This window comes from Syzygium oleosum, unplaced genomic scaffold, assembly GCF_021117445.2.
Source record: "Syzygium oleosum isolate NSW1041296 unplaced genomic scaffold, Sole_v2.1 Sole_v2.20, whole genome shotgun sequence".
NCBI classification, from domain to species: Eukaryota; Viridiplantae; Streptophyta; class Magnoliopsida; order Myrtales; family Myrtaceae; genus Syzygium; species Syzygium oleosum.
This window is the reverse complement of record NW_026607504.1, coordinates 3,902,701-3,971,459: the sequence shown is the minus strand read 5'-3', so window position 1 is coordinate 3,971,459 and position 68,759 is coordinate 3,902,701. Positions and strand designations below refer to the sequence as shown.

General features: G+C 41.5%; 7 protein-coding genes across 14 annotated transcripts in view; 4 read left to right on the top strand and 3 right to left on the bottom strand.

Moving 5' to 3' along the window:
• LOC115683662 (diacylglycerol O-acyltransferase 2D-like) overlaps positions 1–5,127 on the bottom strand; it is a 6,488-nt gene extending 1,361 nt beyond the window's left edge. The window contains exons 1-9 of one of the 2 annotated variants that reach the window (XM_056320262.1): positions 4,983–5,127; positions 4,660–4,857; positions 3,382–3,456; positions 3,155–3,245; positions 1,748–2,425; positions 1,546–1,620; positions 1,333–1,418; positions 568–674; positions 320–475 (exon numbers count right to left, since the gene is read on the bottom strand). In XM_056320262.1, the coding sequence (XP_056176237.1) occupies positions 320–475; positions 568–674; positions 1,333–1,418; positions 1,546–1,620; positions 1,748–1,938 (615 nt within the window). In that variant the 5' untranslated portion in view covers positions 1,939–2,425; positions 3,155–3,245; positions 3,382–3,456; positions 4,660–4,857; positions 4,983–5,127. Of the gene's footprint in view, positions 1–319; positions 476–567; positions 675–1,332; positions 1,419–1,545; positions 1,621–1,747; positions 2,426–3,154; positions 3,246–3,381; positions 3,457–4,659; positions 4,894–4,982 lie in introns of those variants that run through there. The other variant, XM_030608223.2, reaches the window with a different exon arrangement.
• Positions 5,128–5,987: 860 nt separating this feature from the next.
• On the bottom strand, positions 5,988–8,278 carry LOC115683734 (uncharacterized). 2 transcript variants are annotated; one of them, XM_056320242.1, is made up of 5 exons: positions 8,194–8,278; positions 7,129–7,321; positions 6,808–6,981; positions 6,517–6,681; positions 5,988–6,406 (listed from the first exon to the last, which is right to left on the bottom strand). In XM_056320242.1, the coding sequence occupies exons 2-5, from the start codon at positions 7,270–7,272 to the stop codon at positions 6,290–6,292; spliced, it is 600 nt and encodes a 199-aa protein (XP_056176217.1). In that variant the 5' UTR covers positions 7,273–7,321; positions 8,194–8,278; the 3' UTR covers positions 5,988–6,289. The 2 variants fall into 2 exon arrangements, with proteins under 2 accessions (XP_056176217.1, XP_056176216.1); XM_056320241.1 differs by lacking the exon at positions 8,194–8,278 and adding an exon at positions 7,648–7,837.
• LOC115683735 (uncharacterized) lies at positions 8,024–9,859 on the bottom strand. Of its 2 annotated transcripts, none has more exons than XM_030608334.2 (4): positions 9,738–9,859; positions 8,553–8,956; positions 8,359–8,475; positions 8,024–8,277 (listed from the first exon to the last, which is right to left on the bottom strand). In XM_030608334.2, the coding sequence occupies exons 2-4, from the start codon at positions 8,913–8,915 to the stop codon at positions 8,200–8,202; spliced, it is 558 nt and encodes a 185-aa protein (XP_030464194.2). In that variant the 5' UTR covers positions 8,916–8,956; positions 9,738–9,859; the 3' UTR covers positions 8,024–8,199. The 2 variants fall into 2 exon arrangements, with proteins under 2 accessions (XP_030464194.2, XP_030464196.2); XM_030608336.2 differs by having other exon boundaries at positions 9,656–9,749.
• A 6,557-nt stretch (positions 9,860–16,416) lies between these two features.
• Positions 16,417–20,502, top strand: LOC115683617 (subtilisin-like serine-protease S). Of its 2 annotated transcripts, XM_030608171.2 has the most exons (11): positions 16,417–16,687; positions 16,805–16,899; positions 17,051–17,148; positions 17,275–17,433; positions 17,834–17,945; positions 18,045–18,573; positions 18,660–18,754; positions 18,843–19,085; positions 19,183–19,297; positions 19,409–19,595; positions 19,787–20,502. In XM_030608171.2, exons 1-11 carry the CDS (start codon positions 16,592–16,594, stop codon positions 20,350–20,352), a joined length of 2,295 nt encoding a protein of 764 aa, XP_030464031.1. In that variant the 5' UTR covers positions 16,417–16,591; the 3' UTR covers positions 20,353–20,502. The 2 variants fall into 2 exon arrangements, with proteins under 2 accessions (XP_030464031.1, XP_056176457.1); XM_056320482.1 differs by lacking the exons at positions 16,417–16,687; positions 16,805–16,899 and having other exon boundaries at positions 17,063–17,167.
• Positions 20,503–25,571: 5,069 nt separating this feature from the next.
• Positions 25,572–28,134, top strand: LOC115683620 (uncharacterized). Of its 2 annotated transcripts, none has more exons than XM_030608173.2 (2): positions 25,572–25,853; positions 27,438–28,134. In XM_030608173.2, the coding sequence occupies exon 2, from the start codon at positions 27,456–27,458 to the stop codon at positions 27,891–27,893; it is 438 nt and encodes a 145-aa protein (XP_030464033.1). In that variant the 5' UTR covers positions 25,572–25,853; positions 27,438–27,455; the 3' UTR covers positions 27,894–28,134. The 2 variants fall into 2 exon arrangements, with proteins under 2 accessions (XP_030464033.1, XP_056176670.1); XM_056320695.1 differs by lacking the exon at positions 25,572–25,853 and adding an exon at positions 26,159–26,275.
• Positions 28,135–31,408: 3,274 nt separating this feature from the next.
• Positions 31,409–34,067, top strand: LOC115683618 (probable L-type lectin-domain containing receptor kinase S.5). Its single transcript, XM_030608172.2, has 3 exons — positions 31,409–32,669; positions 32,879–33,229; positions 33,361–34,067. The coding sequence occupies exons 1-3, from the start codon at positions 31,445–31,447 to the stop codon at positions 33,765–33,767; spliced, it is 1,983 nt and encodes a 660-aa protein (XP_030464032.1). The 5' UTR covers positions 31,409–31,444; the 3' UTR covers positions 33,768–34,067.
• A 27,177-nt stretch (positions 34,068–61,244) lies between these two features.
• Positions 61,245–67,864, top strand: LOC115683602 (protein STRUBBELIG-RECEPTOR FAMILY 6). Of its 3 annotated transcripts, XM_056320447.1 has the most exons (17): positions 61,245–61,447; positions 62,550–62,682; positions 62,774–62,845; positions 62,924–62,989; positions 63,116–63,187; positions 63,267–63,338; positions 63,625–63,696; positions 63,782–63,847; positions 63,934–63,996; positions 64,081–64,391; positions 65,305–65,591; positions 65,952–66,223; positions 66,349–66,481; positions 66,845–66,981; positions 67,128–67,284; positions 67,398–67,563; positions 67,596–67,864. In XM_056320447.1, exons 1-16 carry the CDS (start codon positions 61,330–61,332, stop codon positions 67,548–67,550), a joined length of 2,184 nt encoding a protein of 727 aa, XP_056176422.1. In that variant the 5' UTR covers positions 61,245–61,329; the 3' UTR covers positions 67,551–67,563; positions 67,596–67,864. The 3 variants fall into 3 exon arrangements, with proteins under 3 accessions (XP_056176422.1, XP_030464008.2, XP_056176423.1); XM_030608148.2 differs by having other exon boundaries at positions 67,398–67,864; XM_056320448.1 differs by lacking the exon at positions 61,245–61,447 and adding an exon at positions 61,879–61,901 and having other exon boundaries at positions 67,398–67,864.
• Positions 67,865–68,759: the final 895 nt, after the last annotated feature.

Sequence of the window (68,759 nt, the reverse complement as noted above, 5' to 3'; positions counted from 1 at the left end):
CCATTTATCACTGCATAAGCCCAAGTCAAGAATCGATGACTACCCGATATTCTTGCTAAAATATTATGAACCGTCAAAATTGAACTCTGAATATGTTTAGGGTGCAGCAGTGGGATGCGACTAAAGTATCCTTCAACTACTCCCGAGACAACAGCATACGAGGCAGTAAATCTAATGAATACTATTTATCATGCCACAAAGTCAATCATCCTAGATCTCACTAAAAATTGGGAAAGAAGGTGTAGATCCAGTGAAACATGTAGCCTCGTAGAGTGAGCGGAATTGTGACAAGAAAAGCTTGAGTTCAAAGAGTTAAGACCTCCGACTCATGCTCCATGAGGAGGGTCTCTTGTACACCACCCGGCACGATGATACAGCTGTAGCCAGCACCCAGGAGGGAAATGAAGTTTCTTTTAGCTACCGGCGTGAAACCGAACCACGTCCATATATGTCTGAGAAAGGGAGTGTAGAACACCTACCGAGTTTTCCCAACTATGTCAAAAGATAGAAAATCAAAGGCTCCATAAAAGGCATAAGGACTGCAATGGCAGTGGGGAAAAATCTTACTGCACTACTAGCAAGGATTTTTATTTTTGGGAGAGGCATGAAACCAGTAAGATCAGCAAGCGCAACAACACCAATCGGAATAACTGAATGCGGCTCATATCCAAAAACTGCACGCACATATATTTCAATAATTTATTCATATGTACGAGGAAAAAATCATCTCAAAGGTTCTTAGGCTAATAAGAAGTCCAGAAAAAGAAAAAATTTTGGCACCAGCAGCCTGCTCTTCACAGTTCACAGCCTAATCGGAAGTCCAGAAACATAAAAATGGCATCATCAGCCTGCTCCTCAAATAAAGTTTTATTGATATTTGCAATGCAGATTAAGATAAAGACTGACGAATCTATCATATTCTCTCTTGCATCTCAATCAAGACCCACAAGACGGAACAATTTGATCCACACTATCACAACTCGTAGGAATGCCATGAACACACAAGAATCTGACCCCAAGGTATTTAATGCCATCGTTTCATTGATTCAGACTGGAACTATCACAACTCAAACCACCAATCCTCATCTTTCCTCAGTTAGACGCGTCATGGCCAAGCCCCAATCACGGAAAAGTAACTTCAACTCTACCAGAGTAAGTTCATCTGCCTACTTTGCACGCCCGCACTGGCTAACAACTATCTATTAATTCACATTGACCTTTGATTACCCTTAACCTACATCTTTGGCATTGATACCATATTCATCAAACCTTTTCACCCCAACCTATTTCATTAAATCAACTGCAAGAACAATAAGAGTGCGATGGACTGACCATAGGCGCGATTAGGATCAAAGGCTTCTATATCCTCCACGTGCAGAGTCACTGGGAAGTAACTGCAAGCATGTTTACATATGTACCTGAAACCACCATCGGAGAATCAATCACATTCTACACTACTCATACCAAATTACTCAGAAAACCAATTCATAATCTTTGAAAACAAGACAAAATGGCGACGAAAGAGGGATAAGAAGCTAAATGTACCTTGACAACTTTCTGCCTATTCTGCTTCTACCATCAACTGGAATGAACATAAATACCACAAGCAACCCAAAGACCCTGATCAGTCAAATACCCAACAGCTATTAATGATCCACAAGCAAACTTGTTGACCCCAAAAGGCAAAAATAAAAACAAGTACTGTGGAGAAAAGATTGAAAAAGAGCAAAGAGCATTGAGAGCTCACAGAAGGGCTTTGGAGGGAGAGAGGAAGAGGAGAGAGAAGAGAACCACTACGGCGTCGAAGTGCATAGCACCCAACCAAATCCCTAAAGCCACTATAGTGTGCATAATATTGGACGATGGAAACTCCTCTCTACCATTGAACACTCTCAGCTTCTTCAGGTGATCTTCGATAATCTTGCCCGCCTCACCCATCACTCCCAAAACCAACCAAAACCCAGCAAAAAAAATCTCAAACTTTTTCCGCTTTTCTATTATCTGCAACTGTGCTGCATTGATCTGCTACTGAGGATTGTCAAATTTTAAGCCAAAAAGACAAACATCCCAAGAATGAGTCCTTTCTGCTTTTTTATTAGAAAGGACAAACCATCACTTTCACCACTCACCATCACCGTCATCCTTTTCTTGGAAACACCAATGGTGTTTTGGGATTTCCCATCTCCATCCCCATTAAGTGGGTATGATAAGTTGGTAAACCTGGGGCAGACCCAGTTACTGCCATTTGCTTGCGCGTGACAATTTGAGTCTTGTGCTCATCTGGGAAGCCTCCAAAATCGAAGCTTTGGCCATGTTCATCAATGTCTTTTCCGTGAAGGGGACGCGTCTCTGCGATGATGTGATTGTGGGGCTGATGTGTCGTTCCAGACTGAGCAAGGCTGTATCTAAGAGCTGCCATTAATTGCTTTCAACTAACATGAAAAGAAGAAGATCAGACCAAAAAAAAGCATGAAAAAGCGAACTTTCATTAATTGCCAACTAACAACAATATCATTTTTCCGGGAATTAATCAAAACCCTCCAAGGTACTACTGATCTATTCGTCCTCCGAATTTTTTAATTTTGTTACGACCCTTAATTCTCTCATTTTCTTGCCAGTAACACTTGAGCGCTGATCAGAAACCCAGAAACACACAAATGGCATCATCAGTCTGCTCTTCAGATAAAGTTCTATCGTATTTTTGCACGACAAATTAAAAATTTTATATAAAGACTGATGAATCTATGATATTCTCTATTGCATCTCAATCGAGACCCACAAGACCAGGACAATTTGATCCACAGGTATGCTTGCTGTCACAACTCAAAGAAATGCAATGAACACACAAGAATCTGACCCCATGGTATGTATACCATGCCATCATTTCATTGATTCGTACTGGAACTACCACAACCTAAATCACCAGTCCTCATCAACCCTGGCCCTTATCATTGAGAAGCAACTTCAAATCTAGCAGAGTAAAGTTCATCTGCCTACTTTACATGCCCACAACGACAACAACTATCCATTAATTCAAATTGGCCTTTGATTAAACTTAACCTCCATATTCGGCATTGATACCATATTCATCGAACTTTCCCAATTAACCCCATTTCATTAAATCAGCTGGAAGAACAAGAAGAATGTGATCGACTGACCATAGGCGTGATTAGGATCGAAGGCTTCTATATCCTCCACGTGCAGAGTAACTGGGGAAATAACTGCTAGCATGTTTACATACGCACCTGAAGACCAAACCCACCATCAGAAGATCAATCACATTGTACGCAACTCGTACCAAATTACTCAGAAAAATCAATTCATGAGCTTTGAAAACAAGACCAAAAGGAGAGGAAAAAAGGGATACGAAGCTAAGAGTACCTTGACAATCTTGTGCCTATTCTGCTTCTATCATCAATTGGATTGAACATAACTGCCACAAGCAACCCAAAGACCCTGATCAGTCAAAAACCCAGCAGCTATAAATGATCCACAAGCATACTTACCGGCCCCAAAAGGCCAAAAATAAAACAACTACCGCGAAAAAAAAGGCAAAAGGACGCTATTAGTGTTATAACTTGTATACGGAGATCACTTTGGTGTCATAACTTTTTTTCGGATCACTTTGGTGCCAACTTTTTTGAAAAACGATCACTTTAGTGTCAATGCTGACATGGCTTGCCAGAAATCCTACGTGGCGCTGACATGGCTCGCCGAAGAGGTCCATGGCTCGCCGGAGAGGTCCAGTTAGCATTAAAAATAAAAAACGACACTGTTTAGTCCGCTGACGTGTACTTTTTTTAGAAAAATAAAATTTATATTATATTTAATAAAAAAAATCAAACATTGCAGCAGCGGCGAGGGCTCCCTCGCCGCTACTGCTGCCACCCCACCACCGCCGGGAAGGGCCGGCGGTGGTGGGGGGAGTGGTCGACGAGGGTCGTCGGCCCCTGGCCGGGGCCCGGCGACCCTCGCCGAGAGGAAGCGATCGCCGTTGCGACCCAGGCGATGGCGAGGTCGGCGTCGCCAGATCTGGCGAAGCTCGCCCCGCCGGCCACCCGGAGCTTCGAGGCCCCAGATCGCGAGGCCGACCCTCGCCGCACCGGGTCGCACCCGGCGACGGCGAGGTCTCGCCTCGCTTCGGCAAGACCTGGCGAGGCCGACCTCGCCGCTCGCCTCGACCCCGTCGCGACGGCGAGGTCGGCCTCACCTTGCCTGGCGAGGGGAGACCTCGCAGTCGCAACCCAAGCGACGGCGAGGTCGGCCTCGCCTTTGCTGGGCGAGCTCGCCCAGCTAGGGGCCGGCGGGGCGAGCTTCGCCAAAGGCCGGCGAGGTCGGCCTCGCCGGCCCTCCCCTCTGGCCGGTCGCCGGACCGGCAACCGGGAAAAAGTTAGGAAAAAAAAGATTAAAAAATTCAAAAAATTAAAAAAAAAACCACATAATTTCCACGTGTACAAATAAAATCAATTTTTTTAAATATAAATGCCACATCAGTTTTTTGGCCGAAGTGACTAAAGTGATTTATTTTCCTCCGATTTGGCACCAAAGTGATTCGAAAAAAAGTTATGGCACCAAAGTAATCTCCGTACACAAGTTATGGTAATTCTGGTGTCCTTTTGCCGCGAAAAAAAGATTGAATAAGAGCAAAGAGCACCCAACCATAGTGTACGGCGTCGAAGTGAATAGCACCCAACCACAGCGTACGATATAGTGGACGATGGGAACTCCTCTCTAGAATTGAACACTCTCAGCTTCTTCAGATGATCTTCATTAAAATCGCTCTCCTCACCCATCACTTCCAAAATCAACCAAAAACGCACTCCGAAAAATCCGAACTTTTTCCGCTTTTTCTATTTTCTGCAACTGTGATGAATTGATCTGCTACTGTGAATTTTCAGAATTTTAACCCAAAGAGAGAAACGTCCCAAGAATGAGTTCTTTCTGCTTTTTCACAAGAAAGGACAAATCACCATTTTCACCACCACCATCGCCATCACCATCACCATCACCAATTTCTTGGAAACACACCGATGGTCTTTTGGGATTTGCCACCTCCACACTCTAATTGAAGTCTCTCCCCGTGGTCACCTTACACAGGATGCAGGTGACAGATTCCCGAAAACAAACTAGACTCTGTTTAAATTGGGATAAGTTGATAACTGGGTGAATCAAAGATTCGAGCATTGAAAAAATCATTATAAAGTACGTTCAAACATTTGGCCTAAGTGTAACTTTTTTCAATGGAGAGAAATTTATTTCTAAGTAAATGCCAAATCTTTCGAGGGGAGATGAAAGTAGATGTTGAGTATTGGGTAAAATACGAGTTAAGATTAGGCTTAATTCCCAAAAAAAATTCCCAACTTTAGGTTGATTTTCAATTCTACCCCCAGACATTTTTTTTTCTTAAAGAAATCACAAACTTTCATTACAATCCAAAATCTGCCCCGTGTCCAAAAATTGCCACTGGTTTCTTCAAAATTATCAACATTAGGGCTAGTTAGAGCTTCATTATCAGAATCCGATTCTTCACCAACGCACTCACCTTTCGGCATCAATAATTTTGGAAAAACCCGTGCCGAATTTTTGACATAAGGCAGATTTGGGACCAGAGCAAAGTTGGCGATTTTCTTTTGACAAAAAAGTTAATGGTAAAATTGAGATTGAACCTAAAGTTGGGGTTTTTTTAGGAAATTAGGCAGTTAAGATTATGGATAAATGATGCAAAATATGAAATTATGAGTAATTCTGCGCATAATCTGTATTAGTAAGCCAAGTTAACATCAGTACTCACTTTTTGGTCCACCCTTCAATGAGGTTGATGCATATCTATTCCCTCACGTCTCTCTATCAAGAGCTATTAGCTATAATGCCTTTCCATGACCCACCTAACCATATGAAAGCATTCACACGATTATGTAAGCATCCAAAGAGTGATTTGAATGTTGTGCTGCAAAGTTTTAGGTCATGTGGATTTGACAAGATCAAAGGAAGAAAATTGCACCGTCACCATTTGATTTGTTCGTCTGTCTCTTCTATCTTGCTCACTAGGAATTCATACAAAGAAAAAAGGGGGCATAAATGGTTATTACAAATGCAGATTTAATCCAAACTAAATTACAAATGTCAAACTGTAGCCATGAGTTTGAAGAGCAAAAGGCAAAAGGAACTGCACTGTTCAAAAGTGCCCTTATTGAGTATGCCCAGGAAAAGAAGAATTGGGCATATGAATGGTTTGTTCAACTTTCAGAATTCAGAAGAGTTTGCCGAGAGAGAGAATCAACATCCCAGTCTAGACCACCACACAAAGCCATTTACTTCTCCTCAGCATTGACCGCCTCTTGCCTTTGTGGCTTCCTGCTGTTTTAGTCTTCTCAGCACATGCTTCTTCATCTGCACAGCCCTTTTCCTGAAATCAGTCAACGTTATTACCGAGCTGAGTCTTAGTATAATGTCAGAACTGCCGAGTCAAATTCATGAAGACATTGGACTAATGTTGCTATGGTATCTGCAGCTCACTTGTGTTGAGAGAGGATGTGGGTTCTCTCGTCCGTGTTCCCTCGAATCCGCACTCTCCGTTGCAGTCACGGCCAATTCCGAAGTGTGCTGATTGACATTTCCAGTTGTCGGGACAGCGGAATAGCTTGACTTTGAAATGATTCCGACTTCGATCTCTAGGCTCAACTATGACCAAAGAAAAGCTATGATCAGCTCTTAAAACAATATTAGCTTTTCCAAATCAGATTACTGCTAGGAAAAATAACTCAGGAGCCGGAATTAGGACATGAACTTAAAAGTCATTCATAGAACCTGTAAGACTCGGTCCTCGAGCATCGCCACTCGATCCATCAACGTCCCTCTGTGATGAGCTTCCTCCGGTGCAGATGATATGGTCTTGCAGTGATCTTGTTCTTTTGCTCTGATTTTCTCCGCGACCAAAGGATATCTTGCTGATAAGCTCTGCCTCTCCTCCAGAACCAGTAGCTATTCAATCAAGGCATTGTGCTTAGAAACTTAAAAAATCAGAGAGTAAAAGATTTTGCTATGACCTTCCATCAGTTCTACGAGTTCAATCATTTTCAATAATGATTAGAATGGCAAAAATATGGAGACAATATCTGTTCCTGTTACCAAATGGTCGAGGTGGTCTAGTCTTTGGAGCACGGATAAAGCCGGGGCGGGACTCTTCTCTCCTTCTTCCTCCTCCGTGAATTTTGTTTGCAGACTATTTTCAGATTCTTTGCGAGTTTGTTGTTCGGATGCTCGAGCCTCCATTCCCTTCTAAACATCTGCTTGAAATTATGTATCACGATGAAGTCACCAACTGCACGTCCAAGCACTCACCAGTCACAAACTTTTAGCTCACGGCTGACAAGGAGAGTCGTGGAGGTATGGACAATTTTCTATATACAAAATGCAGACTTTGAGGCAGTTTTAAATGAATTTCTTGTTGCAGGGAAATTAAATGATAACCACCTTACCATGCTTTCTTGAAACCATTTACACAAGTTCCCGATAAGGGTTTTTATTTTCCCTGTCATATCTCATCCAGAAAGTTTTATGCATTAGAATATTACAAGGGACTTCATTCAACCCAACCGTTTATCTCTTCTTTGTAGATAGTGCAGAAGAGTACAAGATGTAAATCACCTTTATTCTTTTACGAACTCGAACTTCTAGACGGTTTGGTTTTGTCTTAGAATCAAACTGGACTCATATTTGGGCTAGCTGTCTCTCATTCTTCATAGTAAAAATTAGCCAGTCAGCCACTCAAGAGATACGGGTCCAGAAAGAACTATTTTTGCCCTTTCCTTTAAGTGTGAAACCATACTGCTAAAACCTGTAAAAGAAGAAAACGGAATTGCAAATGCGTCATTTCGGTGCCATCAGGGTTCATCAGATACATCTTAAACTCTCGCCCCAGACCATTGGACGGCTAGTCAGCCTGGGGATGGATTGCTAAATGCTAAATTTGCTTATATTACTGCAAACCCACTTCAAGTTTCTCAGACAGTACCATCGAGTATGTCTGAAATTGTACGACGATAGCATGAAATTTGCACATAAGTATCATTTACAATTTAACATTCTGTGCCTTGCAAAACTGATTGGCAGAAACATGGCCTTTGGACCTATCTAGTCGCAACCATATTCCATCAAGAATCCTCATTCTACACAGAAATTTATGCAATGCACCTGACTCTACAAAAAGCCATCCCTCCGGTCTTGTTCCTCGGCTTCCTTGTTTGCTACTTGAACTGATTTGAACCACAGAAATGCCTGTATTTGGGCATAAACAATTAGCTGAATATTGCCGCCGCAAGGCAAGAATCCACAACTCGGTACAACTTCAAAACTTACCGAGGTGGGGATGCCAGTGAATGCAAAGAAGCCGAGCAATGGGGCATAAAAGATGCTGTCCGAATTCAAAACTCCAAAAACAGGCCTCTGGTTGATGTACTCGAATATAGACCCTACCTGCAATAGGATTTCGTAAAGATTGTCAGCCAATACTTTCTGTGCGGAACAGGACAAGGAAAGCAAAAGAAGCTTACTGCAGCAATTGCTGTCACTGCAGAGGCTAATAAGTAAACAAAGAAGGGCACTTCAAAGCCCTGTTGAGGCGCATTCTGTGCTCCCTCATTCCGAGCCCATGGAGGAGGCTCATCTGCATCTGGTCGAGCCCAAGATGGAAGAGTCTCTTCAGACTTGCTCGACTCAGTAGAACCTTCCGTGACAGCAAATACTCGGGTTAACTTCTTCTCCCGATAATCATGTTGGATTTGGTTTCTAGTAGAACAAATAAAATCCTGGATATTCTGTCCAGCACCGAGGAATGTCTTGGCATACCATTGATTCTGTAGTCCAGGATGACGAACTAAACATGGATTACACGAGGAAACCACAGTCACAGTCATAGCTCCCACTTCTGATTCTTCTACAGATACTGGTTATCCACCTAACATCAAAGACACCAATATAAAGCAAATTAATTCGAAAGAAATATTGGCCACACGCGCTTTCTTTGTTTGGATCACTATCGAGCTGGTTTCAAGAGCACCCGTACTAAACATATAAGATCAATCATTTCCATTTGCCAAGTTCCACAATAATCCATACTAAACAGATAAGATCAATCTTTTTGCATTTACCATGTTCCAAAAATCAATCCCGATCGAGTGATGTAATCGGTCTGACTACAGACTATGAATGACTATCACTCAATCTAGCAGCTGCACCTACCAAAAAAGACAGGTTATTCGATCACAACAACGTCATTTGTATTATATCAGAGTAATATCCCACTCTTACTCAAATACTATGTGATTCAAGAATGCATCGGAAATATCTTTCGTCTGCCAAACGCAGTCATTGAAAACTCAGGACACGCTATCATCCTATACGCTTTCTACGAAGAAACGAACGTTTTTCATGCTCTCCATCCTATCTTTAGCTCGATGCACTCATCAGAACACAAAAAAAAAAAAAACAAACAGGAAGCTCAATCGTTGAACACAGACATCCGAATGCAGTGCGGGGACAAATCCTAGACTCCCAAGTTTCCATCACCGCTAAGGAAGACCCGTGACTCAATTCCGTCCATTCGTTTCAAGAAACTAATCGGCAGCAAAGCTCAGTGACAGCGAAAACACCATACCCATCAAGAACCAACTTTCGGATATGAAAAAGGAACGGCTTTCGAACCCAAGAAAGCGCCGAAAACGGCCATTGGAGCTCACCTTTTGCACGCATTTACCGAAACTCCGGTCCAGACAAGCGAGAGAGAGAGAGAGGCTTCAGACCGTTCGTTGGTTTGAGCCACTCAGAATTTTTTCTCTGGTGTGGTAGTGGTATCTCAGAATCTCTCTACATCGTGTTTGGTTGCAGAGTTACTTTTTAAGCCAGTTACAGGATTGGGTCAGGCTTTGCACCCTGTTTGGCCCATATGGAGAGAATTAAAGGCCCGGTCCAATCATTTCCATGGACGGGCCCCGATTTGATTACAAAGCCTCTTAAGCAATAAAATTAGGGATAAGTTTACTGGAAATCCTAAAACTTATCGTGAAAGTGCAATTGAGTCCTGAAACTTTCAAAAAGTGCTATCCAGTCTTAGAACTTGTAGTGAAAGTGCAATCGATTTATAAGACTTTCAAATAATGTCATTAAAGGAAGGACTTGATTGAACCAATTTGACAAGTTTTAGGATTTGATCGCGCTTCTTGCAATTTTTAGGACTTAATTGCACTTTTTGAAAGTTTTAGGACTCAATTGGACTTTCGTGACAAGTTGTAGGACTTCCAATGCATTTATACCTAAAATTAAAACTAATCCTATTTGACTCTTCCAACTAATGTCCCAAAAAAAACTTCTATCCTTTTTTTTGTTTTCTTCGCCGAAAAATCAAGAAAAAAAGAACAAACTAAAAGAACCCACTTCGAATTGCCCGTGCCCCGCGCCGTCCCTGAGGCCCGAGCGACTGGAGCATAGGACCTCGATTTTCCGGCCCCGGATGCCCAACTAGCCTTTCTTTCGGGGGCCGGAGTGCGCGGCGCTCTGTAGCGCTCTCGCCGTTTTCACCATCTCGGGACACAATATTCTCCCCTACCTATTATGGAATGAGAATGATTGTCACAGGACAGCATTGCTTGTCATGCTAGTCTAATCAGATTCCAGTGCAAGTAGTTTATTTGGGATACACTGAGTTAGACAAAAGGGAAGGGGGCGAAAAAGAAGAGAGAAAAGGAGGAGGAGGAAAAAAAAGGGAAAGGAAAGAGGATCAATTGGATGCCCTTCAAAGGCTGCTGTTGCTTGTAGATTCAACAAAAGGCAATCATAAAGGAAACGAGCAAAAAAAAAAAAAACAGAATAAGGGGAAAATTGGCCAACAACCACTCTCTCCCTATGAGTCCGTGACAGCAGCACTCATAAGATTCTCCAAAATCTCCAAGCTCCATTTGCTTTTCACCATCATTATTTTCTCCTTATGAATCATGATTAGTGGCAATAATTACCACAGCGGCATTTACAAGAACTTAGCAACTTGTAATATATATATATTGATTCCTCAAACGACAAGGGATGTGGTGATGATTGAGTTGTGTCCCCCCGCTTTTGTTTTCTCACACGCCACAAGCATCACTTTCTTCAGCGGCTCATCAAGATACTCGTGTTTTGCTCCAAAAAATGAAAAAAGACGAAGCAGATAACGTTATAACCCACTTTTCTTATTGAAATGCTTATTAACGGGAAACCTTGGGGCATATGAAACGAGCGAAATAGAGTAATTTCATAAGTTACAAGAGAAAAAAAAATTGGACATGGGAGATAAAAGATAATAATCACGCTCCCGCCGACCGTGGGAGACGGAAGATGGTAGGGTTTATGCATATGCGAGACCAGCGAAAACTCTTATGGAGGTGCTCTTGCCGAAAAAAGATAAACTAATGGAGGTGGTTAGAAAGAATTAGACCTTCCGCACCTAAATGTGACATGAGGCCAATCAACCAAGCCAACCTAGGACAACCACAACAACATAATGGAAGCAATGAGAGAGCATTCAAAGAAAATAGTAAAATCAAGATTTATGTAAGAAACTATTTCTATGCGTAATGAGAGAGGTCACAGATAGTATAACGAGGTCTAGTCATACCAAGAACTACAAAGACGCGAGTTCCCCCTTCTACAAGATAGTACACCACAAACTCCGAATTACAAAATATGTGCTGTCGCTACTCTCTAAGAGCAAACACAACTTACTCGAAACTCAATACTGACCCCGTAGAAGAATAATGAATACAACAAACTCTTGTGTCTTCAATTCGAATGCAATGCAACCTTAACTGTGAAGAAAACCTGACCCCTCTTTCTCTCTTTTCTCTCTTGCGTGGTGCTCTCTTTCTTTTATGTCTACTCTAATTTTGGCAAGACCACATTTTAAGACTAGCCAGAAGCTATCTGGGAAATGGACACACTACAACCACCATGGACTTAATCCTCATTGATACACACACTTAGCCCAGCAGATAATACAACCTACCTAAAAGCACTCCTTCATTAAAAAACAACTTGTTTATTTATTTATATATTCACATATCAATGATATCAGATGTTAAGACTTTCAACTTACTTAGCCTCTAACGGACACATATGAACCACCATGTCTACATGCATAGAGTTGGGCTCCATCTCAAGATATTAGGTGCGACACTCGGAGTTACTTTGATCAGTAGGTCCTGTAATATGAACACAAAACTCATCTCACTCAAATTAAGCGATTAACTGTTCAAATAACCCGTTAGAGCAGATCGTGAATTCGCCCAACACTTCACAGAAAAAAAATAACCAATTTAATGCCATGTATCATGTAAAAGTTGCATTTTTTGAAGCCAAAATATTTCCAAAAGGTGGAAAGAAAGGGCCTTCTTCTTTCCCCGAGTACGTTCCTTCCAGTTGTCACGGACAAATGGCATATCCACATATATTATTGGCAGAGAGGTTCAAGAATTTTGACTGAATGCAAGAGTAAAATTGGCCAATCAGCATCAGCATCTTTCTTACCAATCTGAACAGACAGACAAGTTTCCAAAAAAAAAAAAAAAAAAAGGGCAGACCAGAAAAAAGAAGAATAAGGATAATCATTGGGTATTTGATATGGCCACACACATGCAGATGCAAAGAGACAATTTTTCTGGTCTCCTCTCCTTTTCTGGGATAATTGTCCATTGAAAAAACACACAAAATATCAAGGTAAAGAAGATGCCAAATGGACACCCAATTGACAGCTAGACTTGTTGCCACCAAAATCGATGAAGCTGTAAACCTTTTAGAGAGAGAGGGAAAGAGAGAGAGAGATGCTGAATTTCTTCTTAAGCAAAGAGTTGGGCTCAAGCAAGGGTGGCGTGTTTTGCATATGGACATTGAATTTTGTTCTGCATACACACGACGATCATGGAGGCTCATAAAAAAGCACAAAAATGATTGGAAACCGACAAACTTGGAACCATTGGAACCAAAAGATGACAATTTGCCCTTATTAATTGATTGGAAGTTACGTACAACGAGATATTCTTTCCAATATCTTGCACAAAGGCTCGCGAGTAAGCGAAGGAGAGGAATCACATGTCTATCCCATGAAAATAGGAGCATTCATTGGGTCCATCTCACGTTAATGATCGAATAAAATACGAAATACAGTCGAGGAGCGTGAGTGCCGGAAGAACGACGATAAAGTCAGAAAGTGGATGCGTTCAATACAGATGTGTAAAACCGAGATTGGACAGGCGTCCAAGATCGCGCAGTTATCATCACCGCCTTCAAACTCGGCACCGATCTTCTCGTGACCTCGCCTCTGAAGAGTAACACCGAACGATGGAGTCGAAGTCGAGGTGCCCCGGTCTTATGATTTAACCCCCATCTCCACTAGTCCTAGTTGGTTAGGTTTCAATCTCACAAAAGACACGACCTTCACCGACAAGGTATCTAAACACCCTTTTGATTGCAAATCACATGTAGCTCTTGATAAGGTTGCTTTGATGATGTGTGATGATGACCTTGATAATTACACTTACCAATTAGTCTCCTCGCACTGACACTCATGGTGGTTTGTTCGATTATATAACATTTATTTGGCAACTTTTCTGATAATATAATGATGGGGGCGTGGATACTCAGTTAATACTGATTATGTATATAATAAGAATGAAGTCAGTTGGGTTATCAAGATTAATGATGATTAGGATTTATGAGAGATTACCCCCAATGATCATGCTTGGCCCGTCGAGGGGCAAAAGATTGGTTTCCTTCTTGAAGTGACCCTTTCTTCTCATTCCCCTTCCAAATAGAGAGTCCCAAGCGCAATTCTAGTATAATCATTGATGAACAACATTAACACCTTGCTTGGAGTTTCACATAATGACATTCGCTTGCAGATAGTAGATTCTGTTGAACCGATGAATTTATGCCCGCATATATTCCCGATTCGAACCCTCGGAGATAATTTTATCTTAGCTCTTTGCTCTCACAATTACCACTTCAAAATTTTCGGATTCTTTTTAAAAACATCCTAAGCTCGCACCTCAGTATCCTCAATAATAATCAATTTAAAATGCCCATCTTTTTACTCCGAGAGATCTATAAGATAGTTTAAAGTGCTCGGCTGTGGCAAATCTTGCGTTTGAATCGTAATACATCTCACTCGGAGTAATTTGGGGGTCGCAACGCCGCCTCGCGATCGGAACCCCGACGCGACCGGACATAGTCCGAACGGTCCACCCATATCCGCACGGATCTAATTGAGCCGAAAATTCATACACCCGTCTCGTCCCCATAAAGAAACGATGTATTTTCCGAAGTACACTCACGGATATATAACATTTGTACTAAATGCTCAATAATAGCATTTGTACTAGGATCCCTCGTCCTCCTCTTCTTCTCCCCACGCACGCAAGAAGTGAATCATAAAAGCTGGTCGAAATTATAAGCAAGAGGGAGGAGGGACCGGAGTTGATGCGGGGGACGTTGCGGCGTGCGCGTGCATGTGCGGCCGCTATCAAGACACTGACGTTGTTGCTCCGAGGTCGTGGAGAAAATGGCCGTTGGCAGATGTCGGCGCAAATCCCAACGCCGAACTCGGTGAGTTGGTGACTGAGTTGGGCGGTGGTGGGGGGGAGCGAGTTCGTGACTGTTTGGTTGTGCTGTTGCTGTTGCTGTTGCTGTTGCTGTTGATGTCCGTCAGAACGTGCCGCTTTGCGGCTCTAACTGCTGCAATAATTCTTCCCAGCTCTCTTACGAGTGTGCTCTTTTCTTAACGGTCGGGGATTCAAGCGGGGCCCCGCTCGGGTCAAAGTTGGGTTGACCGGAGGAAGCGATGGACGATAATTATTATTGGGAAAATACTCTCTTTTTTTTTGGGTTTTGTTTTGGTGGGTATGACCGTATGAGACTTGACTACTATTGGCAAGATGATGCTTGAATGTACGTGGATGTTGTTGCATCTGTTTCTTTCATTCGTTTGTGGTTAAACTCTGTTTGAGAAAGCCCATCGTCCTTAAAAAAAAAGTCTCAAACCGGTATGCTCGTGTACTTACTCAAACCGGTATATCCCTAATCCCCGACTCAAATATGAACTCCACTAACAGTTCCTTCCGGATATCCCGTAAAAACGGGTACGTGTCTGCACATGCGAATTATCCACGTCGGATCTGTCATCCTCTACGTTAGAAGTCGTCTGCACGTACGCATTTTAACTGGGAAATCGGGCGGACTACTGGTGGAGAGTAGATATGGGTAATGAAAAACGATTTTGGGAGTTTTCTGTGCAGGCGAAAGTTGATTCTGAAGATTTTCAACGGTATTAGCCCTATTGTCCATAAGAAAAAGTAGACTCCACGTGCGGTGCACTAATAGCATAGACAAAAAAACTTTTTAGATCTTTGTTATACGTTATCGAATCTGTTAAATTACTAAGCAGTGTCGTCCCACATTAAACTTGTGGTGATCATTGCTTCACTGAACAATGTGACAACACAGTCCTCCCTCTTTCTTTTCTTTTTTTTCTTCTCTAACATGGACATAAAGAGAAAGTATTTGGCTTTTCTTACACGTACACATGAATCAACTGTTTCTTAGCGCACATAGCAATTCTAAAGATTAAGCATGTAACTTTTTTTTTGTCAAATTGTTGCTGCAAGCAAGGTGCATGTGATAATAATGCAATGGGTTACCGCAAAAAAGGCCAAGAAAGAGAGAAAAAAAGCAACCTGTCAATTGTCCAACACCCACCACCATCGGCAGCAACCGCACTATCCTCTGAAACCTCTGCAATTTAATCCCTGTTCACGTTAATGTTGGGGCTTGCGCCTTCCTTTTTTATCTGTGATAATGACACAAACAGTTCTCGAACTTTAATTTAACGTGCAATTTGATCCCTCAACTTTTAATTTATTCAATGTAGTCCATGAACTTTAACCTAATGTTAAATGAGGTCCCTAAACTTTCAATTTGTTCAATGCGATCCCTGAACTTTTGATATATGTTCAATTTAGTTCTTGAACTATATGAAAATGTATAATATAGTTCCTGAATTTGAATTAATGAAAGGACTACATTGAATATTTTTATAAAGTTCAGGGATTATATTGAATATATACTAAAAGTTCATGGATCGCATTGAACAAATTGAAAGTTCAGCGATCACATTTAACATTGAATTAAAGTTAAAAGACTATATTGATCAAATTAAAAGTTCAGGGATTAAATTATAAATTCAGAGACCGTTTGTTTTCCCTTTTGGTTTCTTTCTTTCTTTTGCTGCATTTACTCATCATTGTCTCCTTTTTTCAAGAAAAGCTCGCATTTTTATACACTTGTAAGCTACCCCCACCCATCCCACAGTATTCCGTGGTAAAACATTCTTCCTCTGTCTTCCCATCCTCGTTCTCTATCTTCCACATCATTCAAATTCTCTCTCTCTCCCTCTCCCTCTCTCTCTCTCTCATTTATAAAGCTTGATCGGTTGATGCCCTCTGATTCTTAACCACCGAAGGGCATAGGCTGTTCAGCACAGAGACACTGGACCAGGCACAGAAAGTTGAGCATGGCTTCCCTGAGATTGAACAGTGGGAAAAGTTGTCTCCTTTTTCTGTTTCTCTCTGCTTTTGCGGCAGAAATCAGCACTTGCCTTGGTTCCAAGGTGAAATAATGAAACACCCCACTTCGATAGAATCGACACCCATGTGGATTTAATCGGTTTTCTAGCTTCCTCTGGAGGTATTCATTTGGGGTCTCTGTGATTCTTCTTTGTTTTCAGGTGCATGTGGTTTACATGGGAAGCGTAAGAAATGAAGACCCAGATGACTCTTTGTGGCAAGACCACCAGATGCTTGCTTCCGTGCACAGTGGAAGGTCAGTTTGGTGTCATGAACCAGGATACAGTCGAACAATGAGTTCCTCTGTTCTTTACTTTCTTCTGTGTATTGTGTTCTATCGCTGTTGGAAATCATGTTAGCTTCTTTCTTTTAAGTATATTCAAGCATGTGTCGATATTGTTTAACAGCATGGAGGCAGCACAGGCATCGCATTTGTATAGCTATAGGCATGGTTTCAGAGGCTTCGCGGCGAAGATAACTGATCAGCAAGCTTCTGAAATTGCTAGTATGTGATAAAGCTAATGGTTGAACACTTCTTCTCTGTTGCAATGATATCGAATTCCTGCAGCTTTTGTTCTGTTCAATTTTCGCTGGGACTAAGAAGATGATTTTGCGGTTGGGTGATTGACAGAGATGCCAGGAGTGGTCTCTGTGTTCCCAAATACCAAAAGGAAGCTACACACTACACATTCTTGGGATTTCATGGGTCTTGTGGGTGAAGAAACCATGGAAATTCCTGGGTACTCCACAAAGAACCAAGTGAATGTCATTATCGGTTTTATCGATACAGGTGAACTTGCTTAAACATAGTCCTCTGTATACATCGGATTCTTGGACCGTTGCTTGTTTCAGAACTTTCTGGCCTGAAAAGCAGCTATCTATTCTAAAAGGAGAACCTTACTCTAGTTGTTACTCCAGTCCTGGCAGATACATCAGTTTAAGCTAGTCTTGCCGATTAGGTTGGTTGTGTCATTGTTGGGGAACACAACTTATAATTTCGGTATTAATTTGCTCTTTTGGGCTGAAGAGATGTCTATGTATTGTTAAGTAAATTGCTACAGTAAGAAGAAATACTTATTTTTACATGATATTGAGCAAATTATCACTTAGCTATCTTCCTTGCATCCAAATCTTGGATTTGATCGTAAAAAGAATGTAGGCATGATCCGTGATGTCACTTTTCAAAGCAGGAATATGGCCCGAATCATCGAGCTTCAGCGACGAGGGAATGCCTCCAGTCCCGACCAAATGGAAGGGGCAATGCCAGTCTGGAGAAGCATTCAACATTTCATCCTGCAACAGGTAATTTTCTGCTTTGGCCTCGGTATTATAAATCAAGCTCAGCAAATTGATTGATGTTGAGGACTCTTGGCATTGGTTAACAGAAACATTGTAATGCAGGAAACTGATCGGAGCAAGATTCTACTTGAGTGGCTATGAAGCTGAAGAGGACATGACCAGCAAAGTTACATTCAAGTCTCCCAGAGATAGCTCCGGGCACGGGACTCACACAGCCTCTACCGCAGTAGGCCGCTATGTTCAGAACATGAACTACAGTGGCTTGGCGGCAGGAGGAGCCAGAGGCGGTGCACCAATGGCTAGGGTTGCTGTGTACAAGACGTGCTGGGATTCTGGTTGCTACGATGTGGACTTACTGGCCGCCTTTGATGACGCTATTAAGGACGGTGTGAACATTTTGTCTCTGTCACTTGGTCCCGACGCTCCTCAGGGCGATTATTTCAGTGATGCCATCTCTCTCGGGTCATTCCATGCAACCAGTCATGGAATTTTGGTGGTTGCCTCTGCTGGCAATGAAGGGAATGCTGGTTCAGCAACAAATCTCGCACCATGGATGATCACCGTTGCAGCAAGCTCAACGGATAGAGATATCTTATCTGATATCATGCTGCAAAATGGTGCAAATTTTACGGTAATGCTTGCTTTTCCAATGATTTCTGGATTCGTTAGATCTATGGGGCCAAAAGGAAATCATTTGTTTTTTGTGGGGTAATATAGGGTGCGAGTCTGTCAGTCCTTGAGATGAACACCTCCGCGAGAATCATACCTGCCTCCGAAGCCTATGCAGGATACTTTACTCCTTATCAATCCAGGTGAAGCAGAAGGTACTTGAAAATGTTGCAATATAGATGCTAACGATAAGCAAACATAAGAGTCAATTCTCGCCTTTATTGCTTTCAGCTTCTGTTTAGAGAGTTCCTTGAGTCGTGCTAAGGCCAAAGGGAAGATTCTGGTGTGTCAGCATTCAGGAAGCTATACCGAGTCGAAGCTGGAAAAGAGTGTGGTAGTAAAAGAAGCGGGCGGGGTTGGGATGATACTGATCGATGATAACGATAAAGATGTTGCTATACCATTTGTGATTCCTTCGGCCATCGTTGGAAAGGGAACCGGGAGGAAGATCCTCTCATATATAAATCATACACGGTTCGTTTTATGCCTTTGTTGATGGTGAATTAAAAATTGCCAAAGAGTGCAAACTTGTGTATTTCTCTGACAGAAATGACTTATTTGCAATGAACAGAAAACCAACGTCCAGGATCTTCTCTGCAAAAACGGTATGGGGGGCTCAACCCGCTCCCCGGATTGCTGCATTCTCTTCGAAGGGTCCTAACTACATAACTCCTGAAATCCTAAAGGTAAGTTGTTTCTTCTTTCCTTATACAACTTCGGGCATATGGAAGCATTGTCCTCTTGATCATCAAACAACATCAGGCATTCACATTCTTATCGAGTGCTTTGGCTTTTAGCCCGACATCGCGGCTCCTGGACTGAATATCCTTGCAGCCTGGTCGCCTGCGGTTGCAAAAATGCAGTTCAACATTCTCTCGGGTACCTCTATGTCTTGTCCTCACGTGACCGGCATCGCAACCTTGATAAAGGCAGTTCATCCAACCTGGTCGCCTTCAGCTATTAAATCCGCAATCATGACAACAGGTAAAATTCTCGACATTTCAAACTTCGCATAACCATTTCATTCTTTTAAAGCTACATTTGTTTAAATCCCATATATTTGAACTGCCAAGGTTATGAACATGCCAAAAAGTGGTGCATAATCAGAGAAAGAGGAAAATGAATTGTCTTATCCTCTTTGTCGTTAACCCTTGGCATTGTTGTAAAAAGTGCAGCCACTATGTTAGATAAGAAGCGAAGGCCCATCACGGTGGACCCTGACGGCCGGAGGGGCAGTCCGTTTGATTTCGGGTCTGGTTTTGTGAACCCTACCCGTGTCCTCAATCCTGGGCTCGTTTACGACGCACAGCCTGAAGATTACAAAGCCTTCCTGTGCTCAATCGGTTATGACGAGAAAAAGCTGCGCCTGCTTACAAGAGACAACAGCACATGTGATCCCAGACCTGCATCAGCAACCGGACTGAACTATCCGTCCATTGTGGTGCCGCACCTCAAAGACGAGATCTCGGTAACTCGGACTGTGACGAATGTCGGGAAACCGATAAGTGCTTATGAAGCCATGGTTTCGCATCCTAGAGGAATTAACGTCACAGTCATGCCAAGGCGGTTGGTTTTCGAGAGATATGGACAGAAGATCAGCTTCACCGTGAAGTTCAAGGTAGCTGCGCCGACGCAGGGATACACGTTTGGCTTCTTGGCCTGGAGGAGTAAGACGTTGTTGGTGACAAGCCCTTTAGTCGTCCGCCGCGCATCCTCGTCGTCCGATATGGGGTTGATATGATGAAGGAAATTGCCGAATGTGAAAATTAGTCCTTTAGGATCTCCAAGAAATTGTCAAAGCTTTAGAGCATACAGAAACATATACAGTTGTAGAATCAAATGAAGATTAATATCAAAGGCCAGAAAATCAGGAGTGCAAAAGTTGAGGTCAGTCTGGAATGGCATCACACGAGTCGAGAGGATGAAATGTCCTTGCTTCATTTTTTTTGGCAGAGTTGTCGCTGTCTTTGAATTCTTCACTCTTGCTCTTGCAAATTTATTTAATTTTATATAGCATGGGAAGCGACAAGTTTAAGTGAAAGACTTTTTACTAAGGTTAGAGAGTTGAAGTTTCTGGCTAGTCCCCGAATTATAAAATATTCCACCGATGTCACGAAAATCGAATATAATAGTAACAAGCATTCCTCCTGGCTACAAACCTCCTCTCTAAATAATAAACGAAACATGTAGTTAGACAGATTTCAAACAATCATAGATAAGAGCTAGCATGAGCTCATTGAGAGGGACTTCTCCATCTTATATGTCATTCTGTGTTAGCAACACATAAAAATTTAGGAGTAGCCGATATCTTCTGTCGATAATTAATTTGATAAAATCACCAAGAATTCCGTCTATTTACATTATGAAAAGAATAGATCATTAAGAACGATTTACTGGTCAAACCTTTTTTTTTTCTTTTGAAATCATGAAGTTTCAAAGTAACCCATCAATAAAAAGTTGGTCGACCGAGCACTTGATCTATAGCTAACACAACTTTTTTGTTCGAATGACAGCTTCTCCACTCAGAATATCCATAGAGCAACGAGCGTCTTTACTTTTCATCCAATTTTTTAATATTATTTTTTCGAATTTTTTTTTTTCTTTTCTTTTCTTTTCTTTTCTTTTTCCTTTCCTTTTTTTTTTTTTCACCTTCAACCTCTGGCCGGTCGCCGGTCCGGCGACCGGCCAGAGGCGGGGGCCGGCGAGGTCGGCCCCGCCGATCGCTGGCGAGGCTCGGCCCCGCCGGCCGCTGGCGAGGTCGGCCTCGCCGTTGCTGGGCGAGGCTCGGCCCCGCCGGCGGCCGGCGAGGTCGGCCTCGCCGTTGCTGGGCGAGGCCGAGCCCCGCCAGCGGCCGGCGAGGTCGGCCTCGCCGTTGCTGGGCGAGGCCGAGCCCCGCCAGCGGCCGGCGAGGTCGGCCTCGCCGTTGCTGGGCGAGGCCGAGCCCCGCCAGCGGCCGGCGAGGTCGGCCTCGCCGTTGCTGGGCGAGGCCGAGCCCCGCCAGCGGCCGGCGAGGTAGCCCCGCCGGCAGCTGGCGAGGTCGGCCTCGCCGTTGCTGGGCGAGGCCGAGCCTCGCTGGTGGCCGGCGAGGTCGGCCCCGGCTGCCGCAACGGCGAGGCCGACCTCGCCAGCTGCCGGCGGGGCCTGGCCTCGCCAGATCTGGCGAGGCTAGGCCCCGCCGGCAGCTGGCGAGGTCGGCCTCGTCGTTGCGAGGTTCAGCCTCGGCCGAGCCTCGCCAGATCTGGCGAGGCTTGGCCTCGCCGGCCGCTGGCGAGGTCGGCCGAGGCTGAACCTCGCCGTTGCTGGGCGAGGCTCGGCCCCGCCGGCCGCTGGCGAGGCTCGGCCTCGCCGTTGCGGCAGGCGGGGCCGACCTCGCCGGCCGCTGGCGAGGCTCGGCCTCGCCCAGCAACGGCGAGGCCGACCTCGCCAGCTGCCGGCGGGGCCGAGCCTCGCCAGCGGCCGGCGGGGCCGACCTCGCCGGACCGGCGACCGGCCAGAGGTTGAAGGTGATAAAAAAAAAAAGAAAAGGAAAGGAAAAAGAAAAGAAAAGAAAAAAATTCGAAAAAATAATATTAAAAAATTAGACGAATAGTAAACGGGGTAGATTTGGGACAAAAGTAAAAGTTTGGGGTTTTTTATGAGACAAAAAAAAGTTTGGGATATAATTGAGACAAAGACTAAAGTTTGGGGTTTTTTAGGGAATTTGGCCTTGATCTATATAACACAACTTTTTTGTTCGAATGACAGCTTCTCCACTCAGAATATCCATAGAGCAACGAGCGTCTACTTTGATGCACATAGACAGGTACACATACTTGCGTATGGGGCTAATATGTTGAAGCAAATTGCTGGATGTGTAAATTAGTTTTTAGGATGTCTAAGAAATTGTCCAAGCTTTAGAGCATACAGAAGTATGTAGAGATTTAGAATCAAAGTGAAGATCAATATCAAAAGCCATAGAATAAGGAGTGGAAAGTGGTTTGGATGATGGCATTACACGAGCCAAGAGGATGAAGTTTCCTAGCTTCAATTTATTGGCAAAGTTCTGGCTATTTTTGCATTCTTCGTCCCTTGTCTTGCAAATTTAATTAATTTTATGTAGCGTGGGAAGCAACGGAGTTCAGGTGGATGACTTTTTACCAAGGCGGGAGAGTTGAAGTTTCTGGCTACTCCCCAAATTATAAAATACTCCACTAACCTCGTGAAAATTGAATGTAAGAGTTTAGTGACAAGCGTTCATCTCAACTGCAAAACCTCCTCCCTAAACATTATATTTAGCATATAAATAGTCAGATTTCAAAAAATTATAAATAAGAGCAAGCACGAGCACACTAAGAGGACTCTTCTATCTTATATGTCACCTCGTAATAGCAAAACCTAAAAATTTTAGGAGTAGCCAATATCTTCTATTAATAATGAATATGATAAAATTACCGAGAATCCCATATGTTTACATTGTGAAAATTAAAGGACGATTCACTGGTCAAACCTTTTTTTTCTTTTAAAATCATGAAGATTGAAAATATCCCATCAATAAAAAAGTTGGTTGATTAAGCACTTGATCTATATGACACAGATTTCTTATCCGAATTACAGCTTCTCCACTCAAAATATCCACGGAGCAACGACCGTCTACTCTGATGCACATAGAGAGGTTGACATGTACTCGTGTAGGAGGTTAATTTGATGAAGCAAATTGCTGGATGTGTAAATTAGTTTTTGAGAATCTCTGAGAAATTGCCCAAAACTTTAGAGCATATAGTAACATTTACAGATGTAGAATCAAAATGAAGATCAATATCAAACGATATCAAAGGCCAAAGAATCAGGAGTGAGAAGTGGTTCAGATCAGTCTGTAATGGCATCGCATGAGTCAAGGGGATGAAATTTCCTTCCTTCAATTTTTTTGCAAAGTTCTAGTTATTTTTTTATTCTTCATTCCTACTCTGGCAAATTTACTTAATTTTATATAGCATTGGAAGCGACAAGTTTAAGCGTATGACTTTTCACCAAGGCGAGAGAGTTGAAGTTTCTGGCTAGTCTTCAAATTATAAAATACTCTACTGACCTCATGAAATCAAATGTAAGAGTTTAGTAACAAGTGTTTCGTTTAGATACAAACCTACTCTCTAAACAATAAACTAAGCACATAGATGGTCAAAATTCAAACAATTATTGATAAGAGCTAGCATGAGCTCACTGAAAGGACTTCTCTATTCCTATATAAGCAAAACCTAAAAATTTTTGGCGTAGCCAATATCTTCTGTCAATAATGAATTTGATAAAATCACATAGAATTCCATCCGTTTGCCTATTTTCTTTGTGAAAATAATAGATCTTTAATGATGATTACTGGTAAAACATTTTTTTGTCTTTTCAAAATCATGAAGATTGAAGGTACCTCATCAATAAAAAGTTGGTTGACCGAGCGCTTGATCTATATTTCTTATTCGAATTACATCTTCTCCACTTGGAATATCTATGGAGCAACGACTGTCTACTGTAATGCACATAGACAGGGAGGTTTACATGTATTAGCGTATGGGGTTAATACGATGAAACAAATTGCCGAATGTGAAAATTAGTTTTCGAGGATGTCTAAGAAATTGTCATATAGAAACATATACAGATGTAGAATCAGAGTGAAGATTTATATCAAAAGCCAGAGCAGTAGAACGTGGTTCGGATCAGTTTGTAAAGGCATCACATGAGTCAAGAGAATGAAATTTCCTTACTTCAATTTTTTGGTAAATTTATGGAAATATTTGAATTCTTCATACTCACTCTTGCAAATTCAGTTATTTTATATAGAATGGGAACCAACCAAGTTTAAGAGGCAGGGCTAAAGAGTTGAAGTTTCTAGCTAGTTCCCAACATATAAAATAGGGTTATTATCATAAAAAATTCCAAACTGACACACTTATGATAAATTTACCCCAAAATAATTTTTTGATTATCAAAAACCACAAATTTGTAAACCTGTGATAAATTTACCCTCCGTTAGTTTCCGTTAAATTTTACTGTCAAATTGTTTAGTTAAATGATACAGGACAGTTGACGAATGAAGCTGTTTGGGGTTTTTACACTTCGTTTGTCCTAGGTATACTAGTTTGTGATTTTTTTTATATTAACTCAATTTAATGGAGGGTAAATTTGCCATAGTGTACCAATTTGAGATTTTTATGGTAAAAAAATTAATTTTTGGTAAATTTATCACATGTGTACTAGTTTGGAGTTTTTCGTGGTATCAACCCTACAAAATACTCCACCAACCTCATGAAAATCAAATATAAGGGTTTAGTGACGGGCATTCCTTTCTACTAGAATCCACCTCCCTAAGATTAAACTAATCATATAAAAAGTCAGATTTCAAACAACTATGGATAAGAGCTATAGCATGAACTCACTAAGAGAACTTCATTATCTTATATGTCACCTTGTACTAGCAAATCCTAAAAATTTTAGGAGTAGTCGATAACTTCTATCAATAACGAATTTGATAAAATCACCAAGAATCCTATCTGCTTGCCGATTTAAATCGTGAAAAATACCTCACAAATAAAAAGTCGGTCCGCCAAGCACTCAGATCCGCAAGACACGGACCCGATGTTCGAATCGCGTCTTCTCCACTCAGAATATCCATGGAGCAGCCAAACGACAGTCTGACAGTCTGCTCCAATGCAGACAGACATGGAGGTTTACATGCATCGACAGAGAAGATTGATCGACCCGAATGTTCAAATTTACAGTCGTCGCTCCGAAAACCCTGTTTTTTCCGCCCTCAAAAAGAGAGAGAGAGAGAGAGAGATCCAAAAAAAGAAAAGGGAAAAATAAAAAAACAAGGAGGTGCATGGGTGCTAAAACGGAGGTGGAGTGACACGATGAAGTTGGGGGGTGGTGGGGAAGAGGCTCGTCCGTGTAAAATTCGGGTGCCTGCAAGCAAGTAGCACCGTGAGCGACTTCCATTGACGTAGCCCCCACCCCCCATTATTCCACACCATACCACCACCACCGCCCTCCTCTCTGTTCTCTCTTTCCTCTTATAACTTCCCCCGCCCCACCCTCTCCTTCCACCCTTCCTCCATGCTGCTGCTTCTCTTGGAAGTCACATGGAGGCGCGACCGACTCGGGCCCTCCTCTTCCGTCCCTCGTAGCAAACAACAAGAACAAGGAAGGAAGGAGCAGCCAAGAAAGGAAGACGGGGCCCTTCCCCTTCGTCTCGCGTCTCGCCCGGCCTCTCGTCAGGTGACCCAATTGCGATTTCCGCTTCCTTTTTCGATTTGGGCATCTGGGTCTCTTCGTAATTTCGATTGGGGATTTGCTGCGAACCCTAGAGCTCGTTCTTTGCTGGGGGGAGAGGGGAATTGGGTCGGGTCTTGTGGGTGCCGATTGTTCCGTCGCTCCCTGCTGCGCTGCGTTGGTGGGTGGGGGAGGAGGATCTTGAGGCTGGATCGTGGAGCAGCCCCCCCGCGAAACCGAGGTTGGTCGTCGGTAGGTGGGCGTTTCGAGTTCCCCCAAATCCGAGCTGCTCGTTGAAATTTTTCTTGTTTTTCCTGAGCTGGGTTTGATCTTCAAGCGCGCGTAGTCGCCGCGTGGGTTTGGATTGATCGGTTGTTTTGGTGGAGGGGAAGCTTGCGTATGTTTTTTGCAGGTTGCTTTCTTTGCAGGTAGCGAGTGTCAAAGTGGTGCCTTTTCTAGTTTGATTTCGAACGAGAATTGATGTCTTGCTTCCCATGTGCTGCCTTGATATCGTATTTTCTTTGGTTCTTGTTTGGATTCATTGTTCTTCCTCCCACATTGCTTCCCATTGATTCTTTTGGGTCCTCCATAATCTGTTTACCTTGCTTGATTTAATCATTATGTGGTGTGTTGTTTTGGTGTTGAACCCCTGAAGTAATGTGCCTCAACGAAAGCTAAAAGTGATGAACAGCACAGATGGCCTTATCCCTCTGCTCACTTCTCCTTTCCTCTTTATGTGTTTTCTTCTTTAGAGTGTCAATGCGTAGGGGTATGTCTTTCTTTGCAAAGGATTCTTTCTTTTTAGTTGTTTAGGAAGTTGGGCTGTTTATTGAGCTCCTTATCGTATCGTTTTGTATTTGTTTTCTGCTGGTAGTGACCATATAAACTTCGAATAGAGAATAATTTTTTCTATAACAGTATCTTAAAGAGTTGCAAGTTTTGTTTTGCATCTGTTCAGTATGTTGCTTTCCTGTCGACCTTTGGAGGGGCTAAATCTACACCTTAGTCCAATTTGTACCATTGTCGTGATAACAGAATTAAGTAAAATATGATTTGGCTCCATGAGAAGTGTTCGAGTGTTGGAGGCCTGGGGCTAATTTGATGGCTGGAATTTAATAAATTTTGTGGTTTCTAAAGATTTCATTTGATGACATAGGATTTCGCTGGTGCTAGTTTTTCTCCTCTTTTTCAAAGTCTATAATTTGAAGAGATTATGCATCATGAAGGTATACTCCAAGTGATGCATGCCTTTTGTACTCTTTTCTGCTGGACATTCCTTTGGTCTGAGTTATTAGTTATGCCTAATATCTTGTACGATTCGGGCATATGACTATTCTTGAAAATTGCGCTCTGGTAATTTGTAGCAAGAGCCTCCTTTCTCAATTGAAGTTAACTTTCCTCTTTTTCATATATTCGATGAAGTACAATCAGCGACGGCAGTCTCCAAAGAAGTATAACAACAATAATAATACTTATGATGATGGTGATGTATTAATATCAATAATAGAAAAGGTTGACCTCTATATTTTGCATCTTGGTTTGCTTAATTGCCTTTTAACAGATGTTCATTGGCGTTTGTGCTTTTAACAGTTAACTTGAGCCAGTCAAATGCAAGATTCGAGAATGATATTTGCTGAGGAAGTTTCGGATGTAAAGCCACGGAAGAAAAAAGCTCCTTCAAGAAAGGCAACTCTACTCCCGTTGCAAGGTAATGGTGTCCATGGGGTTCAACAGCTGAAGGGTGCTCCAGCAGCGAAGACTGGACAGAAATCCTCCAAAAGAAACCCGAAGAATGATGCCTCCATGTTGCTTCATCAGCAAGAGAGATCAAATTCAGATTCATTGCCGGACTCTTCTACATCCGGGGATGAGTATCGTGCACTGAGGAGGAGATATTTGCTTCTAGAGGAAGAAAGCTTTTCCTTGGGGAACGAGTTGAGAGATGTTGAGAAAGAAGTTAAGGTGCTCGAAGAGGAAAAATTTGCACTGCTGGATAAACTTGTGGTGCTAGAAGGCTTGATTGATCCCTCAGAGTTGCAGGTGTAGGGCCTACACTAAATAGTATATCGAGATGTGATAATTGGCAGACAAAGAAGACGGTCTATTTAGTACAAATGATGATATCCTTGTTCATAGTAGTGCTTGACGTCTCAGTTAAGTCGCCCACTTAAAACTTGGGAGAGAGCAAATGCTAAAGTTAGTCACAGTTTGGGTTCTAACTGATTTGAACACCAATGTTGTAATGGTTTCGTGTCAAAAGTTATAGTTCCAAATATCTTTGTTATTACCTCTTTTTTTTTCTCTTCTTTATTTTGTTTGACTTGAAAAGTTTATGATACTTCAAAATTTTTATTCGTGGTTGTTACCATTAGTGTATGGGGTGGTGCTGTTAGTGAGAGAACCAGGGTTCCTTAAATGTGGATGATGACAGATTTCATGGTAACATTGGGAGAACTGATACCAGAAACATGTACACACCTTTGGTTCAAAGCAAAGAAGAAAAATGGAAGACCCTGCTGTTTGATGAACCATAAAGGACGATTAAGCCTAGAAGTGATGATTTGGAAACCGAAGTGGCCGTACCGGCATGGCCCGGATCAGGCGGACGGGAGTTTGATTCACACAAATACAGTCTTTTGAACCAATTTAATCAGAACCAAATGACATAAGAGGAGTAAGAGCCAGGGAAGGTCTCACACTCAAATTATGGAGGTGATGCTATTTGCCCATGTCATCCCTCCTGTATTTCCCTGTATTTTGCAATCAGCCAACCAACCTCAAAAACGATTCTTAAGCCACAGCAGTATTATTTCAGGATAACTCTCGGAAAATTATTGCGCGATCGTGATCCGTATCCATTTTCTACCACGCGGTCCGAACTTTGCTCATGCAGGACTAAAGTCTTATGGAATGACGGAGCATACTCGTGGGATACTCAAGTTTGGGGAAAAGTGTTGAAAAAGTCTTAAACTTTTTTGGGTGGTGTTAATTTAGTCCTAAACCTATTTTTTATGCCAATTTAGTCCTAAATCTTTTGATATGGTGTCAATTCAGTCATTCCGACTAATTTAGCCCAGAAAATGCTTACGTGGATTCCCAGTAAGCACCGGCCGTCCTACGTAGCCGGACCGACGCTGACATGAATGCCGAAAATTAAAACGGCGTCGTTTTTTATTCATAAAAAAAATCCTAGAACTTTCAAACGGCGTCGCTCACCTGCTCATCTCTCTTTCGTTTTTTGCCCCAAACCAACCCAAGCGAGAAGTGAAGAACCCTAACTTTTATCTACCAAATCGATCGATTCGTCTTAATTAGGGGTGTGCAAAACGGACTACCCGGACCGGGAACCGCCCGGATCAGACCGAACCGGCAGGTTGGGTCCGGTTCCGAGTGTCGGTCCGGTTCCCGGTCCCTAAAAGTGGAACCGGTGTCCGGGTGATCCGGTTCCCGGTTCCAAGGGGAAACCGGACCGTCATTTTTTTCGTAAAAAAATAAAATAAAATATGAATTAAATCCTAAGTGAACTTCATTGACATAAATTCATTGACAAAAATTAGTAAAATGTGAAATAAACCCTAAGTGAACTTTATTGATATAAATTCATTGATAAAAATTAATGAAATGTGAACTAAACCCTAAGTGACCGGTTCTATTAGATCGGACCGGATTGACGGTCCAGTCCGATTCCCGGTTCCCAAAATTGGGAACCGGGAACCAATCACCCCTAGTCTCAACTCAAATCGAAGCTCAAAGCTCGTCCGGCGTCACTCACCTCTCTTTCTCGTAGATTCGCTTGAAGCTCACCCGAAGGTCGCCTAACGCTCGACCGACACCTTCTTGTAGATTCGCTCAAAGCTCGCCTGACGTTCTGAGGTAAGTTCATCAGATGATTTTCTTTTGAATCGAGTCTACTTCTTCATTTTTTGAATTCTATTAGTCGTCTGATGCTGATAATCAACCTGATTAATGTCAAGTTGTGTGGTTGGCACTCAACAAACACGACAGAAAGCGTGTGGTCCCGATTTGCAATTAATTGAGTCTACTTCTTCATTTTTTAATTGCGACCCGATTCGACCACGAGATTCTGCGCGGCGAATACGACAAAGCGTGTGGTCCCGATTTGCTTGTGTGATCAGCACTCAGAAAAAACGACATAAAATTATGCTTGTGTTGTAGTCCCGATAATTAAACTGTGAAAGACCGCATGGAATGCACAACCAATGCAGCAAACAAACAAAAAAGGGCAGTTTTATTGTATTTTTTCACCCAAAATGGAGAGCCCCAATTTCATGAGTTGCTTCTGTGAGGTGTTACTTCGTTTACTGTGAAAAGAACCACGTGATGCCGCCAAGTTTCACTTGGATGGCTTTCCATCTTGTCCGAGAAAACTTGGAATTTCTCTCTTCGTTATCACCTTACTGATATGAAGAGAGCAGAACATTTGATACGAAATGACTATTAAACTTATTTCCTTAAACAAACATGCATTCTGATTTCAATCAGACATTTTATGGAATAGGTGGCATGTACTTCGATTAATGAACTTTGACTCACATATAAGGCAAAGTATTACTATTTGATGCTAGTTTAGGGTTAATCTGGGCTTTTAATTCTTCCTGTTCTAGAACAAAAAAAAATAATTCTTCCTGTTCAATTTTTTTTTATGGGTACATGTCTGCATCAGACAATGAAGAATATTCTCTAGTTTATTTTTTGGTCAGAAAGAATCTTCTCTAGTTCAATCCGACAACATCCGCAGTTTCTCAGTAATGTCACAAACGCGCTTACTTGTGAATTTGGCAGCTGTTCATATTTGACAGGAGGAGCTTTATCTCAAAGACCAAATTTCATGGCCACGTTCTAGAAATATGCAAAGTGTTCTTATTAAACTTTGGGCTGAACAAATACAAAAATTTAGGGGCCACATTGAATAAATTAAAAGTTCATGGACCACATTGCATATTTTGCAAGAGTTCAAGCACTATTTGTATCTTTTTTTTTGGTAAGGCAACTATTTGTATCATTATCCTCAATAAAAACGAAATTCAATCCAAAGATTCTGAAAATGACCCCTACCACCGGAAATTGGACTCCATTTCATTCCAAGATGATTATGGAGAACTTTCTGCATGATGAAAAGTTTGAATAATCTTTAGGGGGAAAGTTCCTAGCAAACCTATCGATTCAAATTCAATTTTGCTTGTGAACTTTGATTTCCTCAACAGGAGAAATGAGAATGTATATGTAACGACCCGGTCCGACGAGGGTAGGGAGTAGTTACCGAGGCCAAAGAGCTTGGATAAGGAGCAGCTCCGATAGGTTTCTAGGATGGCGAAGGGGTAAGAATGAACCGAACTGTGCACCAAACAGGGAAATAGCGATCATGAGATATATAAATGAAAACTGGAATTAACTCACGGAGGCGCCTTTTGACGTAATGGCAAGCTTTGCTTCGGAACTCTAAAGTTAAGCGAGCCTCGGTATGGGATGGGCCAAAGCAGATAATACCTCAAGTGAGTTAAATCCAGGGCATCACAGTATATAAGACTTTGCACTTTTGATTAGATGCTGCGACTTCAAGCAATCCACTTCGTGAAATGGGTCTACAACTCAAGCTCTTCATCTTGACCTTCCTGCTTTCAATGGCATTTTCAGAAACCCGAGGCCCCGACATAATAGAGAAGCTGTTCAAAGGGCCGTTTGATGAATCCAACGTCAATGAATTTGAAGTCCTTACACAGGCGAGTATCAACAATGGCGCCCTCCAGGTGACACCGGACTCTGGTGGGAACTACAATCTCTCCAACAAATCCGGAAGAATTCTGCTCAAAGATAGTTTCAAGCTCCATGACAAAGGAGCGAGAGTGGCCTCATTCAGCACCTCCTTCTTCATCAACATCCAAAATCTCAGGAGCAGTACTTCAGGCCACGGAGAGGGCATGGCGTTCGTGATAGCGCCCGATCTCAGCCTTCCCCCCGGTAGCGAAGGGCAGTACTTGGGCCTGACCAATGCCATCACCGACGGAAATGCCACCAACCACCTTGTGGCTATCGAGTTCGACACGTTCAAGCAAGACTTCGACCCCGACGACAACCACATCGGTCTCAATATCAATAGCGTATTGTCAGTACAAAATGTGTCCTTGTCCGATTTTGGCTTCCAGCTTGTGCCCGAAGGTTCAAAAAATTTCACGATCTGGATCCAATATGATGGAGTGAATAAAACTCTGCAGGTTTTCATGGTGGATGAAGAAAATCCTGTACCCACCAAGCCGAGACCGAGCAATCCTGTAATGTTCGCAAAAGATCTCGACATTGGAAAAGTTGTGAGCGAACGCTCCTATTTTGGTTTCGCAGCATCGACAGGCAGTGCAATAGAGTTGCATTGCGTGCTAGGATGGAATCTGACAGTGGAGAAGCTACCGGAGGATGAGGGTCTCATGATCGAGGCAAAGATTGCCTTGGGTGTTGCGGTGCCCCTTTTGGTGATTCTCTTGGCATGTTGGTGGCTACAGCCTATTCTGTACAAGAAGTACAGAACAGCCAACGACCCAACAATAATGGGGACCCTCAAGTCCCTCCCCGGGACTCCAAGAGAGTTCCAGTTTGGGGATTTGAAGGCGGCCACAGATAACTTCAATAAGAAGAACAAATTAGGACAGGGCGGTTTCGGTGTGGTGTACAAAGGAGTATTGTCAAAAGAGAGCCTGGAGATTGCCGTGAAGAGATTCTCCAGGGACAAGGTCAAGAGCAAAGATGATTTCTTGGCTGAGCTTACTATCATCAATCGGCTGCGCCATAAACATCTCGTCAAATTACTCGGTAAGTAAATCAAACTGCTCCTCAATCTATGTACAGCAATTGGTGATCGAAGAGTTAGAACCTGATGATCAATCAAATAAGTTGAGTTGCATTGAACCAAGCACAAGGTGGCCAAATCTAACGCTTGTTATACAAGTCAAATTGAGTTACTTTAACAGGAAGTAATCCTCCATCACACCACCTAACCAAATATTGTTTTTCGTTCTCAGGGTGGTGCTACAAGAATGGGAAGCTTCTCCTGGTGTATGAGTACATGCCGAATGGTAGCTTAGACACACACATATTCTGCGGACCGGAGAAAGCTACCATAAGATGGGACCTCAGATACCAGATCATATCAGGAGTTGCATCAGCTTTGCACTATGTGCACAATGAATATGAACAGATGGTTGTGCATAGAGACCTTAAGGCCAGCAATATCATGCTTGACTCTAGCTTCAACGCCCGGCTAGGAGACTTCGGGTTGGCCCGAGCCATAGAGAATGGGAAGACCTCCTATGCAGAACTCGAAGGTGTACCTGGTACTCTTGGTTACATTGCACCTGAGTGCCTGCACACAGGTAGTCAATCGTAGTTCTTGAGATGATTGAAAGTTGTCATATTTGTTCATTGGAATTCCAAAAAACGATCAGGCACAAAATCCATGATCATTCTAATGCATAGTCTGACAGTGGTGTGGTTCATGATGCAGGTAAAGCCACTAGGGGATCTGACATCTACGGCTTTGGAGCAGTGGTTCTCGAGGTTGTGTGTGGCCAGCGACCATGGACCAAGATTGGTGGATTCTGCTTCCTGGTGGATTGGGTGTGGTCACTTCATCGTGAGGGGCGAATCCTCGAGGCAGTTGACGAGAGGCTAAAAGGAGATTATGTGGCAGAGGAGGCTGAGCGGCTGCTGCTCTTGGGTCTGGCATGTTCACACCCAAATGCGAGCGAGAGACCCAAAACACAGGCCATTTTGCAGATTGCTTTAGGATCACTGACGGTGCCGTACGTCCCGCCATTTAGACCAGCCTTCGTGTGGCCTTCAGCAGGTGCTGTGGAGGGGAACATTGATTCAGAATATACAGATGACTTAACTGTCACAATTTCGCATTAGGCGATTGTTCACTGAGATTCTTTCTCGAAAAGTGGGTCACAACTCATGATTTAATGGAGGCATCAGTGCATCACTTATGAAGCCTATATGTTTTATAGTGTTTGCCTGCACATTGACTGTTAATTTATCTACCCTTTGAAGAATGCTCTTTCTTTTTTCCTTCAATGTACAGTTAGGATACGGTGAGCTATTGTCTTATTTGCTTATTTTCATTTTTAAGCTGGCTATTATGTTGGACTTGGCACGCTAAACTCTACACACGTGCCTTTTACTTTGATTTGTTCAGTTAAATTTCAGCAACTTCATAGGAAGTGTTGCAGATTTTCCAATTGTAAAACGAGTGTCTACATAACAATCCTCTGTGCATTTGACTTGGCCGACGACGACCACTTCCAGATCAGGTAGCGTCTACACTGCAACAAGCATGAATGCAGACCCAGTATTACAAATACTGCAAATGAGCACCAATCAACACAACCAATCGTGTTTTTGACTTGAATACAAAATACATAGTTGCCGATTATTTCTTGAACCCGGGTCGAATGTGATGCGACTTGCGTCCATATCATATCCCAGATGCCACTCGAAAAAGTGCAAGAGTTTCACCTGCGTGCAATTTTTACAGAGACCGAAGTTTCCTATAATCTTTGCAAGTAAAAGGGGCATAGAGGCGTGGGTGTTCAGCATTCACAAGCTCGTCTGGGGCTTCAATAGCTGCCTCCTTTGGTACCAATACAAAAGTTCCCATTGATACCCGAACTCTTCCTTCCTTGCATTGAACTCAGACGCTTCACATTTGTTCGCTCGTTTTACGACGAGGAATATCCTTCACCGAAACTTCGATTTTCGATTTTTATTAAAGTAGGTTCTGTGGCTTGATTTCTAGGAAAATCGTGGCGAAAAACAGAGTGTAGTGCAGGGTTATATGGAAACGGGTAGAAATTGAGTGGATTGAAAATGGATCTGAGATCAACAAAGTGTCTAACTACGTTACAATACTCCTATGAAAGCTGAAAAGGACTTGAAGGTTAACTAAAGCTACAGGAAGCTGTAAACGCAAGAAGTAAAAGTGCAGATAAAACTAAAGTGCATATAAGCTTGAGTGTTTTTGCATTCTTGTCGGGGGTCCTCTTTTCTTCTTTCTTCTGAGTATTTATATCTCCTCCTATCCTGTAACTGCTTGTCGGTTACTTCTTTGTTTTCGAACTTTGAATCTTGGCGCTTTCAATAACTGCCTTATCTACCCACGTTTTCCAATTTCATTGTTCACCAAAACTTGATCTCAACCGCTGGGATGACTTCCAATTTGAATAAATAATCTCCCACGATCTGCTCGTGCTCACCATCTCCGCTTTTTGCTCATAACTTCCTGTTGTCACGATTCACGTGGCTGGGTTGTGATCTTGCCGATTTTTGGTAGCTTCAACATTTCCCGAAATGTAAACTTTTCATGTTTCGGTAAAATTACCGATTCTCTCCAATCACAGAATTCGGGACATGGTGCCATTCACGCTTACTACATTCCCGAATTTTATCCAAACGTACTTCGGCAGACGACCGAACTCCATTGTCTGTTGGATTTTGACATTAAACCGACTTGACATCCATGCCGATTTTAGTGTAAACAAATGCCCCCTTTTAAAAGAATTAAAAGAACTTTTAATTCTTTTAAATGTCAAAGAAATAGTACCTATTCTTGACGTCGCTTCGTCACCTTGCTTCGCGCGCCTACCTTTTCGTCTCCAAAACACTTTCTATAAAAATCGCTCCTTTTTCGTTCTTCTTCATCTTCACCTTTTTGAATCTCTGCAATCTTTTCCGACACTCTACTAAAATCCATGGCTTCCAAAGCTTCCAAGGACCAAACTTTCTCCTTTTCTGCATCAGATGCCCTCGACCGATATTATCTATTTCGGGATTCTGATAATTTCAAAGAAGGATCTCATATGTTCTCTGTACAGAATGATTTTGAAGATTCTTATATCCTTGGCCCTGCTGCTCACAATCACTTTTTCGTTCCACAATGCCTGTCAAACCGCTTCCCTCGTCATCAGATTGAGGTACTTCCCATCCATGAGTCATCTATTTTGGCGTACCAGTGATATTCTCGTCCTTCTCGCCTTAGGGTTTTCTCTGATTTTGATTCTGAGTTCTATCAATGGTACCTTCGTCTTCTTCCTTCTAAGGGTTTTCTTTGGAATACCCTTTCCATCCACGATGCTTTGCGTCTTAGTTGTTTCGACTACCATGTGAATCAGGAACTAATTGGCGCATTGTCCTGTTTTTGGTCATCTTCGACCAACTGCTTCTTTTTCCCTTTTTCTCCTATGTCGGTAACTTTGCTCGATGTACATTGCCTTACTGGGCTCTCTCTTTTGGGTACAGACCCATCTACCTTGTCTCTAGACTCTCATTCGCCGCTCGGCAAATTATCTGATTCTGAAATGGCCTACGGAACATTCATGAAAAACTACTTTAAAAAGGAGAATGCAATTACCGACGAAGAGCACACTGCTTTTCTTTTATACTGGCTCTGTAAATTCCTTTTCTGCCGCCCTATAGTTAGGGTCTCGAACGATTTTGTTGCTGTTGCTTCTACTTTAGCTTCAGGGACCCGGCTTTCTTTAGGCAAGACAATGTTGGCCTTACTCGGGTTTAACCCATGCTTCTTCCTCCACTGCTTCAAATGAAGTTAGTGGCGTTTTTGGTGGTCCCCTTTGGCTTCTTCAAGCATGGGCAACCTTCTATTTCTCTGCTTGGTTTTCCAAGGATCAAGTTATCCAGCCTCTCTCGGTTTCTATTCCTGACCAACTAGTTGCCAAACTTTGAGCAGGAAACTGGTCTCTGTTCCTAAAACACCATCCTCTTGTTTTCGGTACTTTATTTCTCAAATTTATTCCATTAAGGAGAATCCACATTCTTTATCTCCTTTCTTTACCCCTCAATTCAAATCTTACCTTCCCGCCTTTCAGAAGAACAAAAGTGACTTTTGGCAATCTGTCTTGACTTCTGTTGATCTCCCTGTGAGATTTTCGACAAAAGGCAGGTTTGCTGCTGGCTTTGAAATCTATTCTCCCCAATACCGTGCCGTGCAACTTGGGTTAATTCAAGGAGTTCCCTGTTCTCGCTCTTTACACTTTCTCTGTTGCTTCTTTTGATAAATTAACTTGCAAGCTGAAGGATGATCAACCTTTTAATGAGCTGACCACGTTGATACGGAGTATCTACCGATTGTCCCGTGTCATCGAATTCACTGGCTACTCTGATTATTCTTCAGCCGATTTTGACCTTTGGTGGAAGGATTATCAAAAGACTGTGTTTTCAGATCCTCTGGACCTGATTCTTTCAAAAATAAGAGATACTGTTCCTCCTATAGCACCAAAAGCAATTGAGGCTGTGAATATGTCTCCAACCAAGTCAATAGAACCTTCCAAAGGTAATTTGATTCTAATTTTCAATATATGTTTTGCTTAATTTTCAGCCTCCCATTTAACATCATACTCTCGCAGTGAACAAGAAAAGAAAGACTTCAGACTCTATTGTCCCAAAGAAAGCACCAGCAAAACGCGGCTTTAGAAAAGTAACTATTCGTTCCTCAGAATCTCCAGAGAATCCTCCAACATCTGATCAATCTTCAGAGCTCACGCTTCGAGCTATGATGAAACCGCGCCCACCAAAAGGTACTTCTCTTGCTCTATTTATGGAGACTAGCAATGTGCATATTAGCACTAACCTGTATATCTTCTGATTAATCCAGATACTCCCAAGACTAATCCATCCAGTGTTGCTTCCCCTGTTCCTTCTCCTAGAAAGGCTCTTATCATATCAACCCCAAATCTTTCACCAGTAATTTCTGCTTCTTTGATAGAAGTTACTGCTGAGTTGATTCAAGATCAACCTCCTATTTCATATTCCCAGGAAGGTATACCAACACAGGATACTTCTACCAATGTCATAGAATCTGAAGAAAATCTTCCTCTAACTTTTACTGGTAAATGTTATTGCCCTGTATTTGACTCGAAATTTCTATTTAGTTATCTGATATACATATGTTACAGCTGCAGCTTCTGACATACCTGCTTCTGCACCTCAAGAGATTCCAACGCCTGAAGAGACGACGATTCGGGAACCTTTGAGTGTGCAAGTGCCACCAACTTCTCAGATTATCACTGGTTTACCTCCCTCAACATCCTCTGCTGTGCCCAATCCATCTGCTCAGATAGAAATTTTCTCTTTAGCAGAACGGGAGGAGTTGGAAAGAATATTGGCAGGTACTCATCCCAGTTCTTCAATGACTGATGACTCCTCAGGGCCTTCAACTTTGTCAATGCTTGCCGAAGTTCCTAGGGAAGTGGCTAAAGCTAAATGGGAATAGCTCTTAAACCTATTAGAGCCTGGTTATGGGAAGTTGATCATTGACTCTAACAAAGAACGCCAAGCGAGGAATCTTTTCCAGGAAATATGCTCTGGCCATCCATCCTTTATCTTGTCGGATTCTTTTCAAGACAAGATTGATCTCTTCGCTGTTGACTTTGTAGATGTTGTGACTACAATCAGAGTCAATCTTGATCATCTTCCCCGTCTTCTCTTTGGAGAAAGCCGAGGACTGGCAATCCAGGATGAGTTAGCTAACAAGCGTGAAGATGCTCGTCTCTTCTACAATCATTTTAAAGTTGAGGCAAGCAAACTTCAAAGCTTGGAGGCCAGAAAAGCAGAACTTGAAGCAGAGCTGAGGATGGTGGATGCTCAAATTATAGATCAGAAATTCACAGTCTCAAACTTTTCTCCCACACTTAGACGCAAGATGCAGAAATGTAAGGAATTGGAGAGAGAGTTTGATAATACTATTGGGTTAGTTAGGGTTCATGAGAAGAAAAGGGCAGAGATTATGGATGAAAACTACATGCTAGAGATTAGATTAAGAGACTTTGTAACTGAAGCCAAAACCCTATTGGCTAATTGGAGATAAAATGTCGAAACCCTTTTGTTGGATTCCATTCTTGGTCTTCCTTGCATTTGCTTAATTGTAAAATATCCCGACAGAGCAAATTCCCGATGCTGTATATTCAAATGTAGGATATCCCGATAAAGCAAATTCCCGACGCTGTATATTCAAATGTAGGATATCCCGATAAAGCAAATTCCCGACACTGTATATTTTAGCAATCGGTAACTCAAACGTTCTACCCAAATGTCGCTCTTTATCTCTGTCTGGTTCTTTTGGATATCTGAATCAACTCAAAGATAACTGTTCCACTGCAACTTGCGTAACTGAAAGATCAAATGCTTACCTTTCCTATCATTCATTCTCTCTGAACTTATTGGTTACCAACTTAATAACTGCTTATCCACACGCATGAATCAAATTCCATCTCCACCCCCATCTCTCCGAGAAAATTCTGACACATCATCCTTCACGATCTGCTCCCTTTATAACTGTTTAAGCTTGCCACAGATTCCCTGCAAACTCACAATCCAGTTCATGATGTCTTCACATGGTTCTTCATCTCGGCTGCTTCTTTGGTCTCGATCACAGAATAGTCGTAATACTTATGAAGGTAAACTTTCTACCTGACCTTTGACGACCATTCTCCATTCCCTTTAACATGACAACTTGCTTCATTCTCTATAGGTGATCGATCCTTATGGAGGCGACTACACGAACTGCTGTCCCAAGGACACCATGCTTTATTATTGAACAACAATCATAAGGTAGAAGTTACCAACCTGACAGACTTCTTCAGATCCAAAGTATTTCTGTCTGCAGATTCTACCTTTCTGGATCTGGTCTGGGAGCTATGTTCTTTATTCCCTGATAACTTTGATGCATTCAAACATAATGTGAGGGAGATTTGGAATTTGGAACTTGTTGTAGTGGAAGCTGATGCTCTTCAACTTCATATTGAAAAGGAGTTTTCCCGATTACAAGATTCTAAGGCTGAATATGCTCAAACCCAGGAGTCTTGTACTCATGCTAAAGATGACGTTGAGATGGCACGTCGACTCCTTACTTTCTTTTTGAATCATCGTTGTGTAGAACAGAGAGTGATCAGAGATGAAATCTCTCGAGTTAGATCCATGGTTGAAGTTTCTTCAAACAGGTACAGGCAGTTGCTTCGAGAAGCTTAGGAAAAGTTTGAAGTTGTCCGCTTCCATTCTCGTCACATGAAGTATCTTGAAGAACAACTTTCTGAACTTCACCCGAATCTTGCCTTACATTCTAATCTTGTAGCCCAAAATCTCAAACTTGTTAAGGATCTGCAAATCTTTGTAACCAAGATCAGAATGTATTTTGACTTCTAGTGAATGAATAAATTTTCTTATGTTTCCCAGATTGATGGATGATATTTCTTTAGGAATTTCCCATTTATAGAACGTGATAGTTCTTTTCCATTGACGTCCATCAACTTGTATGCATTCCCACTCAGCACTTCGGTAACTAAATAAGGCCCTTCCCAATTTGATGACCATTTACCGAATTCTCTATTTTGGAGATTAAAAGGCAGTATCGCTTTCCATACTAGATCCCCCACCACAAACTGCTTAACTTTAACTCTTTTGTTAAAAGCTCTGGCTACTCTTCTCTTTTGTGCAATCAATTGATCCAAAGAAGCCGCACGAACCTCATCTAGTTCATCCAGATTTATATGCATCCAATCTTTATAATCTTCAGGCAACATTTCACTCTGTAATTGGACTCTTAAAGATTGCACTGTTATTTCCATTGGTAAAACTGCCTCTTGTCCATATGTAAGCATATAAGGGCTGATACCTGTACTTGATCTTCGTGACGTTCGGTATGCCCACAATACTGTTGACAATAAAGTATCCCATTCCCTTGGATTTTCTTCTAGATGTTTCTTGATAAGACCAATAACAACCTTGTTAGTAGCCTCAGCTTGTCCATTTGCCTGAGGATAGTACGGTGTGGAATAAATCATTTTGATTCCTCTTGATCGCGCAAATTCCTTTACTTCACTTCCAGTGAATACTGTACCTTGATCGGCAGTAATTGATTCAGGCAAGCCGAATCGATGAATTATATTTTCCTCCATAAATTTGATCACGGTCTTTTGTGTTATACTCTTGTATGGAATGGCCTCCACCCACTTCGTAAAATAATCTGTGGCTAACAAAATATAACTGTGCTTATGAGAAGAGGGTGGGTAGATCTTACCAATTATATCCGTTGCCCATCCTTTAAAAGGCCACGGCTTTATAACAGAATGGAGCTCCATAGCAGGTACATGTTGCAACGGTCCATGTTTTTGACATGAAAGACATGCTTTGGCATAATTGATACAATCCTGCATCATTGCTGGCCAAAAATATCCATACCTTTTTAACAGCCATCTCATCTTGATTCCTGCTTGATGAGCTCCACATATGCCTTCATGTGTTTCTGCCATAACCAATTTTGCATTATCTTCATCAAGACAACGCAAGAGCAATCCATCTGAGGATTTTTGGTATAATTCTTCTCCTAATACGACATATTTCTAGGCTTGTCTTCTCAGCTTTCGATCTCTTGAATCTGGATTCTTCAAATACTCGATGATACTTTGCTTCCAATCCTCTTTTTGAACTACCTCGCTAACTGCTATCGGTATCTTTCTTTGTTCAATAGAATGTACCGACAGTATTATGGTGGTTGTGATGTCAGCTAGCTCTTTTGATATTCGGTATCCAGAAGCTACTTGAGCCAACTCGTTAGCCTCAAAATTTGTATCTCTTTTAACATGGACTATGTCGTACTCCCTAAATTGCTCTAATTGCTTCTTAGCTAGATAGTAATAACCAATCAAATTCTCATTCAAACACTGATATTCTCCCCTTAATTGCTTCACCACTAATTGTGAATCACCGAATACTTTGATAAACTGTGCTTTCAACTCAATCAATATTCCCAGTCCGATAATCAATGCTTCATATTCGGCTTGATTATTTGAACATACAAAATTCAACTTATAGACGCACCTTGTAAGTTTCCCATCGGGAGAAATTATTACCAATCCAGCTCCAGCCATGCTCTTAGCACGCGATCCATCAAAATACATAGTCCATGGTAGTACTTGACTGAGACTTTGCTCACCTTCTTCCATTTGTAAACATGGATATTCAGTAAGAAAATCAACAATGGCCTGGCCTTTTACTGCTTTGATCGGCACATATATCAAATCAAACTCGGACAAGATAAAGGCCCACTTTGCTATATGCCCTTTTATGACAGGTCGGGATAGCATATATTTTATTATATCAGTCTTACCGATCACATGTACTGTAGTTGGCAGCAAATAATGCCTTAACTTCATACAGGCAAAATATAAAGATAGACATAATTTTTCAATTGCGGTATATCTTTTTTCAACATCAGTTAACACCCTGTTTAAATAATATACCGCTTGTTCTTTCCCATTCTCATTTTCTTGAGCCAACATACTCCTGATAGTTATATCGGTAGCTGATAAGTACAATTTCAATGGTTTGCCTGCTTTTGGCGGCATTAATACAGGCGGATTCATTAGATAAGCTTTGATCGAATCAAACGCCTTCTGGTGTTTTTCTTCCCATATAAATTCATCTTGCTTTTTGAGACGCAAAAGCTGTGTCATCGGCTCCATTTTATCAGACAAATTGGCAATGAATCTTCTTAGAAAGTTTATTTTCCCGATCACCATCTGCAATTGTTTCTTTGACGTAGGATGAGAAAGCTCCATGATAGCTTTTGTTTTGTTATTGTCAACTTCGATTCCACTCTGATTGACCAAAAATCCCAAGAAATTTCCTGCTTGTATTCCGAAGGCACACTTGGCTGGATTCATCTTCAATTTGTATTTCCTCGTCCTGATAAACACTCGCTCGAGATAATCCAGATGATCTTCTTGGGCTGATTTAACCACCACGTCATCAATATAAACTTCTAAGAATTTACCAATTATATCATGAAAAATCAAATTCATTGCCCACTGGTACGTAGCTCCTGCATTCTTTAGTCCAAAAGGCATAACCACCCACTGAAAAGTCCCGATTGCACCAGGACATCTAAATGCTATCTTCAAGACATCTTCCTTAGCTATAAATATTTGGTTATAACCCGAATGACCATCCATCAGGGATAACATCTCATTTCCCGATGCTGAGTCTACTAACATATCTGCCATAGACATTTGGTATTCATCCTTTGGAGTGGCATTATTCAGATCCCGAAAATCAATACAAACTCTCAGCTTCCCATTCTTCTTTTTCACAGGGATAATATTTGAAAGCCACTCTACATACCTGGTTGTTTCGATAAATCTTGCTTTCAGCAGCCTTTCTATTTCCTCCTTGACTTTATCCACCACATCTGGAGCAAACCTCCTTGCTAGCTGCTTATGCGGACGAAATCCTTTCTTGATTGGAAGGCGATGTTCTACAATATCTCTTGACAAACCAGGCATTTCATTGTAATCCCATGCAAAACAATCCTTATATTCTTTGATTAGATTAATCAACTTTTCTCTCATGCCCCCTTGTAAAAAAGCACTCACATATATCGGGCGGAAACAACCAGGCTCCCCTATATCAACTTCTAACAATGGATCTTAAGCCTCCATTATCCTGTCTTCTTTGACCAGTGGATCTTCCCATTCATCTATACAATCTGAGGCTTCAACCTTTTGATGCGCCATTTCCGCCAAATATGTAAAATACCTTTCACAAACTTCTTGCAATACTGACTCGCTTTCCATATAGAGTATGTAATTCTTCCAATGCCAAGCTTGACTTAGGGATCCATTCGGCTTTCACATCCCCGAAGCGGCAATAAGCAAGGGACTGTGGATCTGTCCCTGGTGTTTCAACAGCATAACCTTCATGTGCACAGTCTCGATACTTTCGGCAAATGTCAGTCCACCCGATTGAAGCATATCCCGAATCTGCCTCAACATATTCCACTTTCTCGCCATTCCAGAATGCCAAGACTTGATGCAAAGTTGAAGGTACGCACTGATTAGAGTGTATCCAATCTCTTCCGAGCAACAGATTATATGAACCATCAGACTCTATCACAAAGAAAGTCGTTTTGGACGACTTGGACCCTATAATCAAGTCCAGCACTATTGCCCCCTTGACTTCGGTAACTTCCCCAAGAAAATCAGCCAACTGAACATTGGAAGGGATAATGTCATCATCGTCCTTCCCTAATTTCTTGAAGTACTTGTAAGATACGAGGTTCAAAGTGGCTCCGGCATCTACGAAAATTTTACCGACAGACCTACCATTGACCTTTCCTGAAATAACCAAGGATCTTAGATGCTTTGCTTTTTCAGAAGGTACCTTATCAAACTTAATGGCTTCCTTGTCGGGAAACTGGAATTCTGCTATGGCTATCTCCTTTTCCGAAATGTGTTCGGTATCTTCTTCCACTACCAAATTAGTTCCATACTCCGCTGGAAGTTTAGCATGGATCATGTTTATCCGTAATGTATGATCATATTTCTTTGACATTTTGGGGTAACCAATTCGGTAACTCCCGTCATTTCCTCGTGACCATTTAGGACCCAAGTTCTTTTGCCCCACCTTTCCTTGATGTCTTGGATTGAGGGCTACAGTGAACTGCCCAAAATTAACTGTCTGAGGAGCTTGTGAAACTTCTTCTTTTCTCATTTCAACTCGAGAGCTATTTCCCGAATCCCCTGGCTCTGCTTTAATCTGATCTTTTTTATCAGGGTTTCTCTTCCAGACCCAATTACCTTTCTTACTGACAGATGTGAAAGGTAAATCCTGCTTTGCTGTACTTTTAGCTCGGCTATTTTGGAAATTCCTTTGCTTGCTTTTCATCCGCTGAAAACGCCTCTTGATGGTTCTGTAAGACGCTTGTCCTGGCGATTTAACTGTTGACCATTTTCCTTCGGGAGGATTGTGTGGCACCTTAACTGTTTTTCGCTTGTGGATTTCCTGGGAATTTGATGGTGGTGGATCATCAAACTCATCTCCCCAGCCAGTCGGCACAATTGGTAATGACGGAGGTGTATAGTCATCCGTATCTCCGTAATAGACCACATAGTCAAACTTCCCACTAGGTTCTCCAAGCAATCCGACTTTAGGATCACCTTCTTTATATCGTTGCCATAAATTCTTTTCCTTTGCAGGCTTGGGTAATGTTTCTTTTTCTTCATGAACCTGAGTGGTCGATTCCCGAAGTGGGAAAGCTGGTTGAGACGAATCATGGTGATATTCCTTCCTCTCATATCTACGACTAACATCTTTTCTTTCGGGAACATGTGCTGTTTGTCTTGATTGAACTTCCTGATCTCTAGCTTGTACCGTACAATTTTCGGTAGTAACAATCTCAGATTTTACCTGTGGTCTACCTATTCTGCGGACAAACGATTCCGATCGATATCTCCCCCTTGCTCCTCTCATGTATTGGAACTTGGGTATTTCCCGATCCTGATGAATTAGCTCTTGGTGACAACGAGTGCAAAGTTGCTTGTTATCGTCGCCTGTCATATCTCGTATGTTAACCATACTAATCATATTCGAGAAAGGGTCTGTATCCACTTCCATTGGGGCCTTGCCTTTGTCTTCAGCAAACTTAATTTTGCCTTGGCGAATTGCCTCTTAAATAGTCTTCCTAAATACAATGCAATTCACCGTATTATGAGTTGTAGAGTGATGCCACTTGCAATACCTCTTATCTGTCATTTCCTCCTTTGGCGGAATTATTTGCCCTTCAAATAACTTGATCACTCCATCCTTCAATAACAGGTCAAATATTTCATCCAACTTGTAGATGTCGAAGGAGTAGTTATTTATCTCCTTAGCTTTGAACTTGGATGCATCTCTCATCCTGGCTGGCTTTAGTGCTGGGCACACATATGGTTTTTCAAGCACCATAGTTGCTACGGCTATTTCATTCTCCTCTTCGACTATATCACCTTGTTCGGTATTTTCAGCAAATGCCACTGTATGCCGATTGTCCTTAATCGGCTTCTTATCTTTCTCCTTCAACAAGTGTTCGTACTTGGAAACCCGTGCGTTCAACTGAAAGAGATAGTCAAATGCTTGTCCTTCAAATCTTTCTTTAAGGTTGAACCTCAAGCCATTAAAAGCCAAATCCGTGAACTCCTTTTCGGTAAGTGACGTTAAACATCGGTTTCTGGATTTCTTGAAATGTGCAATAAACTGATCTACCGTTTCGGTACCATATTGATACATCCTGGCCAAATCGGCTACCGTTACCTCTGGTACTGTTCGGTAAAATTGAGAATGGAACTGCCTTTCCATCTCCGTCCATGTCTGAATAGAATTCGCATGCAAATTCGTATACCAAGTAAACGCTGTTTTTGACAAAGACAGTGGAAACAACCTTAACCTTAAATACTCATTAGTTCCAGCTTCTCCACATTGTGCTAAGAATCGACCCACATGTTCCACAATTGACTGATCTTCTTCTCCTGTAAATACAGCAAAGTCTGGCATCTTGAAACCCCTCGGATATGGTATATTGTCAACCCAATCGGGATGTAGTTTCCTATACACTGGCATTGGCATTCCTCTCTCTGCTCCCAATTGTTGCATTACCAATTCTGCAACTCTATCTGGGTTCCATGGCCTTAAATTTTGCTGGCCTAACCAAGGATCTTGACCTCTAGGATCGAACTGTTGAGGTCGATTCACCCCTTGCTGCTCCACGTTGAAATTAACGGGTAGTGGTGGTCTATAAAGAGGATTTTCTATCACATGAGGATATGGTTGAGGCGCAGGTGGTCTGATATGGTCAACATTAGGCATATTCACTGGTGGAGGTACATTCATCACTGATGGTGCATTTGTGGCCATGGAATTAATCAAATTAACCTCATTTGAGGCATTTTGAGGGAAATTATAAGCACTCACACCATTCACAAGGTTTATAGGGGTAGGATTCTCTGGCCTTGGTATAATTCTAACATGAGGTTGAGAATTTGATCCCCCATTACCATTATATCCAACATGAGGAGGTCCCGATGTTGTTGGGAATGATGTTGTCCCAGGAGGATTTGCATAAAAGGGTGGAACTTGAGAAGATGAACTGGGACGTGATATTACCTCATTTATAGCATTGATCACCATGGGCTTTATCACATCAGTTACATGTCGCACCATATGATTGGTAAGATCGTTCTGCTGTTCCTCAAACATCCTTTTTATCGTGGCTACCAAGGTATTATCTGGTGCCAACACACGGGCTTGTTCTTCAGTTAATTGCCGAGGAATGTCGGCATTCTCCTCAACTTGATTCGCCGCAGAGTGTTCAGAACGTGCTTCATCAACTGGATTGTTGACGTCGCCGACCGGTATTCCTTCAGATTGCCTAGTTCTCACCATTTCTCCAAATCTTACCACGCGAGTCCTACCGAGCGTGCCAAAAAGATGTTCGCTCGTTTTACGACGAGGAATATCCTTCACCGAAACTTCGATTTTTGGTTTTTATTAAAGTAGGTTCTGTGGCTTGATTTCTAGGAAAATCGTGGCGAAAAATAGAGTGTAGTGCAGGGTTATATGGAAACGGATAGAAATTGAGTGGATTGAAAATGGATCTGAGATCAACAAAGTGTTTAACTACGTTACAATACTCTTATGAAAGCTGTAAAGGACTTGAAGGTTAACTAAAGCTATAGGAAGCTGTAAACGCAGGAAGTAAAAGTGCAGATAAAACTAAAGTGCATATAAGCTTGAGTGTTTTTGCATTCTTGTCGGGGGTCCTCTTTTCTTCTTTCTTCTGAGTATTTATATCTCCTCCTATCCTGTAACTGCTTGTCGGTTACTTCTTTATTTTCGAACTTTGAATCTTGGCGCTTTCAATAACTGCCTTATCTACCCACGTTTTCCAATTTCATTGTCCACCAAAACTTAATCTCAACCGCTGGGATGACTTCCAATTTGAATAAATAATCTCCCACGATCTGCTCGTGCTCACCATCTCCGCTTTTTGCGCATAACTTCCTGTTGTCACGATTCACGTGGCTGGGTTGTGATCTTGCCTATTTTTGGTAGCTTCAACATTTCCCGAAATGTAAACTTTTCATGTTTCGGTAAAATTACCGATTCTCTCCAATCACAGAATTCGGGACATGGTGCCATTCACGCTTACTACATTCCCGAATTTTATCCAAACGTACTTCGGCAGACGACCGAACTCCATTGTCTGTTGGATTTTGACATTAAACCGACTTGACATCCATGCCGATTTTGGTGTAAACAACATTGCACAATCTTCCATTGCTTCATGCCAAGAACATGTAATGTGAGGAGTAATCACTACTATTAGAAACCCTTAGACAAAGGGAATTCTAAAACAGACTCGTGTAGCTAATTCATAGACTCTCGACCAATCAAATTTGTTTGTCAGTTCCAATCTGAACGGCACGTGTCGATTAAACCTGCACTGGTGAACACGATTACAACAATTCCGATGGTATCTCAATTGATGAAGAAGGGATATACCACAGCCACGACTCCAAAATTGACGAGAAAAGTGCCTGGCCAAGGATCAATTGATACAAACGAACCAGACTTGTCCATCACTTCGAGACCACTCACGTCGTCGTCAGCTTGAAGAATGGCCAGGAATCCCGTATCTGCGTGTAGTTGTACACCAATAGAGCCAACAGTTTCAGGGATGAAGTTGTATCTGTGACGGCTAAGTTCGTATACTAGAAATTGAAATCAAACGTCAAGAAAACTAACCTGAAAGCAGTACAAATAAATAAGCAGAATATTGATCCGAGCCCAACGAAGTAACGTTGTGTCCTTAAGACGAATTTGGCCCCTCAATCAGTACCCGAGGATAGTCAAAATGCGAAGAAGATTTTCGGAAAAAACCGACTGCAATATATAGTCACGGTTTAAAAAAAATGAAGAGTGTCATGAACTAGTCGGTCGGTTTATTAATCATTTAGTCATCTTCTAAAACAAAATTGATGGGTAGATCCCGTCCCGATCCGAGCCGGATGGACGGCGGCGCGCGGGGGGGAATTGGCATAGGTCCGTAGGTCCTCTCTCTTCCACAAAAGTGGGGTACCCCTTGGGGCCCAAACCAATTTGTGAGGCTCAACTATTTAAACCCATCTCCCATCTCTCTTCTATTCAACGTGAGACTCCTCCATCCACACTTCTTATTCACTTTACAAGGGATTTGCACCCAAAATTCCAACGGTATCTGTTCATCCTGAGTTGGCAGGCCCAATCCGCAAACCGACCACTGCTAAGTCCCACGCTTCTAGTCAGCTTGTCTGCCATGTCTATGGCCAGTTCATGTACTGCTTCACAATAGATCTTCATTTTTTCTTTGAAGAAAGCGAGCAGAAGATTCAGTATCATCTCCGGTTGGAAACGAGAGACTGACAAGCTCTAGGGCTTAAAGATCACAAAGCAATCTTTACTGTTCTCCAGTTTAACTCATGTTTTGATTGTTTTGCTAACACAGATCCATGGTAGGCATAAAAAAACCAAAACTATGAGTACAAATTCCGAGAGTGGGAAGTTCATCAAACGTAGAATACATATTTTGGCGCATGCTTTAGAAGTGAAGGTAGTGAGTGTTAAAAGAAAGTTCAAATATATATGCGTGAACAATCTATGTACAATACAAATTCATTGCCCGTTATGTTTGAACTTCTTCGTTATCAACTCGAAGCATTGCCACTATTTTTTGCATTAATAGAGATAAAAAGAGAAGTCCTCTCTCGATGTTTAATCAAAGTCAATGCAAAAATTGTGGTCGACCTTTCACTTATATCGGTTTCTTTTATCGTCGATCAACTCTGACCAATTGATTTTGTCATTTCATGATATATATATCGAACGCTTTCCCTCATTTTCTAATTGCATGTTGGTTGATTTCTTTTGTAGTTAGCATTTGCTCGGCAGATTAATGTGATTATTGATTGTTAGCAAAGCTTCTTCAAGACAATATACAAATTATTCTCTCTATTCATCAAGATCAAACGAATATACGTCCCATGCATGCATATTACTTGCAATAACAGAAGACAAAAGAGGGAAGGGAAATCAGATTATCTAAGAATATGGGATAAATAAGAAAAAAGAGAGTCGATATTTGAATATATATAATGATATTGCCGACATAGTGAGGGTATTAGAATTTGAACTTCTCCCAAGCTTCTTCTGATATGAAGAAACGAAAAATAAAGAAAGAACAGGAGAAAAAATCCTTCAATCATCACAAGTAATCGCTATGATGCATGTTCTTTCCATTGTTTTGTTAACACAGACACATGGTAGGCACGAAACAGCAAGACATGATTACAAATTCCGAGAGTTGGAAGTTCATCAAACATAGAATGCTTATTTTGGCTTGTGCTTCAGCAGTGAAGGTAGTGAAATTTTGCTGCGCGAGAAAGAGAGAAAGATCGAACGTTAGATGAGGAGAAGCGTTCAACTGGGAACAGAACACATCCACAGCTTCAGCAGAGCCCATGTCATAAAACCCTAAAGCCTCATACAGACAGAGGATTTGCCTTGGTCGGCTCCACCTACCCACTCCCTTCCATCACCTGGTCCTCATTCTTCTTCTTCTTTGCCTCCATGGGAAGAAGATCAAGCAGTGACCTCGCCACCGCCTTCATCTCCCCCGTCAATGCCTCTGAGATCCCGTATTTCAACACCCTGAAACACCCCCACTCCTTGCCACACGTACTGCGACGGAAAACCTTGCAGATCAATCACAGGAATCTTCATTCCTGTGTTTATAGCAGTGGGAGCACATGCATGATTTGCATCATTGAGGCACGAGGTACATTCCGTGCCAACTCGGAAAATAACTCCTGGGGCGATAGGAACCTCCGTGCTACGGCAAGAACGAGAAAGAGACGATCAATTCAAGTCCTTTTTGAGGTTCTTGTGTTGTGCTGCGTAGCTGATGTACAGTCGTGAGAAGCTGTCTCTCCCTGCTCCCGTTTGTTTCTTGGTTCGACCATTGTCTATGTCTTAGTCTGCGTCATCTCCTTTTCTTCGCCAGCTCTCGATGGTGACAGTTGACTATCCGTCGTTTTCCGCGGGAAAAACTTTGGATTTTCCATCTCCTCGTTAATTGTATCCAATTTTTTTTTTCTCATTGACAACGGAATGGTGTTTTAAATATCGAAAAAAAAATGGACCATATTACACGTGAATAATTATATTTTTCAAACTGCTTCAGATATTCCGCGTTAAATTTAAATCAAAGTATAACTAGTGAAACCCGCAATCCGACCAAAAAAAAACTAGCAAAAAAAACTTGGATAAAAATTAAAGTGTAAAAATCTAGTGTTTATGTCATTCAAAACTGATTAGCGGTGAAATATTTTCCTCTTTTGATTTGTAAAAGAGGAAAATATCGAAGGAAAAATATGAAGAAAACATAAATAGCTTCTTTCCACTTCAAAATTTAGGAAGCGATTGAAGTAAGGCAAAATAATAAACAATGAAGTCCAAGGATATATGTGTGAACAATCTATGTACAATAGAAATTCATTGCACGGTATGTTTGAGCTTCTCCATTATCAACTCGAAGCATCGATACTATTTTTTGCATTGACATAGATTAAAAAATAATAATTTGCTCTCTCTATGGGAAAGCCACTTTTTGTTTAGTCAAGCCAACGCAAAAAAATTTGTAGTCAACTATTCACCAGTGTCAGTTTCTCTTATCATGATCGATTCTAACCAGTCACCATCGTTGTATTTTATGTTCGATCGTTCACGACGTGGAGCCAAAGTTCTTGATCAAGGGTCTTGATTATTAGAAGGTCAACTGATTTTGTCTTTTAGTGATATGCACCGAATGCCTTCACTCATTTTGTAATTGCATGTTGGATGATTTCTTCTGTAACTAGCATTTGCTGGGCAGATTAGTGTGATTCTTGATTATTTAGCAAAGCTTTTTCAAAACAACATACAAATTATTTCTCTCAATTTATCGAGATTAAACGAACATACATCCCATGCATGCATATTGCTCACAATAACAGAGGACAAAAGAGGGAAGAGAGCTTTAACATGGGAGAATATATAATGACATTGAAGACATAATGATGGTATTACAATTTGATCTTCTCCCAAGCTTCTCCGGAAATGAAGAAACCAAAAATGAAGAAAGGAAGAGGAGAGATACAAAGGAAGCTAAATCGAAGGAAACAAGAGAAAGTTCCTTGGCATTGTCACAAGGAATCACTATCTTTCCATGTCGGTTTCTCAGAAAACTCTTCCCCGTGCATCGAAAAAGAACCCTAGCGAGTGACTCATGTCGTCATCGCTAGGGTTAAAACGGAAGATGCACGAGACGAAGTTTTCGAGATTAATCTTATACAAGATGGAGTCACCAATAGGTAATCGCTTAAACTTGTAGGCATGGGGCCTGGTGAAGCAAAAGATCAAAATGACTCGATCGGGCCGAGAAAAGCGACTGGGTATATATACATACGATTTTCGAAGGAGACGAGTCAGCGATCGTCTCCGCAAATGTAAGACCGAAGGAGCATGGTGGCACAGCGGCGCAAGATGTAAACACGGGCGCGCCGTTCTCGAACCAAGGAAGCGCACTTCCTAGTGAGGCCATTGATCCTTCCCTTCCTTCTGGTGCACGCCTTGGCCTCGTCACACTTCCATTGATGAAGCTCGGCCATGACCAAGCGTTGAAGACGACTGAAAATTCAAGAGGAGCATAGCATGAAGAGTGGGGTTAGGAGGACTCGAGGGTATTTATACAAGAGAGTTGACTAAGGGCAATTGAAGAGGACGTGAAGAGAATGAATTTTTTTTATTTTTCTTATATTAATATCAAATTAATATGATCCATGGATTGATGAGGGTGGGGCTAGGAAAATGGGGAAGGGTAGCATGAAAGTAGGAGAAGTTGCCCGATGAAGACGAGGCAAGGTGATTGATTGAGAATGGTGTCCATGAGACAGGGTTCGGCAATATCTATTTTTGTTTATTACTCCTTTCGTTTGCCTGTTGGAGAAGTCATGGTTTGATTGACATTATTTTTTTCACTCGTGTGCTTGCAGCAATGACCGAAATGTCTCTTGAAAGATGTTATTTGTGGGCAAAAATGGAAAAAATTGTTCAAAGAGTCCTAAACCTATTCCAATTTTGCCAATTGAGTCCGTCATGCCAATTTTGACCGAATTTCGATGACGTAGACGCCGGTTGTCCTAGTAGCACAGCCAGTGCTGAATAGATATATTCATACAACCACCATCATTTTTGGACAATTTTCCAGGACAAAAATTGTAAATTTAAAATCTCTTGGAAAGGAAAGATAAATAGATATATTCATACAACTATATTTCTCAAACCCTAATTTCCATTTTCCCATCCTCATCAACTAAAAGACTATCACAAAGAACGGTCAAATGAACTTGGCAACGTACGTGTGTGTATCCATATAACCTATTGAAACCCTACCCTTTGAGGTTCGACAATGTGAATGATTTGAGTTTTTAGCAGCATAAAGTTTTGGATTATCGATGAGTCAACAAGACCCATCTTTGATAAGATCACATTAGTCAATCTAATGAAATTGTTTGGCAGGATCCGATTAAATTCAAGATCCAAGTTCCGAGGTTCGTGTCGATTGCGTGCCTCCTTTGCACTGAACATGCGGGTCTATGTTGGAACTTGGATCCATATGCATTTGCCATGCAAGAGAACGCGAGCATTATTGTGTTTCCTACATATTCTCGAAATAAAAAAAGAACTTTTCATCTTGCATGACGTCCCTCGTAAAATGAAAAAAGAAAAGAGAAGAGAAGACATTCCTCGATTGCAATGACATTGAGATAGAATTTTTTGAGGTTGGAAAAAGAGGGCCAAAATGGTAGAGAATCTGGGTACAAGTGTGGTGGTGTTCGCAAAATCATGCACGATTCCACACGTTCATAGTTGAATATTCTGAGAGGATTTAGGTTTCAAGGGTTAAATGAAAGGAAAAATTTTGAAGTGTGAAAAACCAAGGAATTTACAGAAAGGGAGAAATTGAAAGCAAACGCACTTTAAACCGACAAAGTCAAATCTAGTACTTCTCGTTATATTAGATGAATTGGAGCTGACCGTCACATATTCTAATTTATACATAGAGCAAATTCTTAGTTGGTGTAGATTTTCTAAAATGGATTTCCTATTCTGGATAAAAATAGAAATATAGAAATATATATTCTGCTCTGATATTAGATTCGGAGTGAGTTTTTTGTTAAAAATTGTGATTTAACACTTGTGGCCTTGCTTTGGTTGTAATTGGAGGCAACTTGAACAATTGAATGACTGTAAACTCTGTACTCTCCGAATTTATAGTGATTTCTGGGTGGTTAGCTCTAACACTTGTGGCCTTGCTTTGGTTGTAATTGGAGGCAACTTGAACAATTGAATAGCTCTTCTCAATTTATAATAGATATGGTAGCTAACACTTGCCGCGAATTGAAACTTAACAGAATCCCCCAACCCAAAAAATCTACGGTGTTTTGTACCATTCCTCGTTGATTACTTTGGTAACTGCGTAGTCTCGTGTTTGACTTAAATTGCAAAACATGTTAGTTTCTACGTTATTTTCACAATAAGCGATGTTAGGGCCGACAGTTGATTGGTGGCCCATCCCAATGTGTATCAATGTTTAGTACATATCTCAATAAGTGTGGGTGTTAGAGATTCAAGTTGAAACATGTTGATGCAAAAAGATACATGATGAAAGGGGAGCAGACCTAACATCGAGTTCACAAGTGAGGGGAATATTGTTGAGATACACACGTAAGTTGTAGTAGGAAAGTCCCACATCAAAAAACTGATATAATGTATAGTAGTTAATATATCATAATAAACTCGTAACTTATTGACTTAAGTTTTTGAATGAATGTGAGTTTAATTAAATATATTGACGACCTCGGACTTGACTCTCTCTTGGCAATCTGCCCAGATGAAGGTATCGTGATTCTGCTGCACGCTCACAAGAATTGGTATCAGAGCTAAGGTTGTGGTTTCTAGAGTTGATTTGGGGCTTTTTGCTCGTCTGATTACTGTTTGGAATAACTTTGGGTTGTGGAGCATTATTAGATTTGGCAAAGGCATTGGATGGCAAGGAATAATTGTCAAAAATGATGAAAGAGGCTGATAAGGTAAAGTTGATAGAGAAGGCAAAAAGCATAATCTTGTTGAATCTATCGGATGAGCTATTGATTGAAGTGGCTAAAGCTAGGATACCGCATCGCCGTGGACAAAACTTTAGGCACTTTGTCTAATGAAGAGTTTGAACAATTGCTTATATATGTTGAAAATGATGTTTGAGTTTCGAGTGGTTAAAAGGTACATCTATTGGAGCCCATTTAGAATTTTAGATGAGTGTAATAAGTCCATGGTAGATTTAAAGAACGTTGATGATGCCGTAATTAATGAGAAACAAGGCACGATATTGTTGGTGTTTCTACTGGATTCTTTTGAGCACTTTATTGATTCGTTGCTATAGGGGTGCTCCTGATAAACTCTCTATTTGAGAAATTCCATGAAGCTCCTGCATGTTACTTGAATTAAAGATCCTATAGATAGAATGGACAAACAAAGGCACACATTTTTTCCTCGGTTGGCCCAAAGTCATGGGCTCTCACTTCCCCTTCCCATCCCCATCTATGTAAAACCTTATTCAATCCGGCCTTTCATTTTATTGAACATCCAATAGCTTGCAATATTGAGAGACACAATATAAGTCCGAAGAAAATTGCAACTCTCGCATTAGGTGTTTTGCTTCTCCTCTCGACGTGGTTAAAAAAGAAAATTTGCAAGAGTTGAGTAGTATTCTTTTAAGCAAAAGGGCTGAAGGACACCATTTCGATGAATTCACGATATTTACGCTAAAACACGAAGATGATTGTCAACACGAATCGTCTTAACGGAAGATGGCAATGGTTTCCCATATGATATATAATAGCGCAAAGTATTAGAAACCAAAAGCGGATATGCACTTTCGCGAAAGGCGATATCAAGAAGGGAAAGATCGAGTGCAAATCCCGTCAACTGTTGCGAATCTATTTGAAGGTCGGACCACCCTACAAAATAAATTGTATTTATCGCAACAGTGAAATTAGTGGCATCAAGTACTCAAAATTGACATTTTGGGCATGATGGCTCCCTCTCCTTAGGTTTTAGGCACTGCCAATATAAAAACGTTTTTGTACGGTTGGCACTTGGCACTGAGCCCTAGGTCAGATGTAGACTTGTACTGATGACTGAAACGCGTGCATAGCACTTCATCACGAGAAAGAAAAGGAGCGACGGAGAACAGAGCAAACCCCACTCCTAAAATATTTCTGCGCAGCTCATTTGCCACTATTCCTCCTCCGCGGCATCTCCACTTTGCTCTCCTCGTAAGGCACTCGGGGTATAATAATACATATTAACAAACACGTCCTTCAATTACCCCTAAATATAAACTCGTTGCATGGAATGAAAGGGGGAAAAATTACGGAAAAAGTCATTAATTAATTGTGATTATGTCAATTCTGTTTTAAATTATTTTTTTTGTCAATTGACTCCTAAATTTTTTGTATTTGTACCAATTCGGTTCATCCGGCCGGCGCTGACGTGGACTTCGGTCATTCTACGTACCACCGTTATCACTGATGTAAATAATTTTTAATAGTATTTTAATATTTTTTTCGAATATGTTTTTTCTTCCATTCTTTTTCTCTCTCTAACCGGTCGCTCGAGCCTTGCCTAGGCCGCTCGTTGGGCTAGCAAGGGTCGAGCCTTGCCAGCCATGGAGGTCGTGCCTCACCCATGGCCGGTGAGACTTGATCCTTGCTAGCCTAGCCATGGCGAGGCTCGCCCGAGGCCGGCGAGGTCTCGCCAATCGTCGGACCTTGGCGACCGGCTAGAGAAAGAAGAGGAAGGGAAGAAAAAAAGAAAGAAAAAAAATGAAAAATAATAATAATATATTATTAAGAATTGTCCATGTCACTATCGGCGGTGCCACGTAAGACGCCCAGCGTCCATGTCAGTGTTGGCCGGATAAACTGAATTGGCACAAATGCAAAAGGTTTAGAACTCAATTGACAAAAAGAAAAAAAAGATTTAGAATTGAATTGTCACAATTGCAATAAGTTTATAACTTTTTTGGTAATTTTCCCATGAAACAGTGACCAAGATCAATCACATTGCTCGGAATCCGCGACTGTCCGTACGCTTTACGAGATTATACGCGGAATCTTGGGGGGTTTTTGCCATATGGCCGGTTCGATTCGAGAGTGAATCACGAGTTTCGGCTGAGCCGCCGTGCTAAACAACCTTACATGCGACTTATGCCCGTCGGAGTTTAGTGCTCGCCCCATATATTCGGGAAATGAAAGGAAAACGCGTACGAATTCGAATTTTTCGCAAGAAAAGGAGGCGGGGAAATTTTCCGATTTCTTTTTTTTTTCTGTATTTTTCTCTCTCTTAACTTTCCTCAACCCTACTCCCGAAAATTAAATTTTTTATATCATATGACTAAATCGAAATTTCCCGTCATAAAAAGGTCACAAAAAAAAAGAAAAATAAATAAATAAAGGAGCTGCTTCAGAATTAGCTGAGTCCCACTTTTAGACCAGACACAAACAAGCAAGGACCGAAGACAGAGAAAGAGGAGGCCATGACCAACGGCTACATCTTTCGGACAAGCTGTCACCGTTGATCTTCGTGGCACGCCATATAATTTTCAACACTTTCGTATTTATTACGTCACCGACAAACCCCTTTACCTGTCATTTTCGTCCGGTCGATTAATTCATTTAATTTATTAATCCCACCCTATCTAATCACAATTTTTTTTTAGAGTTAATACTGCGAAAAACCCTAAACTGATATACCCGTGACAATTTTATCCAGAATTAATTTTTTGACCACCAAAAATCTCAAACTTGTACACCTGTGATAATTTTATCCTGTGGTAGTTTCCGTTAAATTTTACTGTTAAATTATTTTGTTAAATGACACTCAGTAGTTGACGGATATATCGGTTTTGGATTTTACCCTCTATTTATCACAGGTGTATCAGTTTGTGATTTTTTTTTTTGCATTAATCCAATTTAACTGAAATTAACGGAGGGTAAATTTATCGCAAATGTATCCGTTTGGGATTTTTTGTGGTAAAAAAATTAGTTTGGTATAAAATTGTCACGGGTGTTTTAATTTAAGATTTTTTGTGGTCAAAAAATTAATTTGTGATAAATCTATCGCATGTGTATTAATTTGAGATTTTTCGTGATATTAATTTTTTTTTAATCAGGTTTCCCATTTCAAACCCATTGCTCGGGCGACTCGTGTCCTTCCTTCCTCATCGAGCGTTTGTCGTACTACATGGGGAGCCGGACACCGGCATTTGGCACGGATGGTGGTTAATTAATTAAAGTACACAAGAACAAATTTTCACCAACTATTTTATGCTGAGTGCTTAATTCTATATCGCTATCACGGTTCTATCTTCCCGACAATGACGGCATAATTTTATAATTTGCAGTTGCGTGCACCAAACCCCCGCAAATAATGAATCATGAGAGCCAGGTTTTGTGGGGGGGACCCCATCTAACTTTCTTTTTTTGCGAAGCTATTATTCCGGTACACGTCGTAATGTTTTATTCTCTCTTAAAAATTGAAACCTGATACACATGTTCGGTAATCAGTACACGAATGATGGCGATTCTTTTCATTAATAGCGGATTTTCGATCAGGGTTCGTCCATATAATGCAATCTGAATATCTCGATAATAGATACAACGCGCATCTCGTCCAATCTCGAATCTTTTCCCATACTGTATTACTGCGTGGGCTTCGATTTGCGAGCGGGAAATTCTTCACTTTCAAGTTATCATCTCGTTGCCGACGACGACGACACGTCATTGCACCTCAACATCGTCGCTTCACCGAGGGGTAATTGACGCTCGCTTGATGGCGATTCTTGCGAAGGGATTCTTTTCTTTAAGAGCGGATTTTCGACTAGAGTTCATCGGTTAACGCAATCCGAATATCTTAATAACGGATACAATGCGCATCTCGTTCGATCTTGAATCTTTTCCCTGATCGCATTACCGTGTGGGCTTCGATCTGCGAGCGGTAAATTCTTCACTTTCAAGTTCTCATCTCGTCTCCCAATGCTACGACATGTCGCTGTGCTTTAACATCGTTGCTTCATCGAGGAGTGATTGGCGCTCGCTCCCTGAACCGAACCTGAAACCACACCCTTCGAGCTCAAAAGGGAAAAAAATCACTTTCCATCTAGACTCCTTAATCTTACTCGATCGTATTACGAGTGGGCTTCGATCTGCGAGCGCGAAATTCTTCACTTTCGAGTTCTCATCTCGTCTCCCAATGCTACGACATGTCGCTGTACTTTAACATCGTTGCTTCATCAAGGAGTGATTGGCGCTCGCTCCCTGAACCGAACCTGAAACCACACCCTTCAAGCTCAAAAGGGAAAAAAATCACTTTCCATCTAGACTCCTTAATCTTACTCGGGCGTGGCCCATGATATGTTGCGGCCATGACCCGCTAACATATGCCTTTCAAACGAAGCGACGCCAATACTCTCGATCGCTAGTTTAATCTATGGATGAATTAAAAACTAAAATGGAGCCTCTCCAACCCCATCTTTTGTTACGTGGTTCCTTTAGTGGTGGGTCATCTAACTCAGCCAAATTCAATGCGCGACCAAATAATTTCCCTAATCGCATTCAAACTAATTTGATGGGTCAAAGCGCAATATATCCGATCCCGTGTCCTCGTCGAAGGACAAAAACGAGGCTCGCAAACCTTGATTGTTTCAGGGTTTTGTTGTTACGTGGACAACAACTTAATCAAATTTTCAATTTCTGATTTTGTTGTCGCTTGGTGTTGCGCGATTGATGAACGCGTGTCGTTTTGTGTTTTGGTCGCATAATGCAAGCAGCTACGGCAACAGACAGACGTGCCCGTTGATTGAGGGCAGGAGTGGTGCGCCACGCACATTCTCTTCCGCCACATTTCAATTGAAAAATGTCGCTTTTGTTGACAGAAGAAGAGAGAACTGGAAACTTAGGTATGGACCGACCTTAAATTACTGTTTGTGAAGAGGACAGAAAACTGGGAATTTCTCTCTCTCTCTTGTGTCGGCCTCCCTAATTCCTCCTGGTTTTATTTCTTTATCTGTTCGTATTAAGGTAAAATTATTTCTTTTTGTTTACTCGATTTCGTCTCGAGTCTGACAAATTCGGGAGCATTAGCATGGATAAGCTGAAAGAAGCCTTGTTTATGACGAATTAACGAGGGTACCGAGGCAACATGGTGCAGACAAAATGTCAGAACGGCACTGTTCTGTAACGATAGGAGGAGAAGAGGGGGGTTCGAAATGGAAAGTTGAAGCAAAAGAAGGGGCAAAAACAGAAATAGGAGAAAGCTGGATACGTTAGAACGACGAAGAAGAAGTAGTGCCATCCCACCTACATCTTCTCTGGCACCGACGCTGACTATCAACAACACTCCTCCCCACACCCACCCGGCAAAGAGTTTTTCAACGCCCGCGTGTTTCTGGGTTTTTGGTCTCACTCCTAACGTAATCTAGTCTCGCGGACGGGTAGATCTAACTCGGTTTCTTTCTGGGTCAAAGATCTACGCTTTTCTTGAGTCGGATGGAGAACGGTAACGGGTGCAGATCAAGATTGTTTCTTTGTGGGAGATTACATGGACATGGACATGGACACGGAGACGATGAAAGGGGGGGTTCGAATGTGAACAAGGGGTTCGTTCTATAATGCGTACAAGAGTCTCGTGACTCTCTCCCGTAACCATGGATGGATTGGGGCCAGCTTGCAGGAGCGTGAAAACAGGGGAAGATGAGTTCATCTGATCCCCCTGTTTTTTGACCATGCTGTTCTCGGTTAAAAGAAAGACGTCGGCTCGGTCTTCAAGATCCGTATTGTTATTCCTTCTGCCAGCTCCTGTGAAAGCTACCAATACGATATGCCCCACTCTAAATTTCGATTTTTTTAAAAGTGAATAAGACGTAAAGCGTGTGATCCTTGTGAAAGCTACACATCCACTAGACTTTTCTTTTTTGCTCTGTCAATGGATTTCACTGTTTTTTCTTTTTACGGGTTAACAAGAAAGGAAACAAAATCGGCCTCCCGGACAGACAATATACGTGGCCATACACGCACAGTAACGCTCACCCACGAAAGCTTTCACCTTTCCTTTTCTGTATTTGTACATTTAATATTTGAGAAAGTCAGAAAAACGTTTCATAAATATTGGAGGGGAATTAACATAATATGATGGAAATGAGTTTTTAAGGACCTTTTTTTCTGTGGCTTTGGATTCTTCTGGCAATTCGTGCCTGCCAGCTCTTTCCCTTGACACGGCTGAACAGGTATAAAATATGTAATTATTATATATCTATATATTACGGGAGAAAAAGATTAATAAGAAAAGGGCTGATTGATACAGCCTCTTTGGTTCTTTTGGGTCAGTGATTTTGGGGAGAGAGGGAGAGAGAGAGAGAGAGAGAGGGAGAGAGAGTCATCAAGAACACTTGAGAGGAGTGATGGAGAGTGTGAGGAGGAGGAAGAAGAAGATGATGTCGGTGTTCTTGATAGTGCTTGAAGTCTGCATTCTGGGCTGTACATTCACTTCCATCAATGCTGATACAGATCCGTCTGACGGTGAGCATCAACCCCATCTTCTTTCTTTTCTTTTGCAGCTGAAAGCTCCTCTCATGTCTCACTGCTCTGCAATCTGCAATATTATCTTTCTTTCCATAATCTACCTTTTTATAAAAAGATATTAATTCTTTCTGGGTCACTGGATCTTGCTTCTGTGTTGAAAAATTTGCTTAATTCATCACTCACTGAGCTTTTTGCCTTTTCATATCCCTGGATTTGTCTGTTGTACACTGCTTTGGAGGGCAGATCAGATCGAAGGATTTTTTTAGAGCCAGCTGATAGTGAAGCAAAGTTGGTTCTTTTGGGAGTTCAGATAAATTTGGTAATATTGAGCACAGTTATGACTGCAGGCTCATTAAGGAAGTGATGTGTATCGGTGTAAATGTCAAATACTGACTCATGTTTAGATAATCGGCCTATTATTGTTATCAAACTCGCTGAATTTCGAACTCAGGTGGGAGTTTGCTTGGTTGATGCTTGAATGGAACTTGTGGCCAATTGTCAGACGACTCCGTCTATAATGAAAGATATAGAATTAGGTTATTCTTTAAGGATAGGGAGTGACGATATGAAAATATGGGTTTTGAGGCCATTCAGAATTTGTACTGAATCCTGCTAATGGTTTTGGCTGAGACTCGCAGTTTGTGCTGAAAGGTTCAACATGGCACATCATCTTCTCCGGTTTGATGAGATTTGATGTCAATTGACACTATTGCTGCAGTATAATAAACTTGAAGTGAAGTATATAAGAAAATTAGCAAAGAATTTTACATTCGGCGGTCAGAATGTCGACTCATATATTCTCGGAATATAATTTGTGGAAGTGAAATAGAGTAGAAGTGCAATAGGCGTTCTCATACTCCGTCTTGTTACCTTCAGAAATGCTGTTTTACCTGTCGAATGATTTTGACACGTTTCCTAGAATTCATAATTTTTATTGACAGCAGGTCGGACTTTATGATTGACTTTGCATTGCTGAATCAAAGCATGTCTGAGAAATTCTCAGTTTGACAGCAAATAATTTACTAATCAATTTGATATCATATTCTGGTTCAATCTTACACCGATTAATTTTTCTGCTTGTGTTTCGTCCGATGCACAGCTGCTGCTTTACAGGAGATGTATAGCTATCTAAACCAACCTTCTCAACTGACTCAATGGAGTGCCAGTGGTGGCGATCCATGTGGACAGTCGTGGAAAGGCATTACTTGCTCGGGCTCCAGGGTCACTGAAATGTGAAATTCTAAAATCGACCTTGATTCATCTTTAGTTATATCTATGCAGTTTCCGATCTCTAATATGTGCAGTGCTGTCATCTTTTGTCAGTAAATTACCAGGTCTTAGCCTCTCTGGGTTGGTTGGTTACAAGCTCCAAAGCATGACATCAGTGACAAATCTGTAAGATAGATGGCCTAATTTGCTCTGCTTAAACCGGTTATCAAACAAAATGTTTCATAAAGTGTTGTTCTTTCACAGAGATCTCAGCAATAACAATCTTGGAGGACAGCTACCTTATCAAATTCCTCTAAATGTGCAAAGATTGTATGTTAATTGTGCCCTTCATTTTCTGTCTTCTCATTTCCTTTTTCTTTTTAAATGCTTTTTGTATCTGCCATTTTTATCTTTCTGACCTGAAGTGGTTGCATTCATATTTTTTTTTTCGTGCAGAAACCTTGCTAATAATAACTTTAATGGGCAAATCCCGTGGTCTATTGCTCAACTGACCTCTCTTAAGTACCTGTAAGTAGACTCGATCCTGTTATCTGTGGTCTGTACTGTTGGAATATATAACTTAGGATCTCTTTTTGTTGAACTGTAGAAACCTTGGCCACAATCAGCTGCAAGGTTCATTGAACGATATGTTTGGACAGCTTTCTTCCCTCGCCACCCTGTGAGATTCTTTTCTTATCTACGCTTATTTCGGTGGACTGCAAAAACTTACTTTTGCTTAACTGAGGATGTCGAAGCAGTTATCCATCCTCCTTTAATTAATTAATTAATTAATCATCGGCATTCATGTTTACATAAATTAGGTTGATGGAGTCTTCAGAGATTTCATTAACCAGAAAGATACTTTCTTTTTTATTTTCTTTTGAACATCCCTTTACAAAGTGTCTAATACCTCCTTGGTTAGTTGATGTAACATTTTTCCTTGTTGGTCTTCTTTGTTGTTTCAGTGATGTCTCTTTTAATCAATTATCCGGTAATCTGCCTCAAAGTATTAGTTCCCTCTCAAGCATGACAACCATGTAAGTGCTGGCCACTGATTTACCTGTAAAAACTTGGTCCATCATCTTGGCGCTTTCCTTACCATCCTCGTTCATCCTTGTAAAGGTACTTGCAAAACAATCAATTCACTGGGGATATAAATGTCCTTGCCAATCTTCCACTCGAAACTCTGTGAGTAACAGTATCGCCGTTGTAAGTTAGCCGCGCATTGATTGTGGCTCCTTAATGAACTGATTTTGCACTTCTGTGTATCTTAGGAACGTCGCAAACAACCAATTTACAGGATGGATACCAGCGCAGCTGAAAAATATTGATCTCCAGTGAGCATCCAACTTTAAGTCAATTCAGTATTTTTCTTTCAAATGGCAACTTCTTTGCATTATGGGCCTGTATCTTCTTGACAGGAAAGGTGGTAACTCTTGGAGCTCAGGCCCTGCACCCCCACCTCCACCTGGTACACCTCCAGCCAGCAAACCGAACCACAATAAGAACTCTGGCTCTGGAAACAGCCCATCAAATGGCGATTCTGGCAGTGGAAGCAAGAAATCGGGAATAGGCGGCGGCGGCGTAGCTGGAATAGTCATATCGATTCTTCTTGTTGGGGCAGTCGTGGCATTCTTTGTTGTGAGGAGAAGATCTCAAAGAAGGCCGGCCTCAGATGTGGAAAAGCTTGATAATCAACCCTTTGCTCCCCTTGCTTCCAGTGAAGTGCAAGGTGATTTATCTGCACCAACTCTACTTGTACACTACCTAATGGGGATTACCACTCATTTGTCTCTCTCCTTGTGTCTACTATAACTCTAGCAGAAATGGCTGATGATCTCGTTTTGAGATTGAGTAGCCGAGTTAACTGCCAGAGAGGTGAACGATGCTAGTGGTCTTTTTTTTCTCATAGACAATTGAGCATTATTTCTCATTTCACAAGTGAAAATATAGAGGCTTCCTGTTTTAGATTAGCTCAGTTACAAGACTAGTAGAAATATTGTCCATTACATTTGGGATTTTGACTTAATACCCCGCCATTGAATATCAGAATATGCTGATCACTAAGAGTTCTGTTAGTGTTAGTGAACTCTTTACATAAATTTTGCTTTGTTAGTAACATCAACAACTATGGACTTGAAGATTGTATCTTCTTCTGGCATTGTCTTCTTATGCACATAATGGTGCTCAGCCTTCCAAATCTTAGTAAACACGAGCATTCCATAATTTTACAAGTAGTATCAGCTAAATAGATTTCTCCTTCAAGTGGTTCGCAGCCCATTGCAAGAGCAACTCGTCCTCCCGATTTTTTACCTGCTTGTGAACATTATCAAGCTTTGACACCATGTCACCTGCCCTTGTTTTTCATTTATAAAACTGGGAAGAATCCATATAAACTGTACATTTGATGCTGTCTGAATAACTAGTAGTGATCATTGTTATTTAGTGGATTTAGCCAAAGTCGATGTCTGGGTTTCTTTGAAGGGTTAACCTGTCTATTTGCTGTATCTTTCTAACTGCCTTTTATTAGATAATTGTAGTCCCTACTGTGTACTGATTTTCTTCAGTATCATACGATGAATAGCAAATGTCTTCCAAATACTTAGCTTGTTCTCTTTGTACTTTTGTGTCTGCATATTTCTCAGAAATGAAGTCCTTTCAGACAACCTCCATAATGAACACAAAATTCGATCCGCCACCGCCAGCCTCAATAAATCTCAAGCCGCCGCCTATTGATCGTCACAAGTCATTCGATGATGAGGATTTTGCAAAGAAGCCTATTCCTGTCAAAAAAGCTATTAAAGTTCCTACGAACTTAACTTCATATTCAATAGCAGACTTGCAGATGGCTACAGGTAGCTTCAGTGTTGATAACCTTCTTGGTGAGGGGTCGTTTGGACGTGTTTATCGGGCTCAATTTGATGATGCGAAGGTTTGCCACTTGCTTACTTTTCTCTTAGGTTTTTTTTAATTTCCTTACCAGCTTTATGATTGATGTTTAGTATGCGAATCAATTGTAAGGCAAATATGACGTGCACTGCAGGAAGAGTACAAACAAGAAGAGATAGAAATGATTAGCATATTTTTAGGAGCCCTGGTAGGCTTACCACCCACCCACTTAATTAGTACGTGCACCCGTACCCTCGTACATGCCTGCGCGTGCGCACGCACAAAGAAAAAACTTTCGGAACTTGCGACCACAATATAACATGCTGCCAGTGTCAACGAGTACCTACATGCTTTGATGTGTGTCACGAACTTTGCTCATCAGTTCTTTTCCTCACTATGATAGGTTCTTGCCGTGAAGAAACTAGATTCAACTGCCCTTCCCAACGAACTATCTGAAGAATTCCTGGAGATAGTTTCAAACATGTCCCAAATGCATCATCCGAATGTGACAGATTTGGTGGGTTATTGCGCGGAGCTTGGGCAACATCTTTTGATATATGAGTTCCATAAAAGTGGGTCTTTACATGAGTTCTTGCATCTATCGGATGAAGATAGCAAGCCATTGACATGGAATACTCGCGTCAAGATTGCTTTGGGAACGGCACGTGCATTAGAGTAAGACTATGTAGTTCATGGGCAAGCTATACACCATGCTTCATAACATACAGTCAACTGAAAACCCAGTTTCCTAAAGTTATGGGTCTTCATTTTCATCTGATGCGGATAACTGTATGCTTCAGGTACCTGCATGAGGTTTGCTCTCCTTCCATAGTTCATAAGAACATCAAGTCCGCAAACATCCTGTTGGATGTGGAGCTCAATCCTCATCTCTCGGATTGCGGATTAGCAACCTTCCTCCCTAACGCTGAACAGGTGAGTTTTCAGCTTTCGGCATAAATGATTTGTTCTAATTTGTGTCCTTGGGTGTGATATCTTGATCTACTTTTAACTGGGAATGGTACAATTTGGATGAACTAGTATCAGAAGTTCCATAAGAATTCCCAGGATGTTCTTTTGGAAAACTTGGCTGAACACATGCTTTTTCTGCAAAACTTGGTGACATTGAAGAGAGCCCGATAATTTTCTCTCACACTCATATAAAAAACGTCCTCGGCATTTCCCTGGAATAACAGTCTCTACCGGACTCCAAGTTCTGTACAATTTCTGTGGTGTGTGTTTAAATAAAAGTAGATCCTTAAGATAATTTCGAAAACTCAGGTTTTCTTTCCCATGCAGATACTGAGCCAAAATGTGGGGTCAGGATACAGTGCTCCGGAGGTTGCAATGTCGGGTCAATATACTCTAAAGAGTGATGTCTACGGTTTTGGAGTAGTCATGTTGGAGCTCCTCACTGGACGTCAACCCTTTGATAGGTGAGATTCACTTTAGAGACTTGTAAAGCTCTCTTATTTGCACCCGAAATTACACTCTTAGTATTACATCGTCAGCTCAAAGAATGCTGTGAGGAGAAAAAGGGTCTCGTATCTGACAGTTAGAATGTTGAAATTTCTGTTGACAGCTCGAGGGGAAGATCTGAACAATCCTTAGTTCGATGGGCTACGCCTCAGCTCCACGACATCGATGCTTTGGCTAAAATGGTTGATCCAGCCCTCAAGGGGCTTTACCCAGTGAAATCCCTCTCCAGATTTGCAGATGTCATCGCTCTTTGCGTGCAGGTAAATTATCTTACTAGTGAAAGGAAGCTGAAATTTCCTCTTAAAAGGTTTAGGAGTCCCCTTTTTTTTGGCGCTACGATGATATTGATCGTCGTGTCGATGAGTTGGCGCAGGCGGAGCCAGAGTTCCGACCACCGATGTCCGAGGTGGTGCAAGCATTGGTTCGATTAGTCCAACGGGCGAACATGAGCAAGAGAACCTTCGGGAACGAGCAGAGGGCATCCCAAAGACCCGATGACGTGGACGCCTACGAAAACACATCCTAGAAGACCCAGTTGGCTACGAAAACACATCCTAGAAGACCCAGTTGGATCCATTCGACGATGATCGTGACCGTCTATGCTCCGAGTGTTCATGTTCAGACCCTTTTCTTGCAAAGGGATCTCTTTCACCTTGTTCAGTTTTTTCTTCCGAGTTAAAAATTTACTGTGGATGTACCGCTTGAAACAAGAAATTAGCTTGGTACACTTTAGCTTGTTAATATTCCATCCCATGGTCGAGCTCCAGTTCTTGCTCTGTTGTCTTTATTGGTTGGCCTGTGCCAATAAATCGGTATTCAAGATTTGGGTTGAACCTTGAATTTTTTTGCCCCTGCAATTTCCTAATATTTACTATCTCCAAAGATATTACACCAAATGATTTACTAGTATTAGTCTACTTTTTGATTTAAAAATGTCGAAATGACTGAACAGTCTCATCATATAAGAGGGAATCTTGACCCTACTTATATAAGAGAGAAAGCATCAAATAAGGGCTTAAAATAGACCTTTTATTAATTTGGATTAATATGACGAAAAATTTTAAATTAGTGCATTCGAGATAAATTTACCTCAAACTAATCTTTTGACCATAAAAAATCTCAAAATGGTATATTTGTGATAATTTTACATTCCGTCGGTTTCAGTTAAATCTCATCATCAAATTTCTAAGTTAGATGATATGTGGCAGTTGACGGGTGTACCGGTTTGAGGTTTTTATCCTCCGTTTGTCACAGGTGTACCAGTTAGCGATTTTTCGCGGTATTAATTCAATTTAATGGAAGGTAAATTTGTCACAAATGTACAAATTTGGAGTTTTTAAATGTAAAAAAAATTAGTTCTTGGGTAAATTTGTCAAGGGTGTACCAATTTGGGATTTTTAATGGTCAAAAAATTGGTTTTGGGTAAATTTGTCACGGGTGTGTCGATTTGGGATTTTTCGTGGTATTAACTCTATTAATTTAGGGGTGTTAGGTTCCCCAGGTGGTCCAATTTTCATCCAGGAAACGGGAACCGGACCGGTGGGACCGGATCCTGAAGAACGAGGAACCGGACCATCATGTCCTAGAACTGGAATGACTGATCCGATCTGAAACCGGTGATTGTTCATAATGTAGACTGCAGTCAATCGCTTGAGGCTTTAGGTAACAAATGCCCTCAACATATGGTAGGATGAAAGAAAATCGTCCTTTTGCTCATACATATTCTTATTTATTT

Bases quoted from the DNA above. Each gene is read 5' to 3' on its own strand.
- LOC115683617 (XM_030608171.2), top strand. From the start codon at position 16,592: ATGGCTTCCCTGAGATTGAACAGTGGGAAAAGTTGTCTCCTTTTTCTG. The intron at 17,434-17,833 runs GTGAACTTGCTT...TTTTCAAAGCAG, and splicing joins TATCGGTTTTATCGATACAG to GAATATGGCCCGAATCATCG. The intron at 19,596-19,786 runs GTAAAATTCTCG...TAAAAAGTGCAG, and splicing joins ATCCGCAATCATGACAACAG to CCACTATGTTAGATAAGAAG.
- LOC115683602 (XM_056320447.1), top strand. From the start codon at position 61,330: ATGGAGAGTGTGAGGAGGAGGAAGAAGAAGATGATGTCGGTGTTCTTG. The intron at 63,188-63,266 runs GTAAGTAGACTC...GTTGAACTGTAG, and splicing joins CTGACCTCTCTTAAGTACCT to AAACCTTGGCCACAATCAGC. The intron at 66,482-66,844 runs GTGAGTTTTCAG...TTTCCCATGCAG, and splicing joins TCCTCCCTAACGCTGAACAG to ATACTGAGCCAAAATGTGGG.
- LOC115683618 (XM_030608172.2), top strand. From the start codon at position 31,445: ATGGGTCTACAACTCAAGCTCTTCATCTTGACCTTCCTGCTTTCAATG. The intron at 32,670-32,878 runs GTAAGTAAATCA...TTTCGTTCTCAG, and splicing joins ACATCTCGTCAAATTACTCG to GGTGGTGCTACAAGAATGGG. The intron at 33,230-33,360 runs GTAGTCAATCGT...TTCATGATGCAG, and splicing joins ACCTGAGTGCCTGCACACAG to GTAAAGCCACTAGGGGATCT.
- LOC115683620 (XM_030608173.2), top strand. From the start codon at position 27,456: ATGCAAGATTCGAGAATGATATTTGCTGAGGAAGTTTCGGATGTAAAG.
- LOC115683735 (XM_030608334.2), bottom strand. From the start codon at position 8,915: ATGACTGTGACTGTGGTTTCCTCGTGTAATCCATGTTTAGTTCGTCAT. The intron at 8,476-8,552 runs GTAAGCTTCTTT...ATCCTATTGCAG, and splicing joins CAGTGACAGCAATTGCTGCA to GTAGGGTCTATATTCGAGTA. The intron at 8,278-8,358 runs GTAAGTTTTGAA...GCCCAAATACAG, and splicing joins TCACTGGCATCCCCACCTCG to GCATTTCTGTGGTTCAAATC.
- LOC115683734 (XM_056320242.1), bottom strand. From the start codon at position 7,272: ATGGAGGCTCGAGCATCCGAACAACAAACTCGCAAAGAATCTGAAAAT. The intron at 6,682-6,807 runs GTTCTATGAATG...CTTTGGTCATAG, and splicing joins TCGAGGACCGAGTCTTACAG to TTGAGCCTAGAGATCGAAGT. The intron at 6,407-6,516 runs GTGAGCTGCAGA...GACTGATTTCAG, and splicing joins CACATCCTCTCTCAACACAA to GAAAAGGGCTGTGCAGATGA.